This window comes from Urtica dioica, chromosome 7, assembly GCF_054948205.1.
Source record: "Urtica dioica subsp. dioica isolate 48M chromosome 7, U.dioica_male_clone48M_v1_H2, whole genome shotgun sequence".
NCBI classification, from domain to species: domain Eukaryota; kingdom Viridiplantae; phylum Streptophyta; class Magnoliopsida; order Rosales; family Urticaceae; genus Urtica; species Urtica dioica.
In genome coordinates, this window is record NC_142762.1 from 42,654,426 (window position 1) to 42,725,593 (window position 71,168).

Below are 71,168 nucleotides of genomic sequence, written 5' to 3' on the forward strand. Positions count from 1 at the left end.
ACAGTAGAACGATTAAAGTCATTTGAAGCAAGCAAATTGACAACATTTTATATGATTGAATAAATATACATTTTTTTTTTCCTTTTAATATTTGATTTAGTATAGTGTATTTTTTTATTCAACCACTGTCAATAAAGGAAGGTCATGCATAAAACAAATCTTCATCATTGGTGTCAAAATAATTATCTTGTTGAGACTTTCGCATGGGTATAAAATTTATATAAAAATGGAGGTCTAGACTCTAGATTGTGAGTTATGTATTTTTATTTATTTATTAAGTGTTAATTAAAATTATAGAAAGTGTAGATATTGTTGGTGTATGATTTTGTCTATTTTGATCAAGTGTATTTTTAGGCTAGGCCTCAACGCAAATGAACATATATTAATTGAAGTAGACATTGATAATTGTACTATATCTCATTTTGTAGAATAATATATAGAATGCAAAATCAAGAACACTTACATTTACGTGAGAAACCTAAGACGAAAAAATAAATCACAAATGAAATAATTTTTTTTTTTAATATCTAACAAATAGAGTTATAATTTATGAGTACATAAAATATTTACGCCAAAAATTTTAAAATCGTTAAGGTCCTTGATACGGGGAAAACCCTCTATCAAGCCAATCTCCCCTCAAGCAACAAATAAGTCTTGAAAATTAGATTCGGAGCATCACCAAACTCTAACATATCTTGGCTTATACATATCTTGTATGATTTGGTCCAAATGCAAACAGGTCTTCAAAGAAAATGGGATAACTTTGAACGGTTTGATAAAATTGAGAATACTAGGGCATATAAATTTAAATCAACAAATAAAAAATCAGTAAATCCAATTCGATCTATTGCTATTTTTAATAGGAAAAATTGTAAAATAACTATTTCAAACTAAATGATCAGCAAAATAGCCAAAATTACATTGTCAAATATGCATTGATTCATTTGGTTCATTAAACTTTACATTATAATGTGGTATATGCAGGGACAGAGCTATAGTAGACCGTTGAGTCCTCCCCAATTTTATTTTTTTTACTATGAAAACTTACGAATTAACTTTTCTAAAACTTTTATTTCAAATTAGCTCTTGGTGATCTTCTTTGACTCCATCCAAGACATATAGTTCTATTATTGAGTAAGAATCTAAATAATTGGACTGAAGTGTATGTGGAGTGCAAGAGGATACCATGAAAAGGCCTTGAACATTCATTATAAGGACCCATCTCAAAAGCGGCCTTTGGCTTATTATTCTTGTGATGGACTTTTGAAAGTAACAACTCCAAAGTATATAATTGAATAGGATTAGTATAAATCAATGAAAGATTAACAAGTGGGGAGTGTCATTTCTATGTAGGCCATAAATTTATATTGGAAAGCTGTCTTATTAACAGCCTTTCTTTTGGATCAGTATGGAAACAAATGGACTTTTGGAAGGCTATATCACATGGCTTTTTATTTTTAGTCTTTAAAATTCTAGCTTTAAGTCAATATCTGTATCATGTGTTTGTGATATATATTGGACCTTATTAAGTAAATTAATTTTCTTCGGTTTTGTCACACTTTTCTACTGTACATTTTGTTTTTATCTGAGCCAGTAGAGAAAATAGTACCTTAGGAGATAACTGAAAAAGTTAATTATTATGTTCTTGACTAGGATGTTACCACTTTATTATTATTATTGTTATTATTTTTTATCTTTTGTCACTACATTAATTTTCTTTGGAAAAGTAGCTGCACACGAATAATGTGCCATAAACCCTCGCAAATTACTGAGTACTAGTAGACATATATATATATATATATAGTCCGTGATTATATACATTTCAACAATTAATTTTATACTGACTATTCAAATTAAGGAATTATTTCAAAATTATGACTATTTAAAATTTTTTTGATCAAAATCCAATAAGTGCTATTTATTCCAAAAGTATGATCATTTATTGATAATATTGTCAATAAATAACTGTATTTATTGACAATAAATCGATCTTTATTGATAAATTTAATCATAATTTTAGAATAAAAAATATTTATTAGATTTTGATAAAAAAAAAAAACTTTCTAAATGATCATAGTTTTAGAATAATCCTTTCTACAAAATGCACTGTAGTTTAGCGCCATAAAGTTTAGAAGAACATAAAATATATGGTAGTTTCCAAAACTGTAGTCTTACGGACAAAGAATTACAGAAATAGCTCATTAGAATTATACTATTTCTGTGAATACTTCAAATTTTCAAACCTTTTTTATTTTTAGTTTTCACACAATTTTATCCTTATTTTAAACGAAATTATGGGCAGTAAAAAATAAGAAAAAAATAGTAAACCACAAAGAAAATCCTGTAAAAGAGATATTTATGGACAAAAAATAAATTACTGCAAATCATTTCGGCCCTTAGAAGAATTTATATTGGGTTTGCTTATACAAACAAATCAAAGCGAATCTCAGTTTCTCACACGGTCCTAATATATGGTGCCTATACAACCTACAAATGAAAGAGCATCAATTCCATTTCTCAGTGATTGATATGTAGGAAAATATGAAGCTCTATATAGTTTTCAAATGAGATACAAGCGACAAGTGTTTTGTGTGTGTGTAATGACCATGTAAGTGAGGTACCATATATGTCAGGATCTTATTCCTTGGTTTTGGACTGAAGTGTAAAAACATTTTTTTTGGTTCTACACAATTATTATTATTGTCGGTAATCATTTTCAATTCAACTGGCAATGAGTGAACATAGAAAATACCTGTCCTGAAAATGCATTCAAAGACTGGACAACACAGACACAGGAAACAACAAACCATATATAATTTAGTGAAATAATAAAAAATATATAAAAATTTAATTTCAAAAATTTATTTGACCCCAAAAATAATTTTTTAAAAGTGATAAATTACTATAATAATCGTATAAAATTTTAAACTTGACTGTCAACAAAATTTTGAAAACGTAAATTTAAATATGTTGCAGAAAAATTGATTTCAAATAATTATTTTGTACAATTATATATATATATATATATATATATATATATATATATATATATCAGATTGCATGTTTCTTAATTACAGCACTCTTGACTCAAATCTTGATTGTACTGACCACCTGACGAAGTCTTGCTGTGAAATATGAGCTGGAAAAGGAGAAATATTACATAAATATTCGAAGTTGAGTATCGCTACCCAATATTTAAACTTATCATTTTCAATTGGACTGACTGAAGACTAAGAGTACTGACAGTCTATTTTCTAGGGGTTTAAGTAAATATATTTTTGCGTCAAGAAATATATTTTCGTATGCATTCTCATGATTACCAAGTGTTATTACTTACCACAATTACAGAGATGTTCTTAACGTTAATAAATATTCACGCCCGAGGGAATAAATTGAAGGAATTTTTTTTCTTGAAACGCGATAACATAATCCTCACCTCACCATATGGCTTACTCATATATCAAACAAAAACTTAACTCATTTTGAGTTTCATCTTCCTTGGAATTAATGTACATATCCATATACTTTGTTAATAATCAAGAGACTATCATCTGGTGAAGAGGACTTTATAAGGAAAAATGTATTTCGAGGTTCTTAACTTTAATCACACATTCAGAAATCAACATCTTGAAGTGAGCAAGAGCTTAGAAAAACAAAAAAAAAAAGTTTGCAGATCCAATAGCGAGCGCCTGTAAAAAGAACAACAATGACGTAATGTAAATCAATTGTTTTTTTCACTTTTATGTGCTTAAGGTTTAGAGGCGCTCGGTCCGCAAACTATAATGTGTATATATATATATATATAAACTCCCGATTCATAAAAAAGAATATAGTTATATGTATGATATCCTGCCAAAGAGTGACGTCAAGCTCGGTGCCATTGAACAAAAAATATCAAGTTTTACAATAGCAAAGACCGTAACTAATCGTCTCTCACGCAGAGTTATTGTAGGTCTCCAATGCACAAAATAAAAAGAATGAAATCTTGAAAGTGGCAAGATTGTAACCTGTGGTATTAGAAGAATATTTTAAACTCTACATTAAACATTGATATAGTTTTACAATGTATGATGTCCAACGAGTCAATGACGTCAAGCTTGGTAGTGAACTAGGATGTCCAGCGAGAAGTGGTGAGAAGCGAGATTTGAGGATAAATTGGAGACCAAATCGTTGAGAGAGAATTTAGGAACCGTCATCAGTGCGAAAAAAATGTTTCTAGAGAATTGAGAGACCTAATCGTTTAGAGATGAACTTAGAAATCTTCTGGTAGGCGAATTAAGGAAATTTGAGATTGAGATAATGAAGGATAATTTTAGAATTCTAAGACTATGCAGGGGTACAACTTACAAGTTAAAATATAATTTAAAAGAGTCATAAAAGTCCCACTCAAACAAATGAGGCACATAACTACAAGATGACATGTCATTTTTTTTTTTCTTTTTCTTAAAAATGTGAAAAAAACGACATGTCGTTTTCCAAGATTTTGAGTGACTCATTTTTTTATGCTTTGATTCCAAACCAAAACGACATGTCATTTTGGTTTGAATATATTTTTCTTTCGCTTATGAATTAGAAACCAATGATGTAGAACTCTTTCTAAATGTTATTATACTATTTCAATCCACCAATACATTGATGCAGAGAAAACCATCATGTGACATTATAATCTATACGGGTACTGTTTACTAAAAGAAAATCAGAAAATGATAAATCCAATTGGACTAATATTAGGTTTTAAACTGGTGAGTTATTATTATTATTATTATTATTATTATTATTTATTAATATATATATATATATATATATATATATATATATATATATATATATATATATTTCGTTCCGGTTGTTTTATAAATGAATTTACTGGTCCAGTATGGTTTTAAAAATTGAAATCCGTACTTCACATTGTGCCTGCTATAATTTTTATAATATATATATTTAATTTTAAGACATTTAAATATAACAATTTAGGTTACTTTAGTTAATTAAGGAATGCTTTTGTTTATATTTAAGATCATGGTCTAAGACTTAAATTGTATCAAAATGGTTTAAATTGAATCAAATTAGACCAAATGATCTAACGCTCTTTGATCCGATTTCATTCATTTCTAAATGTGTCCATTATGCTCTCCATTTTTAAACAATTGTGTCCGATGTACAAACGTTCACATCAGATCGTACCACGCTCATTTTTTTGCTCGACTAAATATGTAGAAGAGTTACGCAAATACGTTACTTGAAGATCCTGGTTACACTCCAAGCATCTATTTTGGGTGACACTACATTTTGCTTGTGAGGTCTTCTCCTGCGTGAGGACATGGGTTCAAGCCCCCGCAAACGTAATTTGCAAACTCTTTGTAATCTAAGTTTAAAATCTTCCAGTGTAAACAAATATACAATGTATGAATGAAAAAATAGTAAAAAAATAATGTGTAAAAAAAAAGAAGAAGATTATGGTTTCAAGAATACCTCATATTTTTAAAACTTTCCATAGATATATTATTATTCTTTTTAGTTGTGTGACACTTTTGCCATTATTCTAAATGTAATAGTTAACAGCGAAAAAAACCTTAATAAAAATTGTAAACAATAATAAAAACGTCAAATAAAAGTTTAATGAACAAAAAAAAAAGATATTTATGAAATAAAAATAGTTTATGAAAAATTTGGGTTAAATTCGTAAGAGCATCTCCACTGCACATTAAATTTGGTGTAATTTTCACATCAAATTTGGTGTAATTATTACACCAAATATTTTTTCCCTCCAATGATATTATAGTATATCTTACGCTAAAAGAAATATTCTTATAATATGCTTTTTTTATTAGGCTTTTTAATCTAAGATGCTTTTAGATTAAGTGTCTTAATTTTATTAGTTATTTGTAATGTCTAATTACATATATAAAAATGTAATTGTATTTAATTTATTCATTATGTGTAACATATAGTATAAATCAATAATAATTATTTTAAAAAATGAAATTAATAGAAATGTAAATTAATAAATTTTATTACATAGATAATACAACATTTTTTAGAGAATAAATAAAAGGATTAGTTACAACGAATCCCCCTGAACTCTTACCCCATCAATAATTTGCCCCCGAAATTTTGATTTATGTCAAACGTTTACCCCATCAATAATTTCTCCAAATTCATTTACTAAAATCCCATTAAAAATTTGTTTAACTAACTAATCAGTTTATCAAACAAACACAACATTAAAAATATCTTTAATATAAAATGAGCTTTTATTTCTTCAATATAGTTTTTGATTTACCTCTTTTTTTTCAATACAACTTTAATAAAAAAAAAATACGACCATCCCGAGACAATTGGTCGAAAAGAGCTTTAGACTCTCTGGACTATGCAATGATGAACGAAATGAGTCTCTTCGATGGTGGAAACCACCATGTTGCCCCAAATCGACCTCATTGGAATCGTCGTGATTAGCAAAAAAAACTAGCCCTCAGATAGAAAATTATGTTCGAGATAGACTCCCTCACAAGTCCCTTGCTCTTCCATCTATCCATGATGTCCTTTAAACCTTCGAAGCTTTTGCCACCGTTGTCGGAACTTGACCCCGCCACAATTTTGGTGCCGCCGTGAGATCTGGGAACGATCTCGGTGAAAATTACAGCTTGGGAATAGATACAAACATGGTTTTGGGGCTTTTTGGAGAAGAGGAAGATGGACCGTTCTTCAATCTCCTAGAATCTCTCACAAACTATGTTGATTTGGATTCGATTAAACTAGATTTTTTTTTCTTTTTTAAATATCACGTTTAGGGTTTAATTGCACACTTCAAAAGACTCATCGTATATTAATTGCACACTTCAAAAGACTCATCATACACGGTGGTTTTTCGGCCACGGTAGTGGTGAACATTATCGAACTTAATCTCTCCCGACTGTGCGATGAGTAGCCGAAATCTGTGTATGATCAGTTTCGTTTATTTGTATATATATGTGGTATCCGTAATAGATGAACTAATTCATTTGCATATATAACTTTTAGGATTAATTCCTTTTTTACCCCCTGGACTCGTACTTCGATTTCATTTCACCCCCTGGACTCGGGATTGTTGCAGAACTAATCTCAGAACTTAGACACGTGTTACAACTTGCCACTTCCCAGTATTTGGACGTTAAGTGGTCACGTGTTTAACACGTGAACTGGTCTGAAAGGGTATAAGTGTACTTTTGCATATACTGAATACTTTTATTACTTTTCTTGTTTAAATATTATCAGATATATTAATTATTAGAATAATTATTAAATATTACAATTTTTTAAAAAATATAAATACTTTTTTAAAAAATGAAAGAACAAATCCCGCGTACACAAATCTAGGGTTTATTCGTGTCTCGCGAAAAATGGTGAAACCTTCGACATCCAAATCTCCGGTGAAATCGAACCCTAGCAGCATTAGAGGAGGTTTCAGAATGAAGTCTCTGGCACAGAAAAAGAAAAAAACCGTGCCAGCGAAGTCTCCGATGGCGTACTCGAAGAAGAAATCACAGGGTCGGAGAAAAAAACTCAAGCCTCCGACGAAAAGAAGAGCTGGTGGAGAGACAAGTTCATCAGAGAGTGCGTCGGTCAATAATAGACCAGTATATGGTGAGAAACCCTTTTTATATCTGTTTTTAGGGTTTGAAAAGTGTAGGGACCACATTGTCTGGTTTTGGTTGGAGTTATGTTTCGATTTCGTAAAGAATCTGAGTAGGGACCACCATTGTTTTGTTGTTTCCTTAGTTTTGAGCGTTAGAACCTTTAAAACATAATAAAATGGGGGGACTAGTGGTGGGTGGTTGTCTGTTATTGGTTTTTTGTTCTTTTGAATTTGTTTAGTAGTTGTATTTTAATACTGCTATGGTTGATTTTAATTAAAAATTGGTTGATTATTGTTTCAGTTAAAGGGTCTGGTATGTTCACGTTCAAAGTTCACCACGGGGGTAGAGTGGAAGTGGTGAATGAGCGTTTGACCTATGTTGGTGGTCGTATTGACTACGTAGATCACGTAGACGTGGACAAACTGTCGTTGTTGGAGCTAGACAAGATTGTAGAGAAAACTCTTGGATACTCAGCGATTCCCGTGTACTATCTGGAACCTTATGGGGAGTTATTTTTCCTGGACTGTGATCTGAGCCTGTTTATAGCAGTGTCAAAGCTGTATGAGGAGTCTGAAGAACTGAATTTGTATCTTGATCACCCCGTACAAGATGCATCTGTTGTACAAGAGCCTAGACTATTGCCCCCAGTTCCTGGAGTTAAATAGTTTGAAGTTGAAGAAGAAGAATAAGTTCAAGACTTTGAAGTGGAATAGCCTGAAGAAGTTGAAGAGGGAGAGCCTAGACAGAGTCAAGTCGTGGATGAGGCACCGAGTCAAGTTGAAGACCCTGAGCATGATGGAGACGTTGAAGTTCTTATTGAAGACCTGACTTACCCTGAACCAGAATTGACTGAAGTGGATTTGGGCCAGCCTGAAGCATGGAGTGAACAACATGAGTTGGGCCAAAGTCAAGCTGATGACTTGGGCCAGACTGAAGTGGATTTGGGCCAGAGTCAAGCAGAGGAGTTGGGCCAGAGTCAAGCTGATGACTTGGGCCAGACTGAAGTGGATTTGGGCCAGAGTCAAGCAGAGGATTTGGGCCAGAGTCAAGCAGAGGAGTTGGGCCAGAGTGAAGCAGAGGAGTTGGGCCAGAGTCAAGCACATGACTTGGGCCAGAGTGAAGCAGAGGAGTTGGGCCAGAGTGAAGCAGAGGAGTTGGGCCAGAGTCAATCACATGACTTGGGCCGTAATCAAGAGTTTGAGGAGTGTTAAGACCATCTTGATGACCTTGAGCAAGACATTGGGTTTGAGACCATCTAGGATTAAAGGGCAAAGGAAATGTAGCTCTTACTGATGATGAAACAGGTTCTGATGAAGACAGTGACTATAACGAGGAGGAAAACATTGTGCTGGAAGAGGAGTTGTCTACTGAAGATGAGCCTGAGCCTAAGCCTACTAAATTGTCCAGGAAAATTCTCCCCAAGTTTCAATAATTCCGTGAAGACACTGACATGGCAGACCCCAAGTTTAAGTTGGGCATGGTATTTTCAAGTGGGGTAGTCTTCAAAAATGCCATAAGGGAGTACTCTATCAAGGCATGCAAAGAGCTGAAGTTCAAAGTGAATGATCGAAACCGAGTTCGAGCAGTTTGCAAGGACGAGTCATGCAAGTGGGTGTGCTATGCGTCTGAAATGAAAGATACCACATCATTCCAGATCAGGACCTATGTACCAGAGCATACATGTGCTCGAACAAACAAGAACAGATTTTGTACTGCTTCTTGGATGTCCAAGAAATACCTGGAGGAGTTCAAGGACAATGAGAGCTGGTCATCTATCAAGTTCATGAATAAAATCCAGAAGGAGTTGATACTTGATTGTTTGAGGACTAAGGCTTGGAGGACTAAGAAAAAAGCTTTGGAAATCATTGAAGGCTCTTATGCTCACCAATATGCCAGGTTGTGGGACTATGAAGCCGAGTTGAAGAAGACCAATCCAGGAATAACAATGGAGTTATTAACAGAGGCAGATGAGGAAGGTAATCCAATATTTAAGAGACTTTACATTTGCTATGGTGGTTGTAAGGCAAGGTTCAAAGCTGGGTGTAGGGCAGTTATTGGGTTTGATGGTTGCCACATCAAGGGACACCACAGTGGGCAACTTCTCACGGCCGTAGGAATTGATCCTAACAATGGCATGTTCCCTGTGGCCTTTACTGTTGTGGAGTCAGAGTGTAAAGAGTCTTGGGCGTGGTTTCTAAATTACTTGAGAGATGACATCAACATCTACAATGGATACCATTGGACTTTCATAACAGACAAACAAAAGAGTTTGATAGAGGCACTCAATGGCATGTGGGATGAGGGTTTTGTGCAAGCTGAGCATATGCATTGTGCTCGTCACTTGCAAATCAATTTCACTCGGGTAAAGTAACTTCTAACACTTTCAATTTTCAAATATGATTTCAGTAGCTTGCATAAGAAGTTAAGAGTTTCTTGTTTGTTTGTAAAATTTAGTTAGGTGTTTAAGGGACAGTTCTTGAAACACAAGGTCATGGCCGCAGCCAAGCAGTATTATGTGGAGAAGTTTCACCAAGAGATGAACTTAATCAAGGATGAGGATGAGGAAGCCTACAACTGGTTGTGTCAGAAGAATCCAATGCATTGGGCAAGAGCCAACTTCAGAACTACCCCAAGATGTGATATACTCCTTAACAACCTCTGTGAGTGTTTCAATGGTAACATGGCTATTTTACTAGCTCGACAGAGACCCATATTGTCTATGCTAGAGAGGATTAGGACGTACTTAATGAAGAGGATGACCAAACAATGCCTCGCTGTGGAGACGTGGCATGGGGACATAGGACCTAGAATCTTCAAAATCATAGAGAAGAACAAGACCTTGAGTAATGAAAACATTGCAGAATGGTGTGGGGATTCATTGTATCAAGTTACAAATCTGCATGGTCGCATGTATAGAATTGACTTGGCATTGAAGACATGCTCTTGTGGTCACTTTCAGTTGTCAGGTAATTGTCACGACCTTGAACGATTCATTGCACTGATATTATTCATGTTATTAATCCTTAAATTTGTCAGGTATTCCTTGTGCTCATGCAATTCAGTGAATTTGGCAAAAGGACGAGCAACCAAAGAACTACATTAGTGAATGCTACAAGAAGTCAGCATACATGAATATCTACAAGCACAAAATCTGTGCAATTAATCATGTGGAGCAGTGGCCCGAGACAGGAAAGACACCTATGCGAATGCCTCCCAACAGAGTAGGACCAGGAGGGCCAAAAAAACTAAGACGACTCGAGCACGATGAGGTTGTGCCACCACATGGGACTAGAATGACCAGGAAACATGTCACAGTCAAATGTTCTGGTTGTGGAAAGTATGGCCACAACCTCACTACATGTTTTAGAAGACAACAAGAAATTTTGGTAAGATTGTACACATGTTGGTAACTCTGTTGGCAGATTATAAATGTCTATAAATGTGGTTACATTTCTTGATATTGCAGAGACAAGAACAACGTCAAGCTAGGGATGCACACCTACGTGGCCGTGGAAGGGGACGTGGACGTGGTGGTGGATTAAGCCAATCAACTCAACAACCCACACAACAAGCATCTAGTACGAGCAAATCAACTCAACAACCGGCACAACAAGCACCGTTAAGGGTAAACTCAACCACTCTTTAACCCAATTATGTGCTTTGTATGTGGTCATTACTCATAACCTTTCGTATTGCAGCGGAGTCCTCGAATGAGCCGGGCCCCACCCAGGTGTTTCGGCCTTCTACCAAGAACTTTATTTGGAGACTGGATGTAAAGACAATTAAATCCTTTTTTTTATGATGTACTGGCTTTGGGTGAAAAAACTCAAGCACTTTTTTTGGGTGACAAGTTCACAAAACTCAGTACTTTTTTAAAAACTCAATGAAAAAACAATGAATTACATGTATGAATTATGTGTATCAAACCTAGTTCTTTTTGTATTGACAATGTATCAAATTTATGTCTTTTTATTGGCAATGTATTAGACCGAGCTAGAAAATACCACATTCCATTACAAAATACCAATTACAAAGTTTAGACCAAACTTCAATTATTATAATCCCCAATACATTACAACATAATTTGACAATTACATCAGTCTCACTTAACAGACTTAGAATATTCACAGACGTAATAAACAACCATAATTAATTCATAACATATACTTATTTGAAACAGATGACATAAACAAGAGCAAGCATGACGAGAACCATATAAAACTTGATCTTTTGCGCTTCTGTAGTTATCTTCTCCCTCAGTCTATTCAGCTCGTCTTCGTCTCCGCCATAAACATCATTCTTTGACACTTCAACTTGTTTCAAAGCAGCTTCAAGATTGTTTATCCTTTTAAGTAAACCAGGAATTATTTGAACTGACCTTTTACACATCTCAGGATCAACCCAAATCAATATACCACAACCTCTATCGTCGGGACTCTGCTAACAAAATAAGGACACGAAATCAGTAACCCAAAACAACAACGAAGACGAGAATAGGGGAAATATGAATTACCTTGTATCTTGAACACCCATAAAAACGCCGACCAGAATGATCACCTTTCCACGCCGTCCGCAGAACACACGCCATCTTGCATCGACACCACGGCCTCTGCTTGTCATCGGCATGGCCGTCGTCGACTACGTCAGAGAAATTACTCGTGGAAGACGACGCCATTGACGAACATCAGAGAAATAAGCTTGGATTAGGGTTTTGTTTCGGGAAGAAGGTTTTTTTTCGCGATCTAGGGTTCAGCCCAAATCGTGATTGAGTTTTGATTTGAGATTTTCGATTTAAGTTCTTTCTTCTATTTATTATTCAATCATTTAGATTTTAGTTTTCAATTTCTTTTTCACTTCAAATAAACTAAGTCAGGGGTAAAATCATAATTCCACCAATAAGGCCTTTAAAATCATGCCACATCATCAAACCGTTATAATTTAACGTCCAAATACTGACGGAAGTGGCAAGTTGTAACACGTGTCTAAGTTCTGAGATTAGTTCTGCAACAATCCCGAGTCCAGGGGGTGAAATGAAATCGAGGTACGAGTCCAGTGGGTAAAAAATGAATTAATTCTAACTTTTATTTTTAGTTTTTAAGAAGGGGAAATATATATTGCGAAGAAAAAATTATTTTTGACGATTTTATGCTCATTACTTTACTAAATCCGTTAAATATTAGAGACGGCATGAGAACTCTTGTTACTTTTTAAAATCTGAAGGTAAATATTTTATAAATTAAAATTACAGGGGTGAGTTGTTAATGGTGCAGAAATTCAGGAGGATTTTGTGTAACTAATCTTAAATAAAAAAACCTTTAAGAAACTTATATATGAAATTATTAGCTTAATTTCATTACATAAATAATATAACATTTTTTTTAATTATCGGCTTAATTTAAGCTGTATTAAAAAATTGATTTGGACTATAAACAAAGCTCCAAACAGTTATAAATATATAGATTAAATTTGAATTAATTAAAATATGTACTTTAATTAAAGATTATATTAATGAAATAGATTAAAATAATGGTTAAATATTTGGTGTAATATTTACACTAAATGAAAAGTGTTACACTAAATTTGGTGTAACAAGGTTCATTTGGTGTAAAAGTTACACCAAATATTAAAGAAAAAATTGTACAAAATATCCATTTGAGACTAAATAATTAGTAAAATAATCAAAATGTCAAATTTTAAGCAAAGTAGCCAAAGTTATGTAGCCAAATATTTTTTGACACAAAGATTAAATTTTTTAATAATTATTATAAGCAATTTATTACTTTAAAAAATATTAATCCTAAGATTAATTTTGTTTTTGAAACTGTATTACTGCACATTTTGACCATTTTTTAATTTTAAGCAAATTTTGATTATTTTGCAAATCTTTAACTTTAAATCAACTATTTAACCAAATTATCTAATATAAAATTTTTGAGTTTTTATTATTGGAGAACTTTTAGTCTGTTTATAGAATTCTGGTGCAATGCATTAGAGAGGTATAAGAAAAGCATAGAGTAACTTTATATTACATTATCCTCTCTTTTTAAGCTCAAGACAAGATGAAATAGGAGATAGGAGAAACAAATGAATTGCTAAACGTTAAAAACATGAGCACTCGGCTTAAACAGGACTTCAAAGGGTTGCTTTATATGAAAGGTCATATATATATATATATATATGTATTATATATGTTAGGATATATATATATATATATGTATATATATTTCTATACATATATATCATAACAACTTTCTCGATTTGGGCCCCAAACTCCGCACTTCTTTGCATGGGAGCACGTTATATCTTATCACATCACCACAAAATTATAAAGATTAAATTGTTAGATTTTTTTCTGGTAAAAAAATATTACTACAGAGTTAGCTTTTATTTATTTAATTAATTTTTTTTTCGGAGTGCAATATTATTGTTTTTATTAAATTTAACGCTATAGAACTGTACCGATAGTACCACATATGTAAAAATTGGTTAACTATTATTAAATAAGATTCGGCATTTTTTTTCTTTATTTATTATGAGTAACATTCACACGTTTCACCGCTATAACTTAAACGTATCTAATAGATAAACTAATTTATAATAAATTTCTTTCAGAATCGATCATTTGATGATTGTTTAATATTCGCATACATATCTTGTTAAAAACTTATGAACGTAAAATGCAACACAAAAAGAGGATGGTGAAAGTAGTTATTTAGTTTTGGTGTAAGAAAATGATTAATGGTAGAAACAATGGTATAATGAAGAGTTTTATGTTAATATTTTAAAATTAAAAGATAAATTTATCATTACACTTTAACATAAATAGTAAATCGAGTAGCTTAATAATATATAAGGCATTACAAAATGAACATGAAACATCTGTCTTAATTAAATATTTGATGTGAAAGTGTACGTACGGTCGAAGAGATAAATTTCAGTACAAGTTGACGCTTTCGGTATCTTATATATACACTAACTTTGAGAATGGAAATCAAGGTGATTAGTATTATTATTACTATTATTGCTTTTAAAAGTGATGCTTTAGCCCTGTAAACGACAAACAATATATGTATGAATATATACGCAGTGCAGAGAATATATGAAAATGATGACGACGATGAGGGCACTGAATAATGTGATCCAGAAGGTAATTAAGTCGTCATGTGCTTAGCTAGAGAGCCGAGACGATTTGTCCATTTCCTTCCAAATCCAATAAAGAGAAAAGAATCTGAGCCAACGTGTCTCAATTATTATATGTGTTTCACACTTTTTGGTAATCGTACAACTTTATTTATGCTCCACCTCCCATATTTTATTTTATTTTATTACGACACAGAAAAGAATTCCCAGTGTTTAAGCTCCACTGTTTTCTTTGACCCTTGTTTTGGACTCAGCTTCTAATTTGACTAATCTTTTGCGAATACAAATCTTCCACGTGGCTTTCGTGTAAAATTTTTGTAAGTATAATCTTCTCAATAAATGCAATGACATGAACAGAAAAATTAAAATAGTACAATACTAGCGCTCTTCAGTTTTTTTTTTTTTTTTTTGGTGTTGCAAAGATGTCTCCGGAGAAATCGACTGGTCAACGCAAAAGGAAAGAAGCGAATCGAGGTACTTGGACATCGGAGGAGGACCACAAGCTTGCTCAAGTCATTGAAGTCCACGGTCCGAGCAAATGGAAATCTCTCGCCGCCAAAGCAGGTATTTTCATGATTATAATTTGTTATACATATATATATATATATATATATATATATATATATACATATATTCATCAAACGTTATTGCAGGTTTGAATCGATGTGGGAAGAGTTGTAGATTGAGGTGGATGAACTATCTTAGACCAAACATCAAGAGAGGCAATATCTCGGACCAAGAAGAGGACTTGATTCTCAGGCTTCACAAGCTCCTGGGAAACCGGTAATTATTATTATTATTTAATTGAGCGCTAGCTGGTTGGTTTGCATGTGACACGTTGATTATTTATAAATATTTAGGTGGTCGCTAATTGCTGGAAGATTGCCGGGTCGGACTGATAATGAGATAAAGAACTATTGGAACTCTCACTTGAGCAAAAAGATTAATAGTAACAAGCAAGACGGTGCAATAATGGAATCCAAAGAGGTGGTGAATGTAGAGTCAAACGAAAAGTACTCTTCTAGCTTTGTTAAAGGCCGTGAGGTTTTCGCGTACTACACCAGTGACGAGCCTCTCAATTTGGACTGGACAACCAATTTTCTTGACGTCGACGACACTTGGTTTTACTTTACTTGACAATGTTATTTATTTATTTATTTATTTTTTTGTGTGTGTCCTTTATTAGTTGGTAAGTAGGATTATTAGGAATCCCAAGTTTTTGAGGGTGTTAAGTGTTCTACGTACTATGTACGTAGTGTCGTTGTTCTTTCGCTTTTGTAATTCTTACAACTTAATTGCGTTATGATATGTCCTAAGTAGCTCAAGCGTTCTAATCAATTTTTTTGCTCAAAGTGTTCTAATCAATGAATGCATTGGCAATTGTCTGATACGGATTTGTCTGTTTGTGGTATAATTATATTTTTTATTTTATTTTTGAAAATGTAATGATTTGACAATATACTTGGTATTATAGCAATTTGGTTTTGGACTAAACAGGAAAAAAAAAGAGTTGAATCCAGTTGATCATGAAAATGGAGAGTAGTTGGGTTGGATCAAAATTAATAAATTTTTAGGAATCACAGCAGTTATAATAATAAAGGACAACCGCTTATTCTCAGGCTTATACAAAAGAATTATGCAAAAAGACATGACAAGTATAAACAAACAAATAGCCTCATTATAAGGTGGGCAGCAAAATTCTTTAACTTTAGCAGGTCGTATAGAATATATTCTCATTTATATGAAAGATAGATACAAATCTCTCTATAAGATTTGACAAATACATCGTCTTCCCGGCAGTTTTCGTAGCAAAAACATGCCTTTATATAATCCTCATTTCATATTATTTTGTGTTATTATTGTTAGCGTTTCCGTGTACTTTGACATTTATGTAATCTAAGAAAATCCACATTGTCCATCGTAATTTCGAATCGTTCTTATTAGAGTCTAGAGTAATTACAAAAAAAAAAAAAAAAAAAAAAGATTTTCGTGACATCACATGTAGTTCTAGAGATTATTAATCTCTCTATAATAGTCACTACACACAACATAAGGTCATATATCAGTTAAATTGATGTAGTAAAATAGCCCTGAAATTATCTTGTTGAAGTGTGATGGTGACCTTAGAAGATTCTTACTTCAAACTAGTAGTGTGGTAGAATAAGATTGAAAGATCCGCGGCTCATGACCTTGTAATTGGGGTACCTTCTGTGGCATAGTTTTAGCTTAGCAAAATTGTGTGTTCTGTGTTGTTCAAGACGATGCACACCTACTTGTTCAAGGTCTGGGTTGCACAAGAGTCATGTGGTCTGGTTTGCGCGAAATGAACTAAAAATATTATGTCTTTAATTCCGAGATTTTCAAAGATACGATCGGATTTGGTTCGTGGAGATTCTGTTATTGACTCTAATAAAACTCGCCTAGGGTTTCATTAGGTTATTCGAGACTTGTAGGTCAATACACGCCGACCTTAATCTCGGACCAGTCTCTCCACCTTGGAGATCTACATCGACAACTGGTTCAAGATAGCTTGCTATTGTTGTGCTTTATTTGTACAGAGTTTGTGAGCGCGTGTGCTTGTGTTGATACGCCGATAATATCTTTGGGAGAGGATCGCGCGATCTTCGAGAGGAAAAGTCGCGTGAAAGTGAGGAGACTATTGCTTTCGCGATGAGCTAGCTGACGCAGTGGACGGAGGTCTGGGAGCGGCGTAAGTTGGGACTCCCGACGATTCGTGTTATCGTGGAGTTTCAAAAGTGGCGCTGCCCGCTTGAGCACGCGGTGAAGGTGACGTGGATGTCGGTCTCTAGAAGCCCAAGTGTGGGGAGTTGGCATGGTGGCAAGAAACGAGAGCGAATATGTCCCGGGCGTTCACTCAAAGCAAGGGCTGAGAGCTAAAAACCCATTAACCACATAAACAATGGGTTTCAGGGAGGCTATAAGCTAGATCAAAGAAAGAGGTGGAAATCGGTGGAGGTATAAACTGATTGCCTACAAGTGGTTAAGGCTATGCGAAGCGAAGGTCTTATGGTTTCTCCATTTGGCTGACTTATTGCTGAGTGTAGAGAATTGTTGTCGGATTTTTATTTTGTGACTTGATTTTGTTAAACGATCAGCGAACCAAGCCGCGTATTTTGTTGCCCGATATAGGTTCTCATCTGATTGTATTTCGTTGGCTGATTTACCCACTGAGTTTATAAGGCTAATTAATGCCGATGCTAGTTAAGTAATAAAGACTAGTCTTTTAAACTTCCAAAAAAAAAATTAATGCCTATACGACTATTATTTGAATCGTCTTTGTGTTACAGTAGTAGTAGACCCAAATGGTCGCTTGACTATTTGATTTTTAGTAGGTACGTTCCCAATGTATGCAATTGTTCAAGTGTTGCAAGTTTTATTATATGAAGAGGGTAAAAGATATAGCATATATTCACAAGCTTGGACTTTAAGGAAAAATGCGTTAGTAGAGAGCCAAATTAGGACCCTTCCGATAGCAACGAAATGAGAAGGTGTACTGGGATTTTAAATTGATGAATTTGGATGTTTTATTTCCAGAATTGAATAAAGCTTTCTCTTAGTTTTTCAACGTATATTTATTTGCAAAAATCGGATATCGGAGTAGGAAGTTACAGCCCATTAAGAATCACTGCGTAACTATCCAGTTTATTAGCGACCAAAAAAAGTTTGTTTTCCTTAATTACCCGATTTTAAGCATGTTTAAGCCTTTAAATCGCATCCAAAGGCTCGAAAACTCATATTGCTCCGAAAAAAGCACTTCTAAGCCTATTTAAAAGGTCCTTATAACCTCAAAACATTCATTCATTCATCTTTCCCTTTCCTTTTGTTTCCTATATAGTGTTTGGTAGTTTTTGAGAGCTTTGGAGAAAGAAATAGTGTTCTTCGCCGAGATTGACAACCCGACGAGTCACTTGATCTCTATTCCTTCTTTATTCTTTCTTCTCTTCTTTCATTTTATTTAAATTTCTTTATAATATTGCTGAACATCGTTTTTTTAATACGAATTCGTTTTTAGTTTCAATGTTTATTTTATTGCTTTCGATTATTATTTTACGCTTAGCTTTGATTATGCATTCGTTTAGCGGCTAGATATTTATGGGGCTGCGATGTATCCCAAACCGATATTAACAAGTTGATGATAGCCTTATATTTATCTAATGCTCATTCTAATTATGGTTGCTTGATTATTAGTCATTCTAATTATGCCAGTTCATTAATTAGCGACCTTTGAGTTGTTATATTGGATTTGTTTGCTACACGAGAGAGAGTAAATTTATCATGTTTTTGCTAAAATCATCATGATCGACCTAGGTTAGTAGAAAACTCTAGGCGAGAGTGCAATCGTTTGAATTCTCGTTCTTTATGCGTGTGATTGTTTTTATAGGATTAGAGGCCGATATGATAACAATCTGTCAATTGCATAGGTTATTAAGAACACTCGAGAGAGACTAGTGAATATGTTAGAAATAGTGAGATTGGTAGCATAGGAATGAGGCAACAATAGACAATATAGGGATAGTCAACGTAGTCGGTTCGTGGTGAAGTCGTAGCCATGCTTTTCTCTTTGATTTATAACCAGTTAATTGTTTTATTTATTTTTATTGTTCTATTGAAACCATCTTTTGTTATCGTTACAATTATTAGTTCTCGTGTGATCGATATTTGTACTTCAGGTACACTATATTACTTGGACGACACGTGCGCTTGCTTGAGTGTGTGATTTATTCGCAACAATTAGCAACTCGTTTTAATTTATCGCAGCTTGTTCAAAAAATTTTTGAGAGCAAGTGAAGAGTTATTCTATGGTTTGAAATCTTTTATCAAGGTAATAAGAGAATTAAAAGTCAAATTACACCCACATCTTATAGATTAGTGCAATTATTTTTCTAGCACAAACATTGGCTATTTAAGTTATATTGCTTCTTGGTTTAAAAGAAGAAAGAAAGTTATATTGCTTCTTTTACGAGGCAAACTCTCAATTATTTATGAGAAAATTTACTACGAGATATTGCAAATATCATATGTACATGCTGTGTATTCCCTTAAAGATTGAATTTTATGAGCGAAAGCCTGTCATATGTACATCATGTCTAATAGATTATGGAAATAATGATGCTAATATGTTATATAAAACTTACCTATTTCTATAAATGATATGACCTATAGATTATTGGGTACCCTAGATTATTGGGTACCCTAGATTATTTAAGGTTTTTATTTTTATTTTGTATATGATGAGGTTTATTGCATTGCACTACTGTTGTAATTTCCGTCACATTCTTTTAATAAATTACTGTTTCTCACATCACATTGCCTGCATAGAAAAGAAAACAGGTATTTTGGTTTGTGAGCTCACCATTCCTATGCATGTGAATAAAAAGTTAGTTTCTTATTTGTCCCACATCGATGAAAAAGCCAAAATGTGAAAGAAGAAAACGGGTATATAAAGAAAACGAAACTCCAATATACCTCATACCTTTCTCGGCCTTTTGGCTAAGATCAAGTGTAGTATCTGTTCTTATCAGTTTAATATCTGATATGTGGGCCAATGGTCCACACGATATTAAATTAATTTTTTAAGGGGGTGGGCCCACCACAGTAGCTTGCTGCTGGGGCCCACGAGCGTCGCCCATGCCTTGCACTACTGCTTGGGCCGGCGCACCCCTCCCATCCTAGTTCAATTTTTTGTGTGACTTGAAATCAAATTGTAATGTTTCTAACACTATGACCCCAAGGTTTAAAATGTCTGAGAAGTCCCACATTATCATATCTGCATTTCTTCATTGTGTGCATGGAAATGTCCATGTCTTGCATTCATGTTGCATCCATTTATATGTCCATTATATAAAATACAAAAAATCGTGTCATTTTCGTCACAATTTTCATCGCATATCACAATGTAATTTCGGTCGCGTCATCCAAAAGCCGATCAAGCTAGTGCAAATTCAACAATATTTCGAGATATAATATGAAAATTGTGTGAAAATTGCGTTTATTTGTGTTTTTCAGCATATAAAATATAATTTTTAAGGTTTTTTCATGGTGAACATATTATTGTTTTAATATTTTTAGAGAGATTACAAATTTTAAATTGATGTTAATTGGAAGTTAATTGTTAGGAAATTGTAATTATATTATATATATATATATATATGTATTCATAAACAAGTATTTGAAAATATGAAAAATGATATATTGTTAGTGAATATCTTATTTGGGGTAGTACATGAAATTATGATGTGCTTAGAACTTATTATGTGTGTTTCTTATGTTGTGTTGGACTTGATATTTTTCAATTTATTATGTGTGTTCATTATATGTATCTGAGTTTGAAGTTTTAACTTATTATAGTTGTGTATTATGTGTGATTGTAATTGAAATTTATTATGTATGTTTAGAACTTCTATATGTGTATGATTTTTTTTTTTTTTTTTTTATATTTGAAATTGTGCAATATTATTTCCGTCGCAATTTCCATGTTTTGCCGCAATTTTCGTCGGTCACCGCAATTTTCGTCAACACAATTTTTTCAAATTTTTTCATCGATCACCGCAATTTCTGCTTTTTTGGACCATCGGCACAAAATCGCCAATTTAAAGTTATGAATTTGCAAAATAACCAAGGTTTGTCTTAATTTAGTTAAATAGCCAAAATGTGCAATAATCTGATTTTAAAAATAAATTTGACTTCAAGATTAATTTTTTTGAAAGTGATAAAATACTTATAAGAATCGTAAAAAAAAAAAAAAAAAAAAATCTTGGCTGTAAAATTTTTTTTTGAAAACATAAATTTGGCTACTTTGCTAAAAATTGAAACTTTTGTCATTTTACTAATCAATAAGTTTTAAATACCTATTTTATACGATTTTTTTATTTTTTTAATTCGCCCTTACATGAATCCAAAGATATCCTATATATAAAATAAAGATATCCCATGTATATATTAAAACTTTAAAACTTTTCGTAAATTAATAAATACATGTCTGTGCAATAATAGCGCTAATTTAAAACTGAGGTATCATCAAATGATAGCAACCTATGCACTTATATTTTAGTCAATAATGCTAAGATGTAATTATAAAATGAACTTATATTAAGAGTTTTATGATTTTGACAAAGAAGTGAAGATATATAAAATAAAAGATATCTCATATATATAGCAATTTGAAACTTATTAATTAGCAAAATAGTCAAATTTCAACTTTTAAGCAAAGTAGTCAAATTTACGTTTTCAAAACTTTTTTGAGAGCCAAGATTAAAATTTTTGACGATTATTATAAGCAATTTATCATTTTCAAAAAAATTAATCTTGGGGTCAAAAAAATTTTTGAAACCAAATTGCTACACATTTTGACTATTTCATTAAGTTAAGACAAACCTTGAATATTTTGCAAATTCATAACTTTAAATTGACTATTTAGCTAATTCACCAATATATATATATATATATATATATTATTTTGACAAAGAAGTGAAGATATATTTAAATAATTTTTTCGTAAATTAACAAATATGTCTGCAATAATAGCGCTACAATAAAACTGGGCATATAGTAGCACATTAAATTATATTTTAGTCAATAATGCTAAAATGTAATTATAAAATATCAAAAACAAACCTCGCTAAACGTAAAGTCAACCATTATAATCACAGTATCGTGCGCGCATAAAGGATGAACTACGAAGGCATTTTAAGGTTTATACACTTAATTGAGATGGATAAAAAAAAGGGGGGGACCATTAGTTGAGATTCTTAAAAGTAATATAAAATCAGACTTAGGCACTCTATCCACTTATTTCAGCACCATTTTGAAATAAAAGGATAACAACGAATTCCTATATTCATGTCATTGTTGCGAAATTCTTGCACACGCAAGTGCACGTAGTCGCTCAAGTAGTAAAGTTCGTAAGTACGAGTCGATCCCACGAGGACTAGGCTAAATTAAAGATTCAAATTTCACTAGCACGAAGAGAACTTAGGAAACTGTAGTTGAATAGAACACTACATTTATAAACGAATAAATAAACAGAAAGCACGGGTTGTATGAATAGCGAGAAGTAAAGACTATGGTTTCACGAGTTCATTCTACGGTTTGGATTCATGAAAGTTACGTACTATCATTATCATTCACACTTTGCTAATCACACTAACGTTGATCGTGTCACTAAACCTCTCTCAAGCATCTAGCAACCTATGCCTATGCCAAAGTTTTATCTTTCGATCTCAACTAATAAAAACAAGGCAAACAATGAACACAGAAGCATACCACGACTCTATAACAACCTATCTATATCTAGCATAGGAATGTATTATAGTAATTCAAATCAAGAACAAAATCAACCTAATCTCTTTCAAGCATTAAATTGAAATACGAATCATGCACAAGGTGGCTACTCTTATACAAGCATTAAATTCAGACTTGAATTAAACAAAGCGGTAAGAACGATAACAATTCTACACTATCATAATATGGAATCCATAACCGTTTCATAATCTCGCTACGCCATAGCCCTTAGATGGTTTAGTTCATGATGATGAGAAGAAGGAAGATGAAAGAAAAAGATGAACTACTCAAAAACAAATAGACAAACGACATGATTTTCATTAATAAAAACTGGAGTTCAAGAGATTAAAGGAAGGGAATTGGAACTGTGAAAATAATGATGAACGAAATCGATGAAGACGGCACTTTAATCTCTGTCTCTCCAAAAAAAACTCTGATGAGCCAAAGCAACCTAAGCAAAATAAAAACTAAACAAAAGATGTCTTTCTGGGTTACTTAATGAGATCCAATGGCCCAGGTTTAATAAAAAACGCGTAATCAGTTTCCCAAATCGCATCCATCGCGCCGCCACGGTCAATAGTCGCAGTACATCGCGGCGCTCTAAGTATCCATCGCGCCGCGCTTCTGAACGTAAACGACCGCCATCTGTGACGGGTTTTTCTGGCGCCGCGCTGGTATTACATGGCGCCGCGCTGGTATCACATGGCGCCGCGAGAAGTCAATATTCAATGTTGAATTTCTTTATAACCCTCAATTCTGCTGCGTTTCGACTCCCGTTTGCTCCGAAAATGACTTCTTAAGCTTCTCTGCTCCTTTGTACCTGTAAATCATCAAAAACACACTCGAAACTATCAAAGACACTTGAGAACTCGCTCGTTTTAAGCCGAGGGATAGGAGTTTTACGCGTGATTAACGCACCTATCAGTCATTCATCAATTTGTAAATCAGAAGGGTAGAACAAATAAGACATTGCAATTGATGCTTTAAGACAACTGAAAACAGAGAAGAAAGTATTTGTTTGAACACGAATGAGAAACTTGTGTCGATCACTTCTTGAATGAATGTACTTATACAATTACAATTATAATTTAAAACATGAATCCTCATCAAATTTCATTATAATGCAGATCACGATAAACGACGTAGTATTATGGGAGCGCCGTATTGCGGTTGAAGAGTGATTCCGGTTATTGGAGCATGAGTGTAAGAAGGCGAGAGTTGGAACGAAAAGTGCTGAAGAATCATAGCCAATCCCATCTTCGATTCCATCATTGCGAACCCTTGTCCGAGGCACGTCTTCGGGCCCCACCCGAACGGAAAGAACTCCTTCGCCGACGATCTCTCGAACCTCTCAGGCTTAAACATTGCCACGTCATCGCCCCAAGACTCGTCGTTGCTGTGAAGAGAGAGAGTGTACAAAAGTGTCTCCGTCCCCGCCGGGATTTCCATCCCTGCCACGCTGGCGTTTCGCTTTGCGTACCGTAGAAGGTAGCCCACCGGCGGGTATAGTCTCAGCACCTCGTTCAATATCATTGTAACCTTATAGCCATATAAAAATAATTAATTAATTTCCTTATTGAACATTTTTGTTTAAATAAAAGTAATAATCTTAAGTGCTATGAGTATTTGAAAAAAATTACCAAACTAAATACATTAAAAAATATGAGTATTTTTTTTTTAGTCTTTCATATTAAATAAAAGGTCATTAGGTATATAGCAAACTTAAACGTTTGTTTTTGCAAAATAGTCAACGTTTTGTAAATCCTAGATAAATAACCAGTGTATTTTATTTACGCTTATTTACACGCGTATATTTACAAAAATACCTATAAATATTAAAAAAAAATTGAACTTATTTATGGGTATTTTTGTAAAAATACACTTGTATATAAAATGCAGTGATTATTACCTAAGATTTACGAAACGTTTACTATTTTGCTAAACACAAACGTTTAAGTTGGTTATTTTGCTAAATTTTTGTTAAATATATAATTAGTTTAATAGAATTTGGTAATAATAGAACTTACAATCTTGAGGCGATTGAGTGCGTCAAACGTAGGGGTGTTTTTCCCGCACAAACGAAGAACCTCTTCCCTGGCCTTTTCTTGCCACGTCGGATGAAGAGACAAGACGATTATTGTCCACGTCAGCAGATTGGCGGAGGTTTCCTGGCCGGCGATGAAGAAGAGTTTGCACTCTTCTATTATGTCCTCCGTCGACATTCCACTCTCCAAAAGCAGGCCCAGCAAGTCCACGTCACCACCGGTCAACGCTCGCTGTTTTTTCTCGATCATGTTGACCAGTATCGCTTTGATCTCTCCGTCCACTCTGTACCTCTTTCTGTTTTTCCTCGTCGGTATGAATCTGATACACGATGCGATGATAATACATTATAATTACGTCAGCAGACGCAAATTTATATATATGAATAATCTGATTAACCTGAGACCAGGGAAGTAGATGCTATTATAGGCTTCGATCACCAAAACACATTGCTCTTTTTGGAGATCGAACAGTTTCTTTCCATCTTCGTAACTGCTTCCAAAGGCCGTCCGGGCAATCACGTCGGAGGTCAGAATATGAAGCTCCGACGCGGCGTCTATTTCTCCGGTGCCATCAGGATTCGACGTTGCTTCTTTCAACCGATCAATCAGGCTCGAACAGCTCTCTGAAAACGCTCCTATCATTCCCTGTCCGCAGAAGTAATTTGTACGTGAATTTTTAGTTTGTTGACAAAAATACCCTTGAAAACCGATTTCAAGCAAAAAAAAAAAAAAACACTTAGGGTGTTGTAATAGCTAAATAGTATATTAAAATATATAAACTTGTAAGATAGTAGTCAATATTATTCTAAAATTAGTAAAATAGCTCACATGCATGTGTTTCAATATTTTTTTGTCTTTGTCATTAAATTTTGCTAAATTTTGTGTTTATGGGCCGGCATATTAGTTATTTACTATTGTTTTTACCTTGAGCTTGTCGTGGTGAAAAGCAGGTGTCATAAGCTTTCTCCGAGCAGCCCATTTTTGTGCTTCCAAGGTTGATATTCCCCGCTGAAGAAGATCCACGAGAGGGTTTTGTGGGGTCTTCACAAAGTCACCGTCTTTATTAGCCAATATCAATTTGATCATCTCCGAGTCGGCGATAATCAGCCTCGGTCTTCTCTCAATCCAACACAAGCAAACTTTGCCTGTGCACACCCATTGATTAATAATAATTATAATTTTATACAGTAATAGGGTTCGCAGTTTTGTCTTATTAAATCATTACCATATTTTTGGATCATGTTGTGCAAGAAAGGGTAGACACGTGGCGCGATGTGATGGTCCTCCAAGGACATAGGCTTGGACCAAGCTTCCATGGTGGTCCTTCTCATCTCTTCCATGTCACCAATGAATAGCTTGTATGAAGTGCCTCTGATTCCTTGGCTTCTTATGAGACTCTCCAACCGAATCGGTTTCCACCAGATGTTGTGAATCACTCTCGCAACGCAACACACAATTAGAGCCGCTGAACAAGTTAATAAAATATTATAGATCTCCATATCTAGCTAGGGTTTGGATATGTGTGATCGCTCGATATAATATAGGGCTTGATCAATAAGATGAGATTTTGATAGATTTATACACGGAAGTTAAAAGACAATCAGCTAAGTTTCGATTCAGTGTAGCGCCAGTACACACGATTCTTGTGGTACAATATTTATTTAACCGAGTACTGTTATTATTATGTATGGGACGTTGTCAGTATTAGCCATCCCCATGCATGCGTTTAACTTTAAGATTGGCCAGGTAAATAATTGTAAATTTTGAAGATTAGTTAGTTTTCTTTTTTTTCTTTTTTTTTTTAAATTTGAATATCGTTTACGGTGTTATAATTTGAAGCCTTAAAGGTGCAGCGCAAAATTTAAGCCAGTCAGTCAGTCAAATAAACGGTTTAAATGTTATTGATCCCATACACGACGCAGTTCACGAAAACCAAGCAAGCTGAGTGGGACATCCGATAATAAATTAAAAAAAAAAAAAAAAAAAACTGAGTGCTACACCACACCCAAACATATATATGTATATCAATAAGGTTTCAACGAGGCGACCCGTCAAAATCGCCTGAGGTGTTGGGTCAATGATCGTGCCAATATTAAAATATAGTCCCATCACCCATGATTATAAAGGTTACATTTAGGTCCTTTGTTTTTTTGTTTTTCTTTTTAGAGAAAATAGTCAGGTAGTTAGTTATTGATTTTATAGCATTTTATTGTTTCTAATTAAAATAAAAACCCAACAACTGCCCTAACACGCTTTGGACAAAAAGGACATTATTAAATCAAGGGGCGGCACACAAAAGAGAGATTTGCATCAAAGTCACAAACTCGGCTCCAAATTGCAAATGAGTCACGACGAAAAAAAATGTTGCATAGATGTCACTTTGATAAAAATAGGACCAAAATACCCTTACGCAGATTTCAAAATAAACTCGCAGTCAAATATTTCGAAAAAAAAGTAGACTCAGAGAAGAAATTACAAAGAGTAGACTCGCAGTCAAATATTTTGAAAAAAATAGACTCACAGGGCAAATTACAAAAAGTAGACTCGCAGTCAAATATTTCAAAAAAAAAATAGACTCCTTCACAAATACAAATACATCAACACAGATTCATTCGTCCTCTTCTTCCGCGATTCCTTCTCGATCTGGCTCCCGAGCCTCGCCTTCGACCATAGCCCCGACGGCCTCGCGTTCTCGTCGCCGTCGCCGGTGGTCTCCGACGAAACCAGGCGCTTCCTCGCCGACAACGCCGATCGGAGAATCCTCTTCTCTAAACTCTCGATTCATTCTCGATCTGCCTCCCGAGCCTCGCCGCCGACCACATTCCCGACGGCCTCGCGTTCTCGTCGCCGTCACTGGTGGTCTCCGCCGGAACCAGCCTCTTCCTCACCGACGACGACGATCGGAGAATCCTCTTCTCCAAACTTCCGATTCATTCTCGATTTGCCTCCTGAGCCTCGCCGTCGACCACAGCCCCGACGGCCTCGCGTTCTCGTTGTCGTCGCCGGTGGTCTCCGCCGGAACCAGCCTCTTCCTCGCCGACGACGACGATCGGAGAATCCTCTTCTCCAAACTCCCGATTCCTTCTCGAACTGCCTCCCGAGCCTCGCCGTCGACCACAGCCCCGACGGCCTCGCGTTCTCGTCGCTGTCGCCGGTGGGCGGCCGCGTTCTCGTCGCTGTCGCTGGTGGTCTCCGCCGGAACCAGCCTCTTCTTTGCGGCGGCGGAGGAAGATGAGGAAGGGGAGAGAGAGTTGGCGAGCTTCTTCTTGTCGGATCTGACCGGGGAGTTTGAGAGAGATTGATTTTATTATAAGAGGGTAATTTAGACTTTCTATAGGTGACACAAATGCAAATAAGTTATACGGATGCAATTTTAGCAAATAAGTGACACAAATGCAAGGAATGACTGAAGCTGTGACTTAAGCTGCAAATGCCACCACACAAAAGGCAACGTAGAGCCCAAAAATGGGCCTTGACTCCTAGTCCTAGGTATGCCGCGATGATCGTTCCAAGCAGGCCCAAATTTGCCTTCATATTGACTGAGCCCATTATCATGCATACATATATCCACACGGTTATAGTGAATTGTGATATAACCCACATTTGATTAATTTCTTGTAAATAGCCAAGTTAACTTATTAACAGATTAATAAAAGACTTATTTAACTCAGCCAAACATGTAAAAAAGGTAGTTAATAGGCTGCCACGTATGCAAGTTGGCTATTTATAAAGTATTTATCAAAGGTTGGTTAATTCACAATTTCTATAGTTTAGGTGGCTTACTTAGCCAATTTTTTGTTTTTTTTTTTTTCGAATTTTGACTTTTAGTCATTGCATTTTTTTTTTTTTTATCAGATCTCCTTCCTTACATTATAGTAAAGAAAAATCTTGGAGTTCGAGACTTCTATATGTGTGTGTGTGTATATATATATATAGACATTAATGACTGACATTTGCAATTTTTTTTTTCTCATATCCTAAAAATTGTAATTTTAAGTAAATTGAAAGTCAATTTCTAAAAAATTAAAACAAAATTAGTATTAATTCTAAGTAAAAAAAAACTTATTAAGTAAAATTAATCTGCTAACTCTCTCTTCTGTATTGAATCATATATATCCAAACTAATTAAATTATAACTATTATCTCTTAATTATTATAATCAAGGATCGAGATGCTCTTATCCAAGACATGTCGCAACTCATGAGTAACGAACTGATCAGATTTTACAACTAAAGCACTTATCATATGGATTTACTGCAGTTAAATAAAATAAAATAAAAAGACGAGTTATTGTTACTAACGAGTAAATCACAAAAAAAAAAAAAATGATAAACTAATAAGTATTCATAAACAAATAAGTACGAAAAATCGTATGTATACACCACATGCATATTGTCTACTTCATATATGAATTTATTAACATAAAACGGAGGATAAATCGAAATAACCTACTTACATTAACATAAGCGAAAAATAAAACAAAAGAAAATGACGACAAAAATATATAATGTTTACGAGATGTATCACTTATATAGTTATTGTTTAAAAGTTGGATGATAAATAATTAATGTCGATATTTTGGTCACTCCGTTATTACCTAGAGTGTAACTCGGATGGAATAACATGTGTCAATATCTGGCATAAAAATTAAAAACCAAAGGGTAGACATATACATAATTTTTTTTAAACATCAAAATCAATATTTTTGACAAAACACAATATTAAACACATATAAATATATATATATATATATATATATATATATATATATATTTAAAAAAATTAGACACACTATTAATGTTTAAAGCTTAGAGCTTTTGAACACTAATTGTTTTATACATCTTCTTTGTTTAAATCTTTTGAACTCTAAGATATATTGAGATAATCATGTTTGTATATTAAAAAAATATATATTTAAACACAATACTAATGTTTAAAGCTTAAAGCTTTTGAACACTAAATCTTTTATACATCTCCTTTGTTTAAATATTTCAAACTCTAAATGTTTGATAGCTTTAGGGATAATTTTATTTATATTTCAAATTCCAAATATATATAAAAAAATTACTGTAAAATTCAAATTCAAATTACTGTATTTATGAAAATGGCTAAATTAATATATCAATTAAAACAATGTATGAGGATTTTTCAAGTAATTATATTTATTTTAATATTTCTATTTTTTTGAGCCAATTTATATAATTATTTATAGAGTTTTCTAAGTAACTAGGCCACCTAAAACGTTTGGTTTGAGATCTAGCCTATGTTTGAAGATTTTTAGGGAAATAGCCAAACGTATTAGGTGACAAAATATTTTTTACTTTTTTGTCCTCAATAATTAAAGTAGTTTTTTAAAATCACGTTATTTTTTTTTCCTTTTTTTGTGCATGTTAAATTCCTATTTTGTAGAAGGTAGTTACCAAATATTAGAATCCACGTTCTCTCTCTCTCTCTCTCTCTCTCTCTTTTTATCTCTCCACAAAATCAGATCTGGTTTTTTTTAACCACGTTCTCTCTCTCTCTCTCTCCACAAAATCAGATCTGGGTTTTTTTTTTAACATTCAACATGCCAAGTTCACGACGCGTCGGTGCTTTTCCGAGGGCTGGGCGAGCGGGAACGGGACGTGGTTTGCTGGACCGCGATCATCGTCGGGCTGGGCCAGAACGGGCGGGCCCGAGAAGCCACCGAGGCGTTCCGCGAGATGAGAGAGTCCGGTTCGAAGCCCAACGGAGTGACCTATCTCGGGGCTCTCTCGGCCTGCAGGCACGGAGGTCTGGTTGAAGAGGCTCGGGAGATCTTTGGGTCGATGAGGCTCGACGGGGTCGAACCTTGTGTCGAACATTTCGGGTGCGTGGTGGATATTCTGAGCCGGGGCGGGTTTTCGGAGGAGGCCAAGGAGTTGGTTGCGGAGATGTCGTGCAAGGCCAACCACACGATACGGAGGTCGTTGATGTTCGCGGATCCGACGGCTGCAATCGAAGATGGGATGATCGCGGATCCGACGGCGGTGGTCGGCGGGAGAGACGATCGAAGCCTAGTTAGAGGTGACCCGACTCTCACTGTTAATTTTTTTTAACAGTGGAGATTTGAATGTCTGTTTTTGAAAAAATGTAAAGGTACGGATGATTTATTTACAGTTATTTCCATTTATTTTCAGCTTGATTAGAGGTGACCCGACTCTCACTGTTAATTTTTTTTAACAGTGAAGATTTTCGAATGTCTGTTTTTGGAAAAATGTAGAGGTACAGATGATTTATTTACAGTTATTTCCATTTATTTCCATTCAAATTACTTAAATGTGGAGAATGAGATAATTTCCAGTAATTTACGTTTATTATCTTTGTTGACAGGTTCCCAACAGTAACGTCAGTCTTGGTGAGCCGTTCTAGATTAGCACGCCGCGTGATTAATGATATCTTTGATAAAATATTTTGTTGAGATTTGTTAGAGGATAAAGGCTACGTATAACAATTTTGAAATTGTCTGTTATTTTATATTGTTATTGCCTATTATTTAATATAATTATATTCATTATTTCCATTTGATTAAGTAAAAGGGAAAATTAGTCTATTAATTATTGACACCTAAGCACGTTGGCTATTTCCCTAAAAGTTATGAAACATAGGCTAAAAACAAAATCTATAGTTTCAAACTAGCTATTTTGCTACAATGCCCTTATTTATATGGTATGTAAACAATATAGTATTTTTAATTAGAGCATCACAATTATTCAATTTAATTTCTCTTTTTTTTTTTATGAAAAAACTAAATTTTATCGTCTAAATTCAACCAATAGGTATGTATATGAGATATATATATATATATATATATATATATATATATATATATATATATCTTAATAATTTGTTTAAATATAAAAATTTTAATTTTTAATTTTTTTAAAAGTATAAATACAATAAAATATTTTTATTTTTTTATTTATCAAAATTACCAGATGTTGACATGTGTCATTCCAACCAAGTTAATAACACTCTTGATAGTGGTGGAGAGACAAAAAAATCGACATTGAGTATTCATCCCGCAACTTTTAAACAATAAGTTTATAAGTGATACAACCCGTATATATTAAGTATTTTTGCCGTTATTTTCTCATAAACAATGTCACTAATCTATTAAAAATTGGAGTAGACTTGTGGTTGAAGTATTTGATGTTATTAGTCTTTTAGTATGCAATTGTCATACCAAGTCGTCAAATGCAAGTATGTCAAAACGAACATCTACACATGATGGTCATAATTGTTTCAATCTAACCCAGCATTAAGAGAGTACATTGGAAAATTTAATCAAGATTGAAAATTCCCCGATTCCCAGCTACGATTTTTCAGAAGATTATGGGCGTCGTAGTCGGTGGAAGGGGTATTTGACAATCTGGAACTTTAATTGTTGTAACCGTACCATATTTAAAAAAAGGATTAATTCTGTTTTTACCCCCTGGACTCGTACCTCGATTTCATTTTACCCCATGGACTCGGGATTGTTGCAGAACTCATCTCAGAACTTAGACACGTGTACAACTTGGCACTTCCGTCAGTATTTGGACGTTAAATTTAATTTTTCGATGACGTGATAATACTTTTAATAACTTTTAATATTTAAATATTATTATAAGACTAAATAATTAAGTATGTATATCTCTCTCTCTCTCCTTTCTTCTTCTTCTTCTTCTTCTTCTTCTTCTTCTTCTTCTTCTTCTTCTTCTTCTTATTCTTCTTCTTTTCTTCTCTGCATTTTTTTCTTTTATTCAATAATAAACAAAACTCATCAAACCCGAGAGCAAAGTATCCCAAGACGGCACAAACAGCGGCGACAAAATTGCCTTCCTTGAGCAAAATCCTGATTACGAAGCCCACGATCTCTGCGGTGATCTTCCTTCCCTCCACCACCAAGTCCCTCCGGGGCTTCCCGAAGAAGGCCAAGAGCACCACGATGGAGATCCATGTCACCATCGTCGCCGGAACCACGACCGCCATCGACACCACTCCGAACACCGCCCCCGGCAGCACCGACGCGACCGCCGACCAAAAACACGACGCCGTCGACTGGCTCTGCGCTTGAAGCCTGTACCAGTACGAGGCGGAGATTTTCGGGTCCGTCCCTGTACCAGTAACAACAATCCAACTCAGTCGATGTTTAACTTAGGGTTCCCCAAAGTGAGCGAGCCCATCCCTGCTGCGATTCCCGCATTTGGCTCCGCGATTCCCAACGCTCCATCGCGATTCCCATAAATGTCTCTCCGCACGAGTTCACGTTCGGATCAAACCCTACTCAGGTGAATATCTCGGGAACGACCGGCGAGGAAAACAAGCCAGCCTCGAGCCCCGGAGATATTCAGATGGATTAACGGGAGAATCTCCGAGATTCCTCTCTCTCCCTGGTGTTTCTGGGATTTTTTTTAAGTACCTTGTCCTTGTTGATGAAGAGGAAACAGAGGAAATAGAGGAAAATGGCGCTGAAGATGAGAGATTTCATAAACAAGGTGAGAAATAATTTTTCCCCAAATTGGATTTTAATTTAGGGTTGGATTTGCAGTAAGCGTCCATGAGCGTGTTGTAGACGACTGCGTTCGGAAAAACCCCTTTTCTCGCCATCTCGTTTTGGATTACGAGAGCCTCGGTTCTCAGGCCCTCGTCGCAGAAGGCTTTTATCAGAGCGCCCAGAACCTCCGGGCTCCACTTCAAGCCTTTCCTATTCATCTTGGCTGCCTCGTCTTGGCTTGTCCATTCGGAGGACCCATTGATATCTGCTGTTTGTTCGTTATTGAAGAAAAGAAAAAAATGCAGAGAATAAAAGAATAAGAAGAAGAAGAAGAAGAAGAAGAAGAAGAAAGGAGAGAGAGAGATATACATACTTAATTATTTAATCTTATAATAATATTTAAATATTAAAAGTTATTAAAAGTATTGTCACGTCATCGAAAAGTTAAATTTAACGTCCAAATACTGACGGAAGTGTCAAGTTGTAACACGTGTCTAAGTTCTGAGATGAGTTCTGCAACAATCCCGAGTCCAGGGGGTAAAATGAAATCGAGGTACGAGTCCATAGAGTAAAAACGGAATTAAAAAATTAACCGTGTGAAATAATTTCTAAAGTGTAAAGACCCATTATGTTTATGTTTAGACAATTTGCACACGGTAAATGAGAAAATAAAGGGTTATTAACATGCCTAATCCGAATACCAATGATAAATGATAAATCCAACGAGGTTATCTTAATTCTTAATCTTTGAGTATATTCTGTGTTTTCATCTTAATTATGAACCTCACTATCTAATATATATATATATATATATACATATATAATTGCAATACAAGTTACCATGGAAGTAAAAGGCCAACTAAACTATAGGTTGACAGAATTTGTGGGTGTAGGACTAATCTAGAATTGGCATCGAGGTTTTTCTTATTTGTCATGGAATAACTTTAGAGAGAACAGGTTAATAGATTTGGGTACACAAAATCTAGGTTAAAGTTAAACTGGAGAGAGAGAGAGAGAGAGAGAGAGAGAGAGAGAGAGAGAGAGAGAGAGAGAGAGAGAGAGAGAGAGAGGACAAAATGTAGCCTGCAGAATCACGTGCACATAAATTGTATAAATCCAAAACGACATGTCTCTAGTGTCGTCAGACACGAAAGCTCTGAACACGTTTCCACGCCACTGTATCTCAGTCCCCATAATACGGAATTTGGTCCCACAGCCGCTGTCTATCTTTGCCGCCCTTCTCTCTCCATTTAATAAATGTTACATACCAAACTAAGTAGATTCTCACTCTATATCTATTTAAATTTTGAAGCACTAGGCAGGCAGAGGTTTGTTTTATTTATAAAAATTCCCCAAAAATGTAAAAACTAAGGATTCTCCGGAGAGGTTTCAACGAGGCCATCGTACATTATAAAAAAAGGTAAAATTTTTAAAAATTATAAAATGGATATACATGTAAAACTATCCATCGATGAAACCCCTTAATTAAGTGACGCTCGTTAGAGTGACTAGGATAACTAACATACTCTATAGGTCTTATAATCTATTTTTTTATTTTATTTTTATTTTTAAGGGATCTAGTACAATTTATGAACCATCATATAATAATACCAGTTATATATAACTTATATATATGTGTGTGGTGTGGTTATCAATAACGTTGATACACATTTGTCATCGACGTAAATTTTGGGCTCCACTTCCGATCGATGCCATAGTAGTCCATACCACGGTACCACAATTATTCAATATGTGTATGCCGTACGTACAAACTGAATATAATAAGCAAAGGAATAAATGTTATTTTCTAGAAAACGTTAAATGAAATTGTAAGGAAAAAAAAACCCAGCAGCAATAATTAATTCATCGAATCTTATGGCTTGCGGATGTTTGTTATTCGCAATGTAGGTATGAATAGAAGAAGAAAAGAACAAGAACTACATATATACACATATATGTGTGTAGTATATATCTATACACACTAATACGCAGACAGAAAGCAAAATAGCTTCTTCACTTATTAACTTATTTCCAACTTTATATTGCACTTCATGAGAAACTCCATGCCGACAAATTACGAGGCCACTGATAATCTCCCCGAACCTAATCAACAGCAGATCTTTAGTTTGTCATCGCTCCAAAACCCTCAGATGCAAAACATATTCAATATTTCCCATCATCACTATCATCTTCTTGTTCAGAAAGAACATCAACCACAAACGATCAACAACAGCCTATTCGGACCCACGTTTACTACGAGTACACAGTTTCTTCAGCCATGGGAGTTCAGAAGAAGAGACACAGAAGAAGCCACAGTTGAATCGCTAGAAAACAAATTAGGTTTAATTTATGGCGACAACGACGAGTCTAGCAGCTCTTTCGCTCAACACGAGGTGGGACTTCAACACAAATCCATGCCAAACATTTCTCTGCAGACTGATCTTCATCAAGAATATTCCACTGCTATACAATCCTCATGGTAATAATTTTTGCTTAGTATTCACAAAATATATGCTTTTTCTTTTTCTGAACTTCATCCACATGTATGTATATCGTTGTCTCTCAGGAATTTCAATGAAGATATTAATGTTGAAAGGTATAACAGTATTGAGGGAAAGCCAAGAAACATGAAGCTCTACAGTGAGCCTTGTCATCAAGAGGTTTTGAAGAAGAAGAGAAAGAGGAAGACGAAGAAGGCGATACTCCTCCGTAGCTCGACTCGTTTCCTCGAGAGCTTGGCCGAGAGTGTCGTGGCTCACCAAGACCGGCTTCACAGCAGCTTCTTGGAGGCAGCCGAGAGGATCGAGAGAGAGAGGAGCGAGAGAGAGGAGGCTCGGAGACGCGACGAGGCTCGAGCGCGTGACAGAGAAGCCGTCGCGAGACTCCGAGAGCAAGCGAGGGCTTCGGAGCGAGAGGCGCTTATAGTCTCCTACTTGGAGAAAATCACGGGTCAAAGAGTCGGTCTCTAGCGATCGGTCTTTTTCCTTACCGAAATTTCAGCCGGAGATATTGACAGGTTAAAGGGCTCGAAAATCGGTGAGCAAAGATGGCTTATAACAAGTACTTTAGGAAAACTAGAAACTACGTACACTCTAGAACTTGCTCTATTGTTTTGACTTCTTGTTCTATCTTTTTTAACTATATCAATTGTTTTGCCGAGCCTCTCAAATGCAAAGTCATTATAAGGAGCTCTTGAAGACCTATTCACTCTGTGTCACCATCAACGACTAGTTTGGGGAAGCTTTTGGAAGACGAAAAAACGGGTTGCACTTGCACCGAATATAATTTTGAAAAGAAAAAAAAAGGTAGTAGAGTTCTAAAATCAGTGGTTGGAGGAGAAGACAAGCGTAGTCTAGATATCGTTGGATACTTGAAAGCATAGACCAATATATCCACATTTTTATTGACAACATGTAGTCTAAATGTATATGTATAAATTTTAAATAAAAACAAGAAACATGGTAATTAATTCCCTCTTCTTCCATGATGTTACGTTTCTATGCCTTTTTTGTGTTTTTTTTTCTTCTAGTAATTTGACACGTTATTTATACTAAAAGAGGGCATTAATTTAAAAAAAAAAAACTTAGAATAGAACATAAATGTCTACCATTAAAAAAGGAGGACATTAGTGTCCAAATCTCAATTTAATCACCCTACACGAAGACAACATGTCACCTATACCGATATATTTAGGATGCTTGGACACAAATGATCCCTCTTTTTAATTGTGGTTCGATGTTCTTTGAGATTCACGATTTTACTTTCATATAAATTTATTGAAATATCTATATGCTTTTTTTTTCTTTCTCCTTTTTGTAGTAGTATTGTTTCAATAAGGGGAAAAACATAATTTTATAATTGATTTGAGTATAAAAATACAAAATGGTAACTTAAAGTAAAACACCAGTCCGCTACTCTACAATTTGAAGTTTAAAAATATCATATCTCATTGAGAAATTAAACCACGGAAGTGTGCATATATATAGATGTTGTAACAGAACACAGAAACTCATACCAAGAACCGGTTTATTGAGTTTCATGTTCTTATGTCTATTGAGACATTCTTTTTTTTTTCTTTTTTTTTTACAATATCAAATTAATGAAGGTAAACTAACTAAGCCAAACACCGGGTTATATAGCTATATAGCCACACGGCTATAGAGATTTTGGATTTGGCCAACGTTTTGTTAATTTCCTATAAATAGCCACAACAACCTATTTACGGCCTAATAAAATACCAAAATGTCCCCACATAATTCCCGCTCATTTACACACCAAATATTATAAAATTTAAACCAAAATTTAAACCAAAATATTCGGCCATAACTATTCCCGGAAATCAAGGAAAGGCCGTGGATTAACCGAATATACCCATTTGAACACGCCACTTTTCTTCATTTTGTTTACCAAAAAAAAAAAGCCGAGAGAAAAAAAGAGAGGAAGACGAGGAAAAAATTGGAATCATCGGACGAACGACGACGACTAACGAAATCAACGAGAAAAGGTATGTTTGTAGCCGATTTAATTCACAGTTAACACGATTTTCTCATGGGGGTGTGTTTATACATGATTTTTTTCGTTTATGGGTTGTTCTTCTTCGGTATGAGATGGTTTTTTCTTTGAAATTAGGTTCACAATCCGGGAAAAAGAGATGAACTGCATTTCAAAATCGGAGGGAAAAAATTGGTGTTCACGCGCGCGCTCTCTTCCCGTGGCTCCACAGCCCCAACGCTTACATGTGGAACACCATGATTCAAGGTTGTTACATGGTCGGGATTGCAAAAGCCTGCGAGAAGGCTCCGACGTCCAAGGAAGATGGTCGGTGATTTGCGTTATGAGGAAGATGAGTTTCAATGGTTATTTGATTGTAAGGATGATTTGTTTTTGTTCATATGGCACTAGTACAAAATATAGCATCAGGTGCGACTTTTTTTGCACCTGAAAGTGCAAAAGTCGCACCTGAAAGTACTTTCAGGTGCGACTTTAGATGCGACAAAGTCGCACCCGAAAGTCCGCACCTGATAATCCTCTTGATTATCAGGTGCGACTAGTCGCACCTGAAAGTCTTCTACTATCAGGTGTGACTAGTCGCACCTGAAAGTCTTGACTATCAGGTGCGACTAGTCGCATCTGATGCTCTTTATCTTTTAAAAAAAAAATTAATATGCTGATTATATATTAATTTTAACCTAAACTAATTTTAACCTAAACTTAATTTTAACCTAAACTAATCACATTATTACAATTACTAATCAATTAACTAATTACAATTCCTAATTGATAAACTAATCACATTATTACAATTACTAATCAATTAACTAATTAACTAATTACAATTCCTAATTGATAAACTAATCACATTATTACATTATTACAATTATTAATCTTAATTTTAATTTCATTAACTAATTACAATTCCTAATTGATAAATTAAAGTATATCAAAACTAATTAAAACAAAAACAAATTTAAACTAATCACATTATTACAATTACTAATCAATTAACTAATTAACTAATTACAATTCCTAATTGATAAACTAATCACATTATTACATTATTACAATTATTAATCTTAATTTTAATTTCATTAACTAATTACAATTCCTAATTGATAAATTACAATATATCAAAACTAATTAAAACAAATTTAAACTAAACACTAACCTAAACATATTAGTATATCACAAACTAAACTAATTACAATTTCACAATTTCACAAACTAAACTAAACTAAACATATTACTGTTTCACAATTTCACAAACTAATCACAAATTCTAAACTAAACACTAACCTGCAGAGACTCGGGACGAGGCGAGCGCACGGCAGAGAGTGAGCAGGGGCTGAGCGCACGGCGAGGTTCGGAGGGGCTCGGGACGACGACAGAGAAATACCGGTGGATAGCACAACTCAGGACCAAGCACAACTCACGGCCAACATCACAAAATTCAAACCAACCTCGTCCAAAAATCCAAAACAAACACAAACCCAACCTCAAATCAAACCAATAATCATGAAAATAACCTCAAAATCTCCATAACACGTTTAAAATAAAAAACCCCCAATTTCAAACATTCATAAACCATCAAGTCACATGAATCAAACGCTCGACAAACATAAACAAGTCAAAAGAATTCCCGACAGCCTGACCCACTAGCGCTTAAGCCATCATAACGCGAGCTACAAAACTTGAAATCGATTGATTCTAGCGGAAAATGAAAGTAGACTCATGTAGCTTTCTAACGAGATATTACAAGCATATATACGACAAGAATAGCTATCTCAAAAACAGCCCGTAATTCACTGTTACAATTCTGGAAATCTCGTTTTACTACTGCGAAACACAAACTTTGGAAATTCATAACTCATTCAATACTCAATGGATTTACATATTCTTGGTCATTTTAGAAAGCTCATACAGTCTACTATCCATGAAAAATATCCAAAAATAAGAACTCAGATCATATCGGTCTTTCCACGTCGATTTACAAAGGCAGTTCAAACAGTTTTTTTTTCACAAATTCGGCCAAATTCAAACCACAACCAAGAAATCCGAAATCAATCACCAATTTCAAGTCCTCAACATCAATAATCGGGTCCAAAGATCAACTAAACACAATCAATTGCTTAGAAATCATCCCGGAATCAAAATCCCCAAATTATGAGCTATAAACCCTAGCTCGAAAATCCATCCGAGAAAGAGACTTCCTCACCTTATTTTCGTGGAATTAGATTCTCCGGAAACCACTCACTCCTTCCTCGGTGGTCGCTCTTGCTCCGGCGTCCTCGCGACTCCCGGCGACGTCTCTTTTCCTCGGTGGAGGATGGGTCACGGCGGCCACGGCGAGCTCGCGGCGGTGGCGCTCTGCTCGGCTGGGACGCGCGCGCGGTGGAGCTCTCTCTCGGCTCTCTCTTTCTCGGCTCCCTCTCTCTCTTTCCCTTTCTCTCTTCTTTCTTTTCTTTCTTTCTTCTCTTTCTCTTTCCCGTGTCCTTTCTTTTCTTTTAAATTCTTTTCCATTTTAAAACTGAATGAAAAAATGAGGGGAGAATTGGTCCGCTTAAAATTTTAAACAATTTGTCGCACCTGATACTCAAAAGAAAAAAAAAATTAGCGAAATTTTTTTGGACTTCTGGTTGACAATCTGATGCGACTAGTCGCACCCGAAAGTCATTTAGATGCGACTTTTAGGTGCGACTAGTCGCACCTGATAGTCATGCGCATCAGAAAACTAAATTTGTAGTAGTGTGGTGTATATTCGTGTAAATACAAAGCATATTTACAGTATTTCGTATAAATACAAAGCATATTTACAGTATATCCGTATAAATACAAAGCATATTTACGGTATATTCATTGTAAATACAAAGCATATTTACAGTATATTCGTGTAAATAAAATGAAAAAAATTCTGGAAATATTTTGGACGTTCTAAAAATATGAATATATGGAAGACAAAATAATATCAATAAATGAAGAATATATTTACAAATTTTACCATAATGAATTGCCACGAAAATATAAACTAATTAACTAAAGTCAACGCTAAAAACTTCCAAATACATAACAATAAATGTGCTGGAAATTTCCCTATTCGGTTTCAATATTTTATTCGAAATAAAAAAAAACTGCCTAATTAAAATAACGGTCAAATTAAATAAGGGCAAAAGTGTAAAACTAATTCAATTAATAAGATGACATGTAAGCAAGATGACTATTTACGGGAAATTAACTAAAGATTGGCTAAAACCAAATTGGTATTGTTTAAGATGGCTACGTAACCAATCATTTGTTTATAAAAAGAGGAATAATCTAACCAATACTGAAAAATACCTAAATTGATCAAGTATATGACAAGCACGGCGACATAAAAAGTCTTTTAGTTCAAATTTAAGCTAAAATTGATACAATCTGAATACCCAATCCTCTAATCAAATCCCTTACTCTCTTTTCCCTCAATATTTATATCTCCGACTTCTGTGCGTTTTCTCATATTTTATTTTCTAGTTTTTAATACTTTTTTCATGTTCTTCACTTTTTATTTTCCTTTAAATTCAAATTGGGCTTAGGAATTCTTGGGCCGAAACCAATAGACACAATAGAAGTGTAAACGACAATGAATAAAATGACAACACATTAGAATGTATAAAAAGAATTGGACACGATTGATCACTTTTTTAAAACGGTAGATTTTTAACCCAATTTTAAGTTTGTCGTTAAACAAATGTTCATATTTAGTTTTAATTTATATATATATATATATATATATATATATATATATATATATAAATGCTAGGTATTTATCTGATAAAATGTGAAAAGAGCATAGATTGTTGGTTCTTAATACTTATATGTTAAATAATTATTTATTTTGGACTCTCAATAAAAAGTGATCTAATATAATACAATACAGATTATAGACTTTGAGCTTTTAATGTATTTAAGTCGTAGGCTTTTAATATGTAGGCACATTGAGTTTCTATATATTAATATGTTAAATAAGAAGTCCAATAAATTAACTTAATGGTTGCCTATAAATTGGTCATTAAATCATACGTAACGTTTGTCATTTTTTTTATATCCGTGTTAATTTAGAAAATCAATCGTAAAAAATTTATCAAGTACGATTTCACTTATGATATACTTAGTACAAGATCAATCATTATAGATTTATCTGCTATGCGCTTTTCACTTATAGTTTATGACCATTAAGAAAAAAAAAAACTTCAAACCTTAAGAAAAATAATATTTTGTATTTTATGGGGTTGGAATATTATAATTTTGGCATAATGAAAAGTCCATACATCAGGTAATATTATATATATATATATATATTTAATGTTTTATTCAAATTGGGATTGGGTTTAGTAATTCTTGTTCTGCCCACTTACGGGCCGAACCCAACAATTTGCAATCGAAGTGTAAATGACAAAAGGACAACAAAATGGAATATAAAATGAGTGGAAATTAGTCTCGAGCCACGTTATTTTTGAACTTTTTATGAATATATACCTATATGTTATTTTTATTCTAAGAACATCTCGTTTTGTTATGAAAATAGCTAATTTAATAATTTTCTCTTGATGTTTATAAATTTATTAGACTTGAAATTACTAAACGTGTGAACAACTAGTTGAACAATAGCTATTTATGAAAATAGCTAATTTTAATAATTTTCTCTTGATGTTTTTAATAGACTTTAAAAGTTAGTTGAACAATTAGCTGCTGGTGCAAGAATAATTAAGCAGGCAATCATACAAGCAGATAAACAGAACTCAATAAAGGACACACGAAATTAGTAATCATGTTCGGTGATAAAACACCTACTTAGGAGGGCTGATATGTCCGGTGGTGAAAATCAATTCACTATAATAATCGAAGGTACAATGATTCAAGTTTGCAGACTCCTTCTCAAACATCTGTCTCCTCTGATCTCCGATGAACTGCAATCTGAGCTCCCCTAAGATCCAAGACTCCCTATCACTCCCACGCGACTCTTCCTCCCAAAGATTGCACGATCCTCTCCCGAAGATCTTCTCAGCGTATCAACGCAAACACACGTACGTACTTACGAAACTCTGTACAAATAAAGAACAACAACAACAAACTATCTTAAACCAGTTGTCGATGTGGATATCTGGTAGATAGAATGGTTTTAGATTAAGGTCCGTGTTTATTGACCTAAAAGTGCCAGTTGACCTAATGAAACTATGGGAGGGGGAGAGATGGTGTGTGTTTATACGCGTCAATAACATAATTTCCGTAAATTAAATCAATAAAGAAATCAAATACGATCGTATCTCCATAAAAATTGGAACTAAAATATATTATGTTTTAAGTTCAGTTCACGCAGACTGCCACGTGTCTTGTACAACTCAGGTCTTGAACAAGTAGTTGTGCCATCGTCTTGAACTTAAAGTACACAATTATACCAAATTAAGACCATGGCATAGAAAGAACCAACAAGACTTATCTTTTTATTACTTACAATTTCATTTAAATATGTATGGATCATTTACAGTTTCATCAAAAATATCGAATACTTGAAAAAAAAAATGAGATATTTATAGAATGCTATAAAATTTGAAGCATTCAGGGGCTTACTATCTTCAAACAAGATATTCATGAAATTTACATATTCAAGATATTCATGAAATTTACATATAAACATGGTAATGTGTAAAATTAAGAGTATAATTAGCGATGGATCCATCTAATGCAAACTTATAGCATTCTACGACAAGGCCCTTAATAGGAAAAAAAAAAATCAAACCTATATTAATATAAAGTTATAAAAATTACCAAAAATAACGTTTTTATGGGTGTAATATTTTATAAATAATTGTATAAAATCTTTTCGAACATAGTGTTTATTCAAACAATAAATAGTCATTATAAATAATAAATAAAGGTTGTCGTAAAATTAAATAGAGTAAAAAACAGTAAAGAAAATAAAAAATTGTAAACATAAAAAAATTACTCTTGAGAATTTAAAAATGATATTTTGGCAATAAAATTTTTAAACATGCCATGTGTGCTATGTGCTAAGAAAATTACACAAATATCTCATTTAAAAATGATAATTTTAAGGGTGATGTAGCTAAATAACCAATTTAAAGTTATGAATTTGCAAAATAGTCAAAGTTTATCTTAATTCAGTGAAATAACAAAAATGTGCAGCAATCTGATTTCAAAAAATGTTTTGACCCCAAGATTAAATATTTTGAAAGTGATAAATTGCTTATAATAATTGTCAAAAATTTTAATCTTGGCTGTTGAATAAATTTGGAAAACGTAAATTTGACTATTTTGCTAAAAAGTTGAAACTTTGACTATTTTGCTAATTAATAAGTTTCAAATAGCTATTTATACACAGAATTTGCTCTTTATCTAAAGGAAGTTGTAAACATGAGAAAAAAAATTAAATAAATATAAAGTGGAGCAAATAATATACACATTTTTTTTTAATAATCGTCTGATAAAAAAAATAATTGACACAATATTGTCGAAAATAAATAAATTGACACAATTTCATATTTGTTATTAATTGCACACAGCAGATTGACTATAAATATAATATTTATTTATTTATAGCCGTGATGAGGAAACCACTATACGTGTATGAATCTCGGTCGTATATAAGTTAATATAACTATATATATGGCAGGTTTTATATCATTGACCGGCGAATTATGTGGCCTGTGTTATTTGACGATGATCTTTGTGTAATAGTTAAATTAAGCAGAAAATTAAATGCTAAAACATACTTAACTTACTTAATGCAGATCTTAAAAAATCCTGGGAATTTTTTTTTTCTTTATTTATTATCAGTAACAATAATAAATTATGTCACTAGATCACAGTTGACTTGAGATCCTTATAACGGCCAGTCAATTCTACGCCATTAATATCTTACGTATAAAGGTCTTGTTATAACTTATATCTTATGTTTCAGCTTTAATACAACATAATATATAGAATTAGCTGGAAATTGGATTAATGATCTGCATAGCCGTAGTTTAATTTGAGAGAAAGTCCATGAAACCACTTAGTTATAACTTACAGCTAATATTTTTTTATGCCTTGAATTGTAGAAATACCACTAATTTTTTTTAGAGGTCAAAAGGTGTACAAATTAGATCAACTAATTTCTGAATTAACGAAATGAACTTGTTAATAACCAATATTCCTTCAATTAGAGACAGTATTGCAAAAACGGCAACACAATTCCAAAGTACTTGGGGTCATAAATCCGGCGCTTTACCTTTAAAAAATAACTAATAACAATTAGTATAGATTCATTAGGACCACTTAATTTGAATTAGCTGAAAGTAAAATTGTTATTTAAAAAATGGAATAAACAAAGTAATAAACTCAAGTTGTTGGAATTATAGGGATGTGCGATTTACTGAAGAAAAAAAAAACAGCTGGGAATATCCTTATCGCCTCTAGGCTCTAGCTGGTAATTAGTCAATAAATTTTTACTTATAATTGCTTCTTTATTCTAATGCCCGTTCTTAACTGTATTCAATGCGTTTGTAGAGATCCGAAATTTCGGTAATACCATCGAACGAAACAGCTCACTTTGTGAAACCAGATTTTCGGTTTTTTCCAGTTTTATTTCCTTATTTTTTTTTATTTAATAAGTTTTTTTTCCTGCCTAAAGCAGAAAAGTGCGTGTGAGAGGTTGTTTTTTTTTGTTTTTGTTTTAAGTTCTGAATTACACTATAAGTAAAAGGTCAATATATCTATATCTTATCTCTCATTTGTTAAAGGATTCCAATAGATAACATCAAAACTATGCGAAATAATTCTCTCACTGGCCCTAAAGTCTAACAATACATTGTAGTATATAAGATTCAAGAAAAAAGAAAAAAAAAACTAATGATCAAGTTTGACCATCGAAGCAATAGTCAATTACTCTAAAAACTAAACGTTTCTCATTATTTCCAAGTTCAAACATCGGTCCAATACTCCAAAAGCGTCTCCTCAGAAAAGAAAACGGGCTGTTGGGAAGACGATGACGTGGCGAACAGCAATCTGTAACCGTCCAACGACCCATCCACGCCGTCGAAATCAAACCGATCTCGACGGTCAGGATCGTCCGTGCCACCGCAGTAGAGCTTCCACAAGTCGTCATGATGACGGTCGTCATCATGATCGGACGGCAAAAGCGCGTCCACTTCGAAATGAGTAATCACCGGATTCAGATCATCAGAACTCTCCGGCTTCTCTTGGTCAACGATCGTTGGCGTTGACTGTGGATTTGTGTTGCTGAATTTATTAATTAACGGAGCTTTGATTTTCTTCCTCAGCGTTGTGTTCCAATAGTTCTTCACTTCGTTGTCCGTTCGCCCAGGAAGTCGTCCCGCAATTAGCGACCACCTGAATATATAATGATCGAATTTAATTTAATTTGATGATAACAAAATAGATTAATTAAATAAATACCTGTTGCCTAAGAGGTTGTGGAGCCTGATGATGAGATCCTCTTCCTGTTCGGAGATGTTTCCCCTTTTAATGTCTGGTCTGAGGTAATTAAGCCACCTCAATCTACAGCTCTTTCCACATCTCTTGAGACCTAAAATTATATATCAAGATATTATTAATATAAGCGGTGATTAATTAGTGGGATCGAGTTGATGATGAATTAATTACGTAAATACCGGCTTGCTTAGGAAGGTTTCTCCATTTGCCTTCACCGTGAGTGTTGATGTGATGTGTGAGGATTTGGTCTTCCTCGGCAGTCCAAGCTCCTTTGTTCATTTCATCCTTGGAACAGCAAGGAGATCTTCCCATTCTCTCTCTATCGCTAGATCTCTCTCTCAAATGAGATTTTTGTTCTTATCTATGATATACAAAAGTACAAACAAACCTATATATACGAAAATCTATATCAAGATTATAATAAAAACCCACTAGTACGCCACGGCTCTTTTTTTATTATTTTTTTATTTTTTATTTTTTATTTTTTATATACTAATATATAACCAAATTTGTTACATGTACACACGCACGACCATTGGACAATGAATGGAGTCAATGGACTATATTAATTAACTAATAATTAATGTGATTTCCGAATCTAGACCTGTAACGAGTCTCCTCTTTGCATTAGTCAGCTGAAAGCACGCTTTTTCCTATATATTTCCATTTGTTTTCTAATTTCTAATTTGCCACTAGCAAGGTGAATTAAATATACGAAGCATACTAGTATAAACCGGCTGTACCATCTCATCATATCAAATCATTTTTTTTTAATCAAGTAAGGACGACGCTTTATTATGTTATTAATGATACTTTTAGCTATAAGTATGACAATATATTTTATATACTTGTATTAGTTTTATTGACAACTGAATTCCAAGACTGAAAATTTTAGTCAAACGCAATTTTGACACTAATACAATTTTAAACGTTATCAATATTATATATTTATAATAGAAGAAGTTACAAATTAAATTGAATTATTTATCATTTAGTTTAGATGAGTTGAAACTCCCAACTAAAGTCATATCATGCATCAATATCAATATGTGCGCATATATAATAATGCTTAGTTGCCCTTGCACATTATGATCAAATGTGTGTTTTTTATTATCATTATTATTATTATTAGCGTGCAGATCACTGAATTGGATGTGTACTAGTTTTAAGCCTCAATCATGTGGGTTTTGTTGTTTACGAAGACAGAGACAAATCCCACTAGGTGTGGGTTTATTATTTGTTACCCTCGGGATGGGAAATAAAGATTGCTTAAATGATGTGGACGTTAATTCAAATTTATAACTTGCTAGTTAATATATTTACGGAGGTTAATTGTCACCAAGTGAGACACGTAGTAGTTGCTTGCTAGCTTCACGCTCATTAACGGGCTTAATTTGACTTTAATTTCTACTGCCTTAAATAATCTAGATTACTTGAGATATCATCGTTTCTACGACTTTTATGTTCTTCTAACAACTGATCTCTATTGTACTTAAAAAGTCATCAGTTTATAGGTGTGTTTTATAAAAAGAATTCACCAAAGTGAGATAAGGGTCTTAGGGAGAGCGACAACCGTACGCTACGCAAATTAAGAAGCAACGTGTTATGTAACTACGTGAAACAAGCTGTAATTAGCTACACGTTAAAGCACCATAAACCCTAAAAATTGGCTAAAACGTCCAAAGGTTCTAATTGTTTTTAATAATTACATTTTTTTGCTGTGTCTTGGAAGTTGGAATAACAACGTACGTCGGAGCATTCCATGGAATATATCGTTGCCAAAAGTCAGTAATCTAAATCGCAAAATAATAATAAAAAAAGTTGAATATATATGCATGAAATCGTTTCAAATGAATAATAATAAAAAAGTTGAATATACATTTTTTTGCTGTGTCTTGGAATAACAACGTACGTCGGAGCATTCCATGGAATATATCGTTGCCAACAGTTCAGTAATCTGAATCGCAAAATAATAATAATAAAAAAAAAAGTTGAATATATATGCATGAAATCGTTTCAAATGAATAAAAAAATAGAACAGAGCTGATTTTTCTTTTAGCGAAAAAAAAAAGAATTGAATAAATGTAAAGCTATAATATTAATATACATGTATTATTTTTTGTGTGGCTAAATTTATTACAAAAAATTTGGTGATACCATCATTTATATATGTAAATCGGTTGACATTTTGAATTTGGGTCCCAATAATCATATCATCTTATAATCATATCAACTTTTGTACTAATTAATATTTATAAAAGCCATTACAGTCTGTACATATATATATGTACATATATAATCATAAGGAATATAGTATGTATTTGTCCATAAGCAAATTGGCTTTCTCGTTTAGGTTGTTGCCTCTCATTTTGCATATATTTTATGGGCATGATATGCTTCATTGGACAATAACCAAGCATGTATTCATTGTATTTCATGTGACGACAGACAATACCAGAAACTTTTGAATAACCAACTTTCTAAATGCAAATCCAGCAAAACATCTACCAGTACACTAGTATTTTATATATATATATATATTTTTTTTTGCATAGCTTTATTAATATTTATATATTAAGCGTGGCTCTACTGTTCACTATCATCAACATGCTAAAAATAATAATTTCTATAATTTTCTCTTTTGTAATGGTAACTTTTTTCATAATGGGTTTTAGTTGAAAATTTTCACGGATTGGCTAATCGAAACATTAAATTTGCAATCTAGCCAACGTTTGAATTATGTTTAAAATGAGAATTAGAACACTTATTATTTATCCAGTTATTCACTAATAATACCATATTGCAAGATCCGTATAATATAAATTTGGTCGTGGAAGTTTTTATATTAAAGTTAAGTACGCGCATAGATAGAGTAGTTTAGATGTATATGAGTAATTTTCTTAAATTTTTTTATTATATATATATATATACACACACACATATCACTACTATATATAATACGTAAAATCATCAAAAAATTGCATTTTAGAGTGGATCAGGTTCCAAAATTTTATATATATATATATATATATATATATATATATATATATATATATATATATATATTTCAATTATTTTAATTTCAGCTTTAGTGCATGTAAACTTGAGCTTGAATGAAATATATAACATTTGAGTTAACTTTATTAATTTTTGGCATATTTATATTTATGATAACTTATTCGATACCTTTATTTGAATTTGTCAAATACAAAACATTATTGTTTATTAAACGGTTTAAACCGGATCGGTCTAAAGCAAATTCGTCCGATTTGAGTTTTTATTATTTGGTCTAGTCAACCTCAATTTTTAAGCAGTTTTAAATAGTTCGGTCGGGTTTAGAGGCCAGTTTGAGATCAGATAGGATGTATACCCTAAATTATGTGATATTCAAAACTTTAAATTTGTATAAGCATACTATATGTGCTCTTTTACCAATATATACCATTTGACATTAAAAAATTTGGTTTCTATGAGCGACTAAAATAATTATCTGATAACATTATAAATCTATAGTAGCTACTACTTCTTTTTAGAACATATATCTCGTTTCGTCTATGTGTATGTGTATATGTGTGACAAGATACCCTAATTAATCTTGATCACCCTCAAGTAATTATAACTTTTACACTATGCAATATATAAAAATGGCACGCATATAAATTGAATTATTACAGAGAGTGGTGGATGGGTACGTGTAGATGCAATGGACACGGCTTAAATGAGGTTTAGGATAATTTAAAATAAATGAAGTTTATGAAGCATTGAAGTATAAACTTTGGAATGGAATTGATACCTAACCGCTAAGTGCAAAATTTGGTGGGAACCGTGTGTACGTTGAAAGTTAGCTTATTGCCAGTTATATGTTGAAAGTTAGCTGAAGCAGCTTACAAAAGCGTCTGATAATTTAATTTTGAGCTAGACTTTGATCATTAAGAATTTTAAAATAGCGTTCAATATTATACGATGATTTTATTTTGAGATGAGTATATATTTCTTATAATGCATAGGATGAAGATACAATTCAATTACAAAAAATTAAAAAAATAACCAATTTAAACGTTTGATATTGCTAAATAGCCAAGATTTGGTAAATATTATATAAATAATCATAAATGATAACGTAACTTAATATGACAATGGTTATTTACTTAATATTTACGTTTTTAAATATATAAAATTAGCTATTTAACTAATATTTACCAAACATTGACTATTTAGCAATTCTCAACGTTTAAATAACCATTTCCAACGTTTAAATTGGATATTTTGCTAAATTACTCATTCAATTATTATTCATTTTTTGCTTTGTTGACTTGGGAAATTAGTCGTAGTTATTGATTAAATGCACTGATTACTGAGTGTTTTATGCTTTCGTTTTTTTTTTTTTTTTTTTTTTTTGTATTTATTTCTACTATAAGTTCTAGCGAAGCTTTTTTTTTTTATAGAATAAATAATGGAACCCTTCAAAGCGACATGTTTCTTCTGCGTATTCCAAAATTAAATCAGACCAATACAAAGTGTATGTAAGGGAGAAATATAAGAGAGTTTTGAATTTAAAAAATTATACAAAATAGTCATTTAAAACTAATTGATCAGCAAAATAATCAAAGTTTCAAATTTTCAGTAAAATAGTCAATGATCAAAAGTAGTTTAACACTAAGATTTATGTTTTTTTTTTTTTACAATTATAAGCGAATACACTTTGAAATAAAATAATCTTAGGGTTAATTTTTTTTTTTTTTAAACTTGGTTATTTTGCACATGTTGGTTATTTCACTAATTTTAGATAAACTTTGGATATTTTGCAAATTCATTATACTTTATACGGAGAGTTAGACATATAGCCTATTTAAACTTTCTAAGTTAAAATTCTAGCCGAAGGTTTTAAAATAAAGAACATAGCCCAAATTCAATCGAGGTGCATGCACCAGATTATGGAGACGTAGATATAAGTTAGACTATTTTTTTTTTAATATTTGTATAGTTTACTAGAATTTTAATAGAGGGTAATCATTTGACTAATTACAATAATTTTTTCTACTTTAAATTGACTGTTTAGCTAAATCAGAGCCGGCTCAACAATTTATGGGGCCTAGGGCAAAAATTCATTTAAGGGCTCTCAAATTTTTTTAAATAGCTTTATTTATTATCATATAAATTATTAATAAATACAAAATGTTTAATTTAATTATCATATAATTGTAAATTAATACTACAGATTATAACAATTTAATAATATTGTAACTACAAATTAACTAAGTGAAGTTATATAATAATTTTATATGTATAAATATATTTATTAAAAAAAATGAGCCTTCTTGGGGGAGGGGCCTTGGGCAATGGCCCCATTTGTCCTTCCTTTGAGCCGGCCCTAAGCTAAATCACCTTTTGAAATATCCAAAATTTGCAGGTCAAGACATGTTCTAAATTTTTAATATGATAAAACTATTCTGTTTCACTTATATATTAAATGGCGTATGATTGAAAGATAATGAATTTTTAGTATTCATCACACACATAATATATAAGTAAAACATAAAATTTAAAAAAAACCTAAAAATGAATTACAATAATTCATTTCATGGGATCCATCGTGTCGTTTGCAACTGTAACTATTGTTCATTTAAATTGACGCAATTATTGTTGATCGTTTTTTTTTCACAAATAGGTTATTAGTTTGAACATAAGCTTTTCGTGACGTGGGATATGTTTCTCAGAAATCTTTCAAGACTTCAAAGTGTAATAAGTTATATTGAAAGGAAAATTTTCCATTTGTAATTCAAGTTTGGATGTTTTCGACCTCGACAACATTTCAAATAAACTTATAGAACTAGGTCTATTTCGATCCTGAAAGTGATGAATTGAGACCATTCTTTCTAGATTTTTTTTTTTGTCAAAATATTCAAGTTTCAGTAGTGCTTTGATAAAACGTCGTAAAACAAGAAAGTGGTGTTGCTATGTGCTAGTCATGGCCTATTGCAAGTTTAAATCACTGTATTTGATATTTCGTAAATATCCAACTAGAAAAGTTAGAGCTAGTGAAATGGATGCAATACAAAAAGGCCTAGTATTTTATGGAGGCCTGAGATAGAAATGTTGAAATTGATGAATTTTTAGTAGAAACGACCTAATTAAGAAGATCTAGAGATTAACCGAATTCCATCGTTCACGGCACTTTTCTATCTTTTTGGCATTTAATTTTTTTTTAGGATATTTTGAGATTTCCGCTCTTTTATTTTTGAATATCTCCTTCCTTTTATTTTTGTGTAATTATTTTATTTGTATGTTTTTATTTATTTATTGTAATTTCGGTAATCAAGGCTTGTAAATACATTGTATCATTTATTTGGAATTCAATTTTGAGAAACCTTCTTTCATTAGTTATTTTTTTTTAGAATTTAAACAATCAATTTAATTTCAACACTCATCCACCAGAGAAGAGACAACAAATTCTTCAAAATTATCAAATATTTGTATGTTCGGTAAAAGTTCCAATTGTAAACGTCGAACTCGCTTATATACATGAAAACAGGCCCATAAGAGGAAAAACTCCAAGGTTTTTGTTTTCAAAAGGCTGTGGAAACTTCCTGCGAGGCTGTTACTGTTACTATAACTACCAAAACATGTTAGACATTGTTTTTAGTTAAAAAAAAAAAACTAAATATAACTATACATATATTTATATATATATCGGTCGGTCAGAGGTGAGTCATATATCTCAAATCTACTATATATATATATATCTGCAATTTTCCTTTTCTTCGTGCTTCGGTTGGCTCTAATAATAAAAAGAAACCATCGCATTTGCCAGTATTATTTATTGTACGTACGCCACAATCACCAAGATATTTAGAGTATCAACAGACAGAACATAGCCTTAAAATTGAACATGGCTTGATATTCATTTGCCGATTCGTCGTATTTATTTTATTCTAAATTTTATAAAAATACTATGTATTATTTAAAAATAAAATAAAAACGTTGTAGCGTGTACGTACGTGATTTATTAAGGATTTTATATGTGATCTTATAACTTACACGTAGCAAGCGCGATTCCACGAGAATAATACGTTTATAACCGCATATGTATATATAAGGATAAATACACAAGTGTGAACATATTACTTTGTACTTGATTGTTTAGCTATATCTTAAGAGAAGTAAAAGGGATTAATAGAGAGATAAAAAGTAATTTACTTGCGATCTTTTACATCGTTACAAAAATAATAACTTCACTAGGAAGTAAAATTCTTAATCAAGGAAGTTCAGATCACATTTTGAACACATGGACCTAAAAAAAGTTGAAAAGATTATAAAATAGTTTTAAGGAAAACGCCAATGTATGAAAAAAAAAAATTAGAACTTGACATACTTAGAAACGATTGGGCAGAGAGTGATCACTGACGCAGTGGCTGACGTAAGTGCTTTTTTATTTTATTTATATTTATCTTTTTTAGGGAAGGCGGAGAAGAAGTTATATCTCAAGAGGAGCATATGATAAGAAGTTATTAAAATTGAGTACAAGATGTGTGAAAAGAAAAACTATCTTATATATTGAGATAAATTTGAGTGAATCCTATTACTACACTGAATTTCTGAAAAGACAGATATTTAAAACGTTATGGTAAATAGAGTTTTGATCTATTCAAAAAACAGATTGATTTATTCAAAAAAAAAAAAAATTAGAGTTTTGATCTATTTTTTTTATACTTTTATTTTCAGAAACTTCATTTTTTTTTTATCAACTTTCCTTACTCTCTCAACCTTTTTTTTATTAATCTCGTTTTTACTTTCTATTTTATACTAAAAATTAATTATTTTTATTTGTCATATTTATATATATTTTTGACACATTTTGAAGAACAATTAGAAATTTGTTGAATTTCCTTGGCCATAATCGTTCTATATGGAATTTGGCCCAAAAAAATTCGACTAAGCTCTAAGTTTCGCTTGTTAGGGTATTTTTGCTCAAAATTTGTTAGGCCTACTCGAATTTTATTTCTAATGGGATTTTCATGTCTTCATAAATGGGATGAAATCTGATGGTGGTCCATGAAATTCAAATAATTTTTAATTATTATTCAAAATGTGTAAAAAAATAATCGGAAAATAAGTATATCTCCGCGATCAGCACGTGACACACGTGAACCAAAATTAAACAAGACTAGTAGAATCTTTTTTATTTATTTTTTATTTCTTCCTGTATATGAGGAATAACTTATTCTTTCAAAATCGAAAATATATAAAATAAAATAAAATAAAACATGCATGTATTTACACAATATTATAATGCATGGCAGTATATACCACGAATCTCATGATACAGTAGGTGGTTTGATCTATACACACACACACATATATATATATATATATATAAAAATTACACGAACTAAATCATTTGAAACGTTGGTATTACAATTTTGTCAACATTTCATTTAAATTTCAAATGTAACCACACATAATGACGTGGTTTTATTAGTCATTTAACAAATTACTACATAAACTTTTATTAAAATCGGTTAAACATAAACATGTAGTCAATATTTTGATCGCAGCCAAATAATAAAGCTATAATACACGTTAACTTGATTTATTTCATAATAGTTATTCCATAATATGAAGTTTTTTTTTTGTGTATTTCAGTTAATTTTTCGTTTATTCTACACGCGATAGCAGACGTTAGAAGAGAAACTATCGGTAACTGAGAAGAAAGAGAAAGTGGGGTAATTATTTTTGCTCAATTGCCTATTATATTTTTGCATGTTTACTTATTATATATTTTTTTTATTAATTTTAATAATGAATTGCCTTTTAAATAATATTTCATAATATTTTTTTTGTCCAATTAGTTGCAATATCAACTTTTTAATTAGTTTCAATTAATTTATGTTTATTTTACACGTGATAAATTTTGACTTACTGAAACGTTGACTAGTAGTTGATTTCTATGATTTATGTTATATAATGGTATTTTCGATATTTTTAAACTGTTTATTTCTATAAATAATTAGATTACAAAATTTACCAAACGTTAATTAAATCTTTAAAATCATGTTTTAAATTGGTTACCGAGATTACCTATATATATACCTATATATATGTCCAGACTCCAGAGTCAGTATTGAATTATATGAAGAAGATCTAGATCTCCAACCAAACGAGAGAGAGAGAGAGAGAGAGAGAGAGAGAGAGAGAGAGAGAGAGAGAGAGAGAGAGAGAGAGAGAGATGGGAAGAAGACCATGTTGCTCGAAGGAAGGATTGAACAGAGGAGCTTGGACTGCCTTAGAAGACAAACTCTTGAAATCTTACATCACGATCCATGGTGACGGCAATTGGAGAGGCCTCCCCAAAAAAGCTGGTACCTATTCCCTTTTCTTTTATTATTATAATGATTAAAATCATTCAATTCAATCAAATAATTGAATTATGGGTGTTCATGTTAAAAATATGGAAAAGGTTTAAAGCGATGTGGTAAGAGCTGTAGACTTCGGTGGCTAAACTATCTGAGACCAGACATCAAAAGAGGCAACATTTCTGAAGACGAAGAAGAGCTCATCATCAGGCTCCACAACCTTCTTGGCAATAGGTACGTATTGCACACTAGTTAATTACGATAATGTCCTTGATGAATATGATTAATTAATATACTAATTATTAATTGTGTACGTAGATGGTCGCTAATAGCTGGAAGGCTTCCGGGGCGAACAGACAATGAAATCAAGAACTATTGGAACACCGCTCTCGCAAAGAAATCAAAATCCAAATCCAATCTTTGTAAGAGCGAACCCAAATCATCGCCTGAGACATCGCAGCAAGAGAATTATTGCAGCAAAGTGATCAGAACCAAAGCCACTCGGTGTAGCACCAAATTCTTTCCTGTCACTACTTCTTCTTCTGATCAGGATGATGATCGAATCTCACCACTTCCATTGTTGGTGTCGGATTTTGAAAGCAAATTAGAGGGACACGAGGTTTTCAATTGCGGCGTGCTCAAAGATGATGAACGGAATGATGATTTGCCTGCTGAGGAAGATGAGGGTCAACCGTTAGGGTTGACTTTGACCTTTGACGATCACGACGACTGGGTTCCGAATAGTACGGATTTTAGCTGTCTCGGAGATGGAGAGAATGGCACCATGGATTTCGAGTCTTTGGCTTTTTTGCTCGACTCCGACGAATGGCCGTCAAGTATTAGTTAAAAATTATTTTTTTTTTCCATACGTCATGGGAATAATAATATTTTATAGTACGTAGTATATAGAAATATTCTAATGAAATAACGTTAGCCATAATTAGTGATGGCGTATATGTTTATTGTCTTTACTGCTTTTTGGCTGCTTAAAAAAATTAGTTATTGTGCGAACGTTATTGTTGGTCGGTGATCTTGTTTTCAATAACAAGAACCTATAATAATAAATAATTAATATATTTTGATGACGCGATCATGTACGGGAGATAATTAAAAAAAAATGTGTGAATGTTTTGCTCTCGTTCTTATAAATGAAATTATTAAGTCGTCATATCATATGGCTTCTCGAGCAAATCATATGCGTACGTGGATTTCATATATATATATATATAATATATATATATATATATGCGTACTTACTATTATGATATATCTTACGCAAATTTATGTTGTAATTCAAGTGGTAATTTCTAAGTGTACAAGTCAATCTAAATAAAATCATGGTTAACCGGAAATTTCTAAATTGGCTACAAATTGAACAAAATTATTAACTAAAAATCATCAAATTAACTAAAACACAAAATACGAGCGCGGCAAACGGGTATGAGAAATGCAAGGACTTTATGGTTTCACTATCTTCTTCTATTGTTTTAGGATTCTTATTAGAACCACACTCGACTTATCAATTCTACTTCGCTAACGCTCACGAGATGCATTTCGCTAAATCTCTCTCGAGTATCTAATAATTTTTACCGGATTTTTATCTTCCGATCACAAATCTTAAAAATATGACAAGTACTACAATCTGGTACGCACACACAATTCCATAATAACGTAGGCTATTTGTAGTCAAGTAATAAGAATGCAATGCAGTGATTCAATTCTTCTGAACAACCAATCAAATCTTTTGCAAGCATCTTATTACTGGTCCTAAATTCAAGCACAAGATAAGCTCTCAAACAAACATTAAACATGGAATAGAATCAAGAAAAGCAATAATGGACTGAAAAAATACTCCAATTATTTAAAAACGAATCCAAACCATAATTGATTCAAGCTACACTATAACCATAGTTGATGGAGACAAGGAAAAATAAAGAAACCAAATAATAAAAGCAATCCATAAAAACCAAACTCAAATAGCAAAACATGAATAGCAACATAAATTCCAAAGAAAAGAGAAAAAAAATTATGATTCCAACGACAGTGAGAACAGTGGTGATGCGAGTCTTCTTCTCCAATTCCTCTACTCTCCCAAGCTTTTTATTCAAGCTCTCAAAAACTAAAAACAAACTAGACTAGAGACTTGATCAATTCGTGTTAACCTTTAATTAACTATTGTTGTCGCTGAAAATTGGATAATGTCAAAGACTTCGGGCGGTTCGACCTAAGGCTAGACCAAGTGGTCGCGCCCGAGCCGGATTTGTAGAAACTCGAAAGTGCAAAGACCTAAAAGTTCCCTCCCCTAACTGAAGAACGTTCTTCATTCGTCGCGGAGACCTGAGAATAAGGAGAAGAAGAAAATAAGATTAGAGGGGTGCAGAGACGGTGCTTCTGGCGCGTGCTCCGACGCTCAACATTAGTGTGATTGCTATGAGTAAGGTGGGGGCTCTGTTTATTCTTTGAGAATATTTTAGAGAATCGAGCTCGACCATAGTGAAATCTAGTGTGGAGGATCTTCGGCAGCGTTTTATGACTCTAAAATGGAGTGATTGTGTTTAGAGAGAATTTTGTACCTTGCCTTCTCTGAGGAGGGGTATTTATAGTGCTTGAGAGGCTGGGAGAGAGCTTTTGGTCGTTTGGCATGGAGCGCGCGGCGTAAATAAGCTAGCTCGGGCGCAAAAGGATGCATGCGCGCGCTTGCGCATGCCAGGTGATGGGAGCGACTCGCTGAGGTAAGTGCGTGCGCGGTGTGTTTTTGGAGGAGGACGTGAAAGGTAGTTCTCAGTGCACTTGGCGTGGTGTGCTGAAGGGATGGCACGTCACGCCAAGGCCTTCGCGCGCAGTGCACCACTTTGCGCGGTGCGCATGTGCTTTGATGGGCTCGAGCTTGGTCTTTGTGTCGTTTTGAGCGGGCCTTTGCCCTTTTGGACCTTGATGGACTTTTTAGTGACCCGGCTTGTTGGACTTTGACAAGGCATTTTTTGCAAGTCACAAGTAATTTAATATTTTCGAAAACGACCGACAAAAACTATTATGGGTGTTTTAAGTCTGACGGCTTGCGTCAAACACAAAAGTTAAAATCGAGCAACATTAGATTCCAGTGCGCCGCAAAGCATTTTGTGGATAGCTAGTGAGGCGGGCCATTAGCGCACAATGCCTCTCTCCCAAATAGTGCGTCGCGTAGATATTTGGTGTGCTCGCATTGCCTTTTTCGGGCCTCTCAGATCAGAAAAAAAAATTCGATAATATTTTCAGGTTCCTCACTGTTTCCCCATTCTCCCCTTGTATGCTCCAATTGCATCATTGTGATCTAGAACTCTTAAAAAAAAGGGAAAAAAATCCAAACGACAATTAAAATGCTTGAGAATTGACGATATTTCAATGTCTTGAGCGTTAAATAAGCGCGTACAAAACGCACTTAGCAGTCCTACAAGTTTTCATGGTTTTTAACGGAAAAAATTACTTATGGCAAAAATTTGGTCATTTGAAAATTGCTGTACAAATCAATAATTTGAGGATGTTTTTGCTCAAAAAATTATTTTATGAAATTAAAGTTACTATTGATAGTTCAAACCTTCAAAGACTATTTACGTTAAAAAGCCTAGAAGTAATCCAACTAATGTGAAATTTTACAGATAAATATTTTAAGGTTGTGTCGGTTTTACCTATCTGCAAGCAGAGACGTGTGGAGATCGAGGTTGAGGCATATGCCATCCCTGTAGTTTTAAAATTGTTTTTTATCCTTATTTTCTTTATATATATATATATATATACATATATATTAAATATAAAAATTTGTCATTTTTTCATATTAGTTGCTTATTTAGGAATATAAAAAAATCGTATATACCTTCAATGTTTTTAAAATATTTTATTTTTATCGTATATACTCCTGTGTTTAAATATGCCACTGCACAAGTTATCTTTTCATCAAGAACTTTATTTTAGGAGACACTTGCATGCTACATTTGTTCTATAGTCTATTCTTCTAATGATTTAATAGAAAACCTTTTTTTACAGTCAGAAGCCATGCTTATCAATTTAGCATGATATGTTCAGAATAATGTAAGAAGTATTTATCATATTTGAATTTACGGTTATATTAAGTGTGAATATTAATAACCTAACCTTCCATATTTTGCGTCGAGATCTGTCCCATTGCAAAATATTTTTTTGGTTACAAGCGCAACTTTTGGAGCTACTAGAAAAATTAGAGTATTAATAATATAAAGAAGAAGAAAACAAAATTAAGTATCAATGATCAGTTGGACTTTAGGGGACAGAGTAACGGATCGCTTATTTTTCAACCACGCGTTTGGTAACAAAATTACTATTCATACTTCATACACCACGGCGACTCATAATTTTGCTTTCCGATCGAACGAAGACGTGACAAAAATTTGAAAAAAATTCTCAGAGTTAAAAAAAAAAAATGAAAAATAAAGGAATAATGGTAGATGTTGCTTTGAACAGCAGGTAGAGGGGATTTTATCGAAGAATTTGTAGTTTGATTTTAAATAAATAAATTAATAAGTTTCCGTGGTAAGGTCGTCCAATTATAATTTATATTGACCATTAGATGAGTGTTTACTCTACGTTTTAATATATTTTCACTGCACATGCAGTGACGCCAATCAATCGATTTCTAACAATTATCAAATAATTTTTTAACTGATTAGTTGAGAAAATGATCGGCGCTGACATATCATCCTTAATTAAGTTGTGTAGATTTACATGTTCAGCATAGGTTAGAGTAACGTGTCTTTAATCAACCCAACCAATGAATACTGTTTTCTGGTTCATAAAATGGTAATTAATTATCTTAATTAGTAAATTAAAACCGGTATTGGTTTTTTTTTTTATGTGCTTTGAGGTTTGAGCCCAAGTTCAAAAGTTTCTAGAAACAAAAGACATCAACATGACATATATATATGTTAGTAAGAACTAAGAACTTGAGACACATATATGGATGGATTGGTGTATTACATCTTGAAATTTCCAAATAATCTGCGGATTATGGGTACCAAATCACTCATATACCTTTGCATAAGTTTTGCCTCTATTCAATTTTGATCATGTAATGTATGTATAAAACACATAATTTCACACGAACAAAAAGAGAAAATAATAATAATGTCTGATATAATTGTTTTGGGTGATATATCTGCATCCTATATTGGGGAAGTTGGAAGAAATTGTTATTGATTAATATATCTGATGAATGATGTCATCATATTTTTTTCCTCATACATGATACATCACATTGTTGTATAGTTGTCGTTTACTCAAGCGGTTGCCATTTGTTCACTCAAATGTCGTTCTTAACTTCGCAATGTCACGCTTTAATTAGTAGTTTATTAGTGGTTATAAAGAACTTCAGAAAATGGCATTTTTTTCGTAATGGTGGTAATTAAGCTTTTATGTATATTTATTTTTTATTATTTGAATCATATGTTCTTCACCCACATTACATATAATCTACCTACATAGGATATTGGTTTGGTAACAAATTCAAAGTGAGACACGAATGTCCCAACGGTTAAAAAAAATAATTGGACATCTAAAACCGAATTATTTTAGAACATAAGTATAGACCAATTCAAGACTATTTAAATCATTTACCATCAATGTAACAAGTTCATAGATATTTTATTTAAGTTATTTTATTAATTTTTTAGTGTTTTTTATTTAATTATCCGAGATACTTCGCACGCGAGTAAATTTTTTGACAATGCCATGGATTTTAGTATATATAATTAACAAAAAATTGGCTACGTAAGACACCTAAACTATATGAATTGTAAATTAGTCAACCTTTAGTAAATACTTTGTAAATAGCCGGCAGCCTATTAACTACCTTTTATACATATTTGACTGAGTTAAATAAGTCTTTTACTAATCCATTAATAAGTAAACTTGACTATTTACAATAAATTAATCAAAGGTGGACTATATCCCAATTCACTATAATCGTGGCTCTATAACTTAATAACCCTATAATTAATCATATAGTTTTTACATGATAGTTTGATATACTATTTGAATTGCGCTTATGGTAGATTCAAAATGATACAATTTTCTAGCAAATAGTGTTAGAGTTTGTTTATTGGCGCAGGTTGATAGTGAGGGACAAGACTATGGACAATACAATCCATCCCAAAAAGAAGAATCCCACTGCTCTTGTTGGCCCAAAGTCCTCAGGTTCCTGGAGACGAAAACACAATAATTAATTAATTAGAATTATACACATATAGGGAGTAAATAAGTTGATTATTCGAAATTACTACTTTTTGATTTTTTTCAAATTAGACAGATATAAAAATGTTTAGTTATAAACAAGTAACTAAAAGAGTCAATTTTGTCACTATTAGATATATGTTTGTAACTAAACAATTTTAGATCAATCTAATTTAAAAAATAATAATAATGTGGAATCAGCCACTTATATACTCGTAATATACTGGTGTCCAAACCCCTTAAAATGGAAGAATTCTTGCATCAAAAGTTGACGAGCGCAGTAGTTACTTAGTCTTGCTTTTCAAAGTTTGGGGACACTAATTTTATATATATCTGAGAATATGAAAAATGTGAGAAGAGTCTAATAAATGGTAACAAAATAAGGAGTATGCTTAAAATTAAATTTATTTAAGTGATATAAAATATGGAGCATTTTGTACAAATTACTTGTTTGTAATAAAACGTAAAAGTAGATAAAATGTTGATAAAAAAAAAATAAAAATTATACAAAAAAATGCATTAAAATATCAGGCAGGGGGTAATTACTTGAATTATATATGCATACATACTAAGTTATATATATACCATAATTTCAGGTGGTATTTCCGGGGTTCGCTTAGTAGAGTCAACCTCAAAAGGCCAAATGTAGCCATCTGGTTTCTCATTCCTCGCCAAGCTCCAATCGTACAATCTTCTCTCCGGCGGAGTTGATAATATTGTGTACGATTCCTGATTAATCAATAACCCCATCTCAGTTGTAATTAATTATGAAAAGAAGATACAAGAATATTGTTGATTATTTTTTACGTACGTACTTTAAGCATTTCAATCTTTTGGTTCAGCTCTTCTGCCTCCAATCCTTCATTATCCAATAACTCTTTCTTCTTGCTCTCGTACGCACTCATAATCTGTTTCATTTATTTTTTCAATAATAAATAAATAAAAACAATCGATGGTTTAGTTGAATAATTAACCTGATCGTACGAGCACTGTCTGGAAAGTCCAAGTACTCCATAGTGATCCACGTCCGTGATCGCTGCAACATTCTAAAGCAGACTCAAAATGAATATTCATCATCAAAATATAATACTATGACGATGATGAAATTGATGGATGATTAATAATTTAATATTACGTATGCCACGTAGCGCTCTTTCGACGTTGAGAGCAGAGATTATGGAGGAGCTAGAGCTCTGCTGGACTTCTTCTATAGTCTCTGCCGTGCTATCATCGGAGCTTCTTATTACGCCGAGAAATCTCCGGCGTTTTGGAGATATAATGGCCATCGAGTTTTGTGGGGCCGGGAATGTGAGGAGTCCTTTTCCGGCGGCGATGTAGATGGACATTGCCATGCAAGGTTGTGTTTGGGGAATTGGAAGGTTTTTTTTTTTTTTTTTGTTTTTTTTGGGTACAAAAATCACGACACTCTTTTTTGGTAGGCGTTAGTTAGATAAGGCTTGGGATATATATCAGCCACGCGAATTTTATCTTACTGAAAAAATATCCACGGCTAGTTTGAGAGCATATTAGCCTATAGCAAGACAATTTTGTCAACATATTTCGTTCCCATCTATTCTAGGACTTCCAAGTGTGATTCACAACAAACAACATATATATTTTTGCTAGGTAACATAGATCGTGACAATTAATCTTTTGGTGGAAAGTGAGAAAATATTATGAAATTGATGGTAAATGAGGTAATTTTATCTCTTATTAAAATCTAATAGATTTTTTTTTTTTAATTTATAATTAAATTACACGTCATATATCAATAGGAATGAAAAAAAAACATATTTTACGAAAATGAAGATCCGATTATATACATGCGGATGCACTAATGGCACAATTATTATTATTATTTTTTATTTATTTTATCGGAACACCTTTATTTGACTTACAGCAATAATAAATATTCCATAATAAGAATAATTTATTTAGCTTCGTGTCATCAAGCAAGTCGTTGTAGTATAGTGGTAAGTATTCCCGCCTGTCACGCGGGTGACCCGGGTTCGATCCCCGGCAACGGCGATTCTTTTTTTTTTTTTCATGGGCTATTGAGGCGGTGGAGCTACCCCTATCTTCGTAATACAGGACCGAGTGACTTTAGTTTTGAGATCAAATTCCTCGGATTTCTTCCGCTTCGAGCGATGGGTTCCACCCAAAACGACGTCGCTGGTCCGAGCGGGTCCGAGCCGCCGATTCCACGGCAGTTTCCTCCGGCGGCTCAGCCGGAGATTATGAGAGCCGCCGAGAAGGACGACCAGTACGCCTCCTTCCTCTACGACGCTTGCCGCGACGCCTTTCGATCTCTCTTTGGTCTCGCTCTCTCTCTCTCACCCATTTTCACTCTTCACTCGTCAATTTAACGCTTGACAGTTCTCGATTTCAGGTACTAGACTTGCCGTGGCTTACCAGAACGAGGTTAGTCCTTTTAGACTTAGCTCTGCTCTCCAACTCGTGAAAACCCTAAATTTTTTGTCTTTCTGGTTGTTTTTTTGTTTTTTTTTTTTCCACAGACGAAGTTGCTAGGGCAAATGCTGTACTATGTATTGACGACTGGTTCAGGACAGCAAACTTTGGGAGAAGAGTACTGTGATATCACACAGGTTCATAGTCCTCAATTTAGAACTTTCATTATCACTGATCATGTTTGTTAAGCTATTAATACAAATGTTCTGTTCATTTGTTAGGTTTCTGGCCGCTACGGGCTTCCTTCTATTCCGGCGAGGCGTGCGCTTTTCATTGTTTACCAGACGGCTGTGCCGTACTTAGCGGAGCGAGTCAGGTCTAGAAATGTCTTTTGCTCTATTTCTTCGATTACGAGACTTCGTTACAGAATTGGCCAATGTGTTTCTGTACAGCACGAGAATCGCTAATCGGAGCCTTATGCTCTCCGACTCACACTCTGAGGATGAGCTCTTCTTTGGGAACCTTGTTGGTGGCTCCTCTGTCGTGATGGATAGTCCATCTACTTCTGAATCGGATCAGTCTGTTTCGGCGTTTGCGAAGATGAAGCAGAGAGTCAACCGATTGTGGTTCTACGCGGTTCGGAGATGGCCCGAGGTGCTTATTTGCTCTCTTCTTATCTGTTTGATTGATAGGTTTTGAATTTCAATGCTTATATTGAATTTTATACGTCCCCACGGTTTCTTAAAGATCGAGTATAGTATAGTTCTTGTGATGATAGATTATCTTTTATTTCGTTTAGGTGCTTCCCGTAGCTCACGAAATTATGGTTCTACTTGTCCGTGCGAACCTCATGCTCTTTTACTTTGAAGGTATTTTTCTTTATATAGAGGCTCATTCGTTTTTTATTTGACGTTTTGGCTCAAGAAATCATGTTTCTACTTTTTGATGCTCTCTTTTTTCCCTCAGGCCTGTTTTATCATATATCAAAACGTGCGGCGGGAATTCGTTACGTTTTCATAGGGAAACCATCGCATCAAAGGCCTAGGTAGGCATGAAAATCAGTATTCACAAAACAATACATTTCATTAATTTTCAACTTCATTTTTTTGTCCGACCTCTCTGTTTTTCCTTGTTCAAACTTCTTTGATATGTTGATGTGGTGGTCACGTATTTGTACCAAAATAGCCCGGTGTTTGTTTTATACTTAGTGATTTACTTAACCATCAACTACTCAATGGTCTTATCTGTGATCCCTCCTTGCAGATATCAAATTTTGGGAGTGTTTTTATTAATACAGCTATGTATCCTTGCCGCCGAAGGACTCCGGCGTAGCAATTTATCTTCCATTGCAAGTTCGGTTAATCAGAGGTCCTTCGGTACCCATCAACATTCAACAGGTTGGTGCAAACTCTGTCCTTGCACTTTTCCATTCATCCCCCAAAAAGATTATTGGATATCGGAATGCCTCACTGTTTAGATTCTATGACCTTGTTCCATGATGATGAGTGTTGTGATCAGGAGAGTTGCCCGTTTTAAATGAGCAAGGACATGCCGTATCGGCATCAGAGAGAGAGAAGGAGAGTTTAGCGTATTATGATTCATCCTCTACTTCTGAGGTACATCTTTTTTTTCGGGGGGTCATTTTCTCTTGGGGTCTGTTTGGAACCAAAAAAAAAATACGAGGGAAAATCATAATTCAAAGTTGTGTTTGGAAGTGTCATTGAAAATATGACAGAAAGAGAAGGGAATAGTGAGAAAAGAGAGATAAACATGGACTTCATATGTAGAAATTCAGATGGATTTTCCCTCAATCCAATCAACACTGGAAAATAATAAAGATTTTATTTTCCTTTCTATCCTATTTCCCATGTTCCGAAATTCTCGGTAAAAGACTTTCATCTGATTCCGAACAACATTCGGGTTTGGAACTGTTCAGTCAATAAGCAAATGCACGCTGTGCTTGAGCAATCGGCAGAACCCGACGGCCACGCCCTGCGGTCACGTCTTTTGCTGGTACGCGTTTAACCACCCAAACCACTCGAGATCTTAATGCTGTTTCTATTTATCGTAATTATCATCATCATGTGATACTCGTTTCCTTGATTTGGCATCGTAGGAGTTGTATAATGGAATGGTGCAACGAGAAGCCTGAATGTCCCCTGTGCCGTACACCCATCACTCATTCCACCCTCGTTTGCCTCTTTCATTCCGACTTCTAGTTAAGACGACTTTGATTTTGTTTCTTTGTGCTGATAGTGATAGGCTTCCAAAGGAAAAGCATATTACATTTTGTGGCTTTCATATTCATAATATGAAACAAAAACTAGACACATCATTTATCAAACGATCTCACGCATTGTGATTTCTAGCAACTGGCATTGTATTTTCATTACAGACGCTAAGAAGCTCACGAATGATCCTTCATATACAAAGGTAAACAATAAAGCATTTCATCTTTAGTTACATTTTTGTCTTGTCAAAATATTTATTAACTATTGAATCTGTAGTTTGGAACATTTTCTGCCTAACTCATTATCCCTAACTCTATTCATGGCATCCTCTAAGCTCCCTCTAAGCTTGCGTTGGAAAATCTCCGTGGGTGCTTTTTTTAAAGAGAAGGAAACCCAACCCGAATTGCACTCGAAGCTTTTGATCTCGCATTGTGTGAGGATTTCCAAAATCAAATTAGTCCTTGCAATCTTTGCTTAGCCTTGGGACGTGGATAGGTGAATGGACTCACTCATTACATGATTGTTTATTTATTTGGTCATAAATGGTGGTTTCAAACATGGAAGACGCTGCTTAGATAGGATGGGATCAGTCCCATTAGGCTCAATAATATGGGCTTTTAAGCTAATATTTCTGATAGTTTAATTATTTGAAATATTCATCTAATTATGTTTTATATTATAGAACAGCGTTGTCGAATTTAGTTTATTTTTCTAAAATCTTCTAAACCATATAAAAAAAGGTCTAGTATGTAACTTGGTACTTTTCTAATTCAAAAAATTGGCTACGTAAATCACCTAAACTATAGGAATTGTAAATTAACCAACTTTTGGTAAATATTTTGTAAATAGCCAACTTGCATACGTGGCAGCCTACTAACTTCTTTTTTTACATGTTTGGTTGAGTTAAATAAGTCTTTTACTAATCTGTTAATAAGTTAACTTGACTATTTACAAGAAATTAACCAAATGTGAGCTATATCACAATTCGCTATAACCGTGTGGTTATATAACTTAATTAACCCTTTCTAATTTCGAAACTAGTTGCTATTTTATAAACTCTCGACTTATAAATGGGCATTCTGTCCGATAATTTTATTATTATTATTGCTATTTCTTTTGTCTTGGTCAAACTCAGAGTTCTAATAAGTAACAAGATTCCGTGCTAAAGTTCTGATCCTAAATCATGAATCTGTTGATACAAATCGAGAAGAAAAAGGAGCCATGCGTATGCACACATGATACACCACACTATCAGAAGACGTATTTTCCATTGAGAGAAACATGTTTTTAAAACAATTCACATTTTATCAACAAAAAAAAAAAATCTACAGAATATTTATATAATTAAACACAAAGACGCACTTTGGAAACCCATTAGGTGGGAACGATGCTACGGTCCATGTCATGAAAGTCAAATTGAGTTTTTGGTCCCCTTTCACTAATTCCATGCCAAATTTGACGTAATAATTTCATTTAACAAAAATCAAATCTACTTGTTCAAGATAACAATGATAATATAGAAAAAAAAAATCCAAGACCAAAAGGATGATGCTCCACTATGAACCAAATACATTTGAATCAATATATCTTAATGCACTCTCTGTTTATATTTATATTTCCGAGGAAGGTTAAGCTGGATTGAGAGGAAATAGAAAGAACCTTATCAAATTTTAGACATTAATATATGGGGAGGAATCACTATAAGAAGAGCACGTGTGCACGACAATTTGACGGCATGTCAATCGATAGCATGGCACTTTTGAGGACAAAGACAACGAACAAACATCGTGAGAGGTGAGAGAACAAAAAGGATTTTGGAGCACCCAAGTAATATGCTCTATTTTGCCTCTAACATCAACACTATATCAAAAGTTTATTTTAAGTGTTGAGATTTTCTCGTCTTTTGTCGCCCTATATATATATATATATATATATATATATCAACTTGTTTGATGAGGTAAGAAGGGAAAAGTGCTAAATGTATTATTAAAAAATCTATTTACTATACCTAACTATTGGTAACAATAGGGAAACACCACTCAATTGTGTTTATCATGTGCGCGATGTGAGTTAATAATGATTCATGATGAATTCCATTCACTGCTGCACCAATTACATGATACATTTTCTTATTAATTAATATAAAGGAAGAATTCCGAAAACAGATGTGTGCCGTTTGCAGCTATATATATATATATATGATTCTTGTATCCTAGAGCAATAAAATTTTAAAGGGATGAAATGAATGTTTTTTTTTTTTCATTATCCATTAGCAATGTTTCATTTTTCACACTTTTATGACAACACATGTCATAAAAATTGGATATAACGGTAAATATGTTATGAAAAAAAAAATTGTATTTTATAACGTTTATAATCATAAAAGTAAAATAAAGGGAAATTAATGGATAATGGAAAAAAAATCCATTTAGTGATATATTTTTGAATAATCTCATATAATTATTTCATTGAATACAATTTGTATATATTGAGCTCATAACAATACCCTGCTATTATGAAGTCTTTATACGATTGAAAAATGAGCGTGTTCCTAGACGTCCATCATAGAAACTTATATAACACTTTCAATTATATAGGCTGAGAATAATACTATTTAAAAAACTGAAAAATGACTCGTTCTACGCGACTTTCAACTCATTCAATTTTACCGTTATATCAACTTTATAATTTAATGTTTTTGTGATAATAATAATAAAAAAATCGGATGCTTTTATTTTAGGGTTCAGTGGTTATCTAGCCATATGAAAAGTTAGAAATTTTGAAATAGCTAACGTTTCATTAATTTTTTTGTAAATAACTACGTAAATCTATTTACGCTATCGGAATAATAGAAAATGCAGAGTAAATTTCTAGTAAATATGACTATTTACGAAATATTTACAATAGTTTTTGGCTATTTACGAAAAATTTACAAAACGTTAGCTAAAACGCAAACGCTTATGTTTATGTGGCTTATATCACTAAATTTTTGTTTATTTTATAAATAAAATAGTAACCAAATTTCGACAATTATTGTTGAGAAACATATCATAGTAACCAATTCAGATCCAAACCCATTAAAAATAAATGAATATGAATAAGGTATGATTTTTAAAAAAAATTGTAGGTACGGTCTTGTTTTACAGGATCATACCCAGATCCTTGATGCAGATTTTCTGAACTACAGAAAAGTCGCACGACGCAAACATACATGTGGTCAAGTAATAGAGTGCAAAGAGCACGTATATCGATCCCACAAGGACGCAAGACGATTTTCGATATAAATTCACTAGTTTTTCTTTCCAAGTTATATTTCAAAAAATGGGAGTTTTTTTTTTTATGATTTTGAGAAGAAAAAAAAAAGAATTCAAAAGCAAGAATAAAAAAAAAAAACGTTTAACAAAGATTCAAACACAAGAATAAAGGCAAGGGGCGTGATTTTGTTAATTCAATGATTTGGTCGGTCTTGGTACGATTTTAAGCTCGGGTTAAGAATAGAATGAATTAATCTCAATCCCTCTAAAACATCCACTAATCTCTCATGTTTTTAGGGACCTAGCCATTTGACAAACTTACACCTCTCGGTTTGGGTTCTATTAAAATAAACAACCGTATTTAGCTCGGAATTTCGATCAACTACATCTACCCCTAGCCTTTCTATAGCTCTAGGTAGGTGAATGATGGGATAGGTAAAGCTCACTTTTTTATTACCTCTTGGTTTCTAAACTCGCATAGTATTCACTAATTAGGTAGCTAATCTTATTAGAGCTAACACACAACCCATAACCCATAGATTTTCACTCCCAAACCCAACCATGAGGCACAATTCTAATCTAATGACTGATCAACCAAACTCAAATCATTAACTACATCGCACCCCTCTAGCTATTTAGCTATTCATGATTATGAATAAATAAAGCAAAATAGAGATGAGAAGCAAAGTAAGGAACAAAGTATACATCGAATGCTAAACTCAACAACCAACAATAAATAGTATTAAACGCAACCAACAACTTCAATATTCAACTTCAACAAAGCAATAACTTCAAAACTAACAATATTCAATGCTCATAACATAAAAGAAATCAACACAAGTTCAAAACACTAAAATGAAACTCAAACAGCATTTCAAAAGCACACAACAAAGTAAATGAGTTGAAAACAACAAGAACTAAAATAAAGAAAGGGATAAGAGTGAACTATTGGAGAGGAGGATGATGATGGAGAGGGTGTCACTTCACTCCTTCATCTTCTTCACTCCTAAGCTCAAGAACAAACTTCTTCCAAAACCTAGCTTTTCCAATCTCTCTCTAGAAACTTAATGGAGACCTACACAGTTATATAAGGCCTCTCAA

The 71,168-nt window shown here is 33.4% G+C and overlaps 8 protein-coding genes and 2 non-coding genes across 10 annotated transcripts; 7 read left to right on the forward strand and 3 right to left on the reverse strand.

The window, feature by feature from the left end:
• The first annotated feature begins 9,066 nt into the window (after window positions 1-9,066).
• LOC149391789 (uncharacterized) lies at window positions 9,067-11,158 on the forward strand. The gene is made up of 5 exons (XM_089620054.1): window positions 9,067-9,978; window positions 10,075-10,481; window positions 10,576-10,582; window positions 10,694-10,953; window positions 11,083-11,158. The coding sequence occupies exons 1-5, from the start codon at window positions 9,067-9,069 to the stop codon at window positions 11,156-11,158; spliced, it is 1,662 nt and encodes a 553-aa protein (XP_089476180.1).
• A 3,813-nt stretch (window positions 11,159-14,971) lies between these two features.
• On the forward strand, window positions 14,972-16,215 carry LOC149391790 (transcription factor MYB114-like). The gene is made up of 3 exons (XM_089618875.1): window positions 14,972-15,320; window positions 15,410-15,539; window positions 15,617-16,215. Exons 1-3 carry the CDS (start codon window positions 15,179-15,181, stop codon window positions 15,891-15,893), a joined length of 549 nt encoding a protein of 182 aa, XP_089475001.1. The 5' UTR covers window positions 14,972-15,178; the 3' UTR covers window positions 15,894-16,215.
• A 4,031-nt stretch (window positions 16,216-20,246) lies between these two features.
• On the forward strand, window positions 20,247-20,441 carry LOC149391791 (U2 spliceosomal RNA). Its single transcript, XR_016300407.1, has one exon. It is a non-coding gene; the product is annotated as a U2 spliceosomal RNA (small nuclear RNA).
• A 3,596-nt stretch (window positions 20,442-24,037) lies between these two features.
• LOC149391792 (cytochrome P450 CYP72A616-like) lies at window positions 24,038-26,601 on the reverse strand. Its single transcript, XM_089620055.1, has 5 exons — window positions 26,328-26,601; window positions 26,027-26,247; window positions 25,500-25,747; window positions 25,085-25,421; window positions 24,038-24,596 (listed from the first exon to the last, which is right to left on the reverse strand). Exons 1-5 carry the CDS (start codon window positions 26,599-26,601, stop codon window positions 24,186-24,188), a joined length of 1,491 nt encoding a protein of 496 aa, XP_089476181.1. The 3' UTR covers window positions 24,038-24,185.
• A 9,045-nt stretch (window positions 26,602-35,646) lies between these two features.
• LOC149391793 (uncharacterized) lies at window positions 35,647-37,065 on the forward strand. The gene is made up of 2 exons (XM_089621134.1): window positions 35,647-36,078; window positions 36,166-37,065. The coding sequence occupies exons 1-2, from the start codon at window positions 35,651-35,653 to the stop codon at window positions 36,566-36,568; spliced, it is 831 nt and encodes a 276-aa protein (XP_089477260.1). The 5' UTR covers window positions 35,647-35,650; the 3' UTR covers window positions 36,569-37,065.
• Window positions 37,066-45,841: 8,776 nt separating this feature from the next.
• LOC149391794 (transcription factor MYB123-like) lies at window positions 45,842-46,931 on the reverse strand. The gene is made up of 3 exons (XM_089619171.1): window positions 46,763-46,931; window positions 46,548-46,677; window positions 45,842-46,481 (listed from the first exon to the last, which is right to left on the reverse strand). Exons 1-3 carry the CDS (start codon window positions 46,893-46,895, stop codon window positions 46,052-46,054), a joined length of 693 nt encoding a protein of 230 aa, XP_089475297.1. The 5' UTR covers window positions 46,896-46,931; the 3' UTR covers window positions 45,842-46,051.
• An 8,836-nt stretch (window positions 46,932-55,767) lies between these two features.
• Window positions 55,768-56,795, forward strand: LOC149391795 (transcription factor MYB1-like). Its single transcript, XM_089618782.1, has 3 exons — window positions 55,768-55,942; window positions 56,041-56,170; window positions 56,255-56,795. Exons 1-3 carry the CDS (start codon window positions 55,810-55,812, stop codon window positions 56,781-56,783), a joined length of 792 nt encoding a protein of 263 aa, XP_089474908.1. The 5' UTR covers window positions 55,768-55,809; the 3' UTR covers window positions 56,784-56,795.
• A 5,048-nt stretch (window positions 56,796-61,843) lies between these two features.
• On the reverse strand, window positions 61,844-63,581 carry NDHU (Chaperone DnaJ-domain superfamily protein). The gene is made up of 5 exons (XM_089620518.1): window positions 63,309-63,581; window positions 63,148-63,209; window positions 62,989-63,081; window positions 62,759-62,902; window positions 61,844-62,141 (listed from the first exon to the last, which is right to left on the reverse strand). Exons 1-5 carry the CDS (start codon window positions 63,523-63,525, stop codon window positions 62,040-62,042), a joined length of 618 nt encoding a protein of 205 aa, XP_089476644.1. The 5' UTR covers window positions 63,526-63,581; the 3' UTR covers window positions 61,844-62,039.
• Window positions 63,582-64,129: 548 nt separating this feature from the next.
• Window positions 64,130-64,201, forward strand: TRNAD-GUC (transfer RNA aspartic acid (anticodon GUC)). The gene has a single exon. It is a non-coding gene; the product is annotated as a tRNA-Asp (tRNA).
• On the forward strand, window positions 64,136-67,045 carry PEX10 (peroxin 10). Its single transcript, XM_089621243.1, has 11 exons — window positions 64,136-64,489; window positions 64,563-64,594; window positions 64,690-64,779; window positions 64,864-64,958; window positions 65,035-65,236; window positions 65,382-65,451; window positions 65,549-65,627; window positions 65,846-65,979; window positions 66,101-66,198; window positions 66,519-66,595; window positions 66,699-67,045. The coding sequence occupies exons 1-11, from the start codon at window positions 64,321-64,323 to the stop codon at window positions 66,799-66,801; spliced, it is 1,149 nt and encodes a 382-aa protein (XP_089477369.1). The 5' UTR covers window positions 64,136-64,320; the 3' UTR covers window positions 66,802-67,045.
• Window positions 67,046-71,168: the final 4,123 nt, after the last annotated feature.

Bases quoted from the DNA above. Each gene is read 5' to 3' on its own strand.
- LOC149391789 (XM_089620054.1), top strand. From the start codon at position 9,067: ATGGCAGACCCCAAGTTTAAGTTGGGCATGGTATTTTCAAGTGGGGTA. The intron at 9,979-10,074 runs GTAAAGTAACTT...AAATTTAGTTAG, and splicing joins TGCAAATCAATTTCACTCGG to GTGTTTAAGGGACAGTTCTT. The intron at 10,954-11,082 runs GTATGGCCACAA...TTGATATTGCAG, and splicing joins AAATGTTCTGGTTGTGGAAA to AGACAAGAACAACGTCAAGC.
- LOC149391790 (XM_089618875.1), top strand. From the start codon at position 15,179: ATGTCTCCGGAGAAATCGACTGGTCAACGCAAAAGGAAAGAAGCGAAT. The intron at 15,321-15,409 runs GTATTTTCATGA...ACGTTATTGCAG, and splicing joins ATCTCTCGCCGCCAAAGCAG to GTTTGAATCGATGTGGGAAG. The intron at 15,540-15,616 runs GTAATTATTATT...ATAAATATTTAG, and splicing joins CACAAGCTCCTGGGAAACCG to GTGGTCGCTAATTGCTGGAA.
- LOC149391792 (XM_089620055.1), bottom strand. From the start codon at position 26,601: ATGGAGATCTATAATATTTTATTAACTTGTTCAGCGGCTCTAATTGTG. The intron at 25,422-25,499 runs GTTAATCAGATT...ATCGTGTATCAG, and splicing joins ATCTACTTCCCTGGTCTCAG to ATTCATACCGACGAGGAAAA. The intron at 24,597-25,084 runs GTAAGTTCTATT...TATGGCTATAAG, and splicing joins CACTCAATCGCCTCAAGATT to GTTACAATGATATTGAACGA.
- LOC149391793 (XM_089621134.1), top strand. From the start codon at position 35,651: ATGAGAAACTCCATGCCGACAAATTACGAGGCCACTGATAATCTCCCC. The intron at 36,079-36,165 runs GTAATAATTTTT...GTTGTCTCTCAG, and splicing joins ACTGCTATACAATCCTCATG to GAATTTCAATGAAGATATTA.
- LOC149391794 (XM_089619171.1), bottom strand. From the start codon at position 46,895: ATGGGAAGATCTCCTTGCTGTTCCAAGGATGAAATGAACAAAGGAGCT. The intron at 46,678-46,762 runs GTATTTACGTAA...ATATAATTTTAG, and splicing joins AAACCTTCCTAAGCAAGCCG to GTCTCAAGAGATGTGGAAAG. The intron at 46,482-46,547 runs GTATTTATTTAA...TTATATATTCAG, and splicing joins CACAACCTCTTAGGCAACAG to GTGGTCGCTAATTGCGGGAC.
- LOC149391795 (XM_089618782.1), top strand. From the start codon at position 55,810: ATGGGAAGAAGACCATGTTGCTCGAAGGAAGGATTGAACAGAGGAGCT. The intron at 55,943-56,040 runs GTACCTATTCCC...AATATGGAAAAG, and splicing joins AGGCCTCCCCAAAAAAGCTG to GTTTAAAGCGATGTGGTAAG. The intron at 56,171-56,254 runs GTACGTATTGCA...TTGTGTACGTAG, and splicing joins CACAACCTTCTTGGCAATAG to ATGGTCGCTAATAGCTGGAA.
- NDHU (XM_089620518.1), bottom strand. From the start codon at position 63,525: ATGGCAATGTCCATCTACATCGCCGCCGGAAAAGGACTCCTCACATTC. The intron at 63,210-63,308 runs GTAATATTAAAT...AGAATGTTGCAG, and splicing joins AAGAGCGCTACGTGGCATAC to CGATCACGGACGTGGATCAC. The intron at 62,903-62,988 runs GTACGTACGTAA...TTGATTAATCAG, and splicing joins AAAAGATTGAAATGCTTAAA to GAATCGTACACAATATTATC.
- PEX10 (XM_089621243.1), top strand. From the start codon at position 64,321: ATGGGTTCCACCCAAAACGACGTCGCTGGTCCGAGCGGGTCCGAGCCG. The intron at 64,490-64,562 runs GTCTCGCTCTCT...TCTCGATTTCAG, and splicing joins CGCCTTTCGATCTCTCTTTG to GTACTAGACTTGCCGTGGCT. The intron at 64,595-64,689 runs GTTAGTCCTTTT...TTTTTTCCACAG, and splicing joins CCGTGGCTTACCAGAACGAG to ACGAAGTTGCTAGGGCAAAT.